Source organism: Chaetura pelagica, unplaced genomic scaffold (genome assembly GCF_000747805.2).
Source record: "Chaetura pelagica isolate M959 unplaced genomic scaffold, ChaPel_1.0 scaffold10, whole genome shotgun sequence".
Classification (NCBI taxonomy): Eukaryota; Metazoa; Chordata; class Aves; order Apodiformes; family Apodidae; genus Chaetura; species Chaetura pelagica.
The window spans coordinates 3,797,817-3,863,832 of NW_009952263.1; the positions used below are offsets into that span (position 1 = coordinate 3,797,817).

Sequence of the window (66,016 nt, forward strand, 5' to 3'; positions counted from 1 at the left end):
CAAAATGAAAGCAATTTGGAGGTCTGATTTAGCTGATGTGTTTGGGAAGAACACCAAGTCAGCTGAGGCCATGGGGCCGTACCCTTGTACACATGAACTCTTAGGGAGTGCTTTGGGGCTGTGGACTTTGTGCATATATAAGGATAAGCAGTGGCCAAAGCTAGCAGCTCTTGAGATGCATATACACAGATACTTTTTTTTTTTTTTCTCTAGAAATGGAGCAAGTATCTGTAAAAAGTGACATCTTTCTCTGTAGAACAAACTGTTCATGACTGGAATTAAAGAGAACCTAAGATCTCTGAGGGAGAGATGCAATATGATAGATGCTAAAGAGACTGAAAGTCTTGCTTGTTTTAGCATCATGTGTCATATAGTCCATATATTGTGTGGGGCTTTTGCTGACTGCAGGAATTCCATATTTTTTGTTGCTGTGCTGGAGTGTCTTTTAAAAAAGAAAAAAAGCAGTACAACTTTTCTGAAATTTAGGTGAGTGCTGCAACATGCTCATTCAGCATTCCTGTGGATCAAAGGTGTTTCTTGAATTTCATGTTTTATTTTTATGTCTACATACATATTCATACACCCTTCTATGCAGGGCAAGGTAAACCAGTGCAAAAATTATGCAGCTGGAGACTGCTCATACTACCTTTAGCAAATCAAACAAAGTAAAATGTCTCAGACTCTTAGTAGCTTTGGAAAAAAAAAAACAAACAAAAAAAAAACAACCAGTAAAATATCTTGAAACTATCTGCATTTGAAATTTGGAAATACTTCAGAAACCGTTCTGTTCTCTTTCAAATCTCAAGATAGGGCAAAATGAGAGTCTTCTCAATATGGGGAAAAAAATAATGCAATCCTGCTTCTACTGTCCTTCATCCTGATCCAAGAAGATTAGCATTTCAAACTACAGAAATCTGTGTGTGCAGTGGTCTGTTTGCTATTAGAGCTTCAGCATCCTCTGTTCTTCATATGTAAAATGTTTCCTATTTAACTACCTCCCATGGTGTTAATGACTAATATTTATAAAGCTCTATGAATAGAAAAGCTGTACTCCTGCCAAGTGTCAGTATGAACTGGGAAAATGTTCTTACTCTCAAGATATTTACCATATTAAAGCTGTTCTCTAAACTACATTGTGTCAATGAACAACAGAAATTGTTTCCAGAAACCATTTTTTTCTACAATAAGTGAAAGAAAACCTACATAGTGCCATCTCTTCAAACTTGTATGCTTATAAACAGTAGACATAATTACTCCTGCTAGAAATTAATACTATGTCCTGTTAACAGTGCATTCAGATTCTTTGGGGTTTTTTTAGAACATTATTAAATACAAACACTAGTACTATTAATTTTACGTGTGTATTATTGGATGTAAAGACTGAAGTACTTTAAAACAGCCTGCTTCACATGCAGATAATTCTAAAATATTTTTAAATGTAACGTAAGCAAAAGTATTAGGGAGACCTTTCTTGGGATGGGATGTGTGGTAAGTGGGGTTGTAAAGTTTGCTTAAAGCAGGTTGACATGGACAGTGGTTGTGTTCATAGACATTAACTTGTCTATCTATTCAAATATTCTAGTGGAGAGTCTTTCACTTTAAGTGGCTACTCTAGTACAGTTTATTTTACAAATTGCAACTCCAGAGAGATCAACATTCACTCAGATGTTTCAGAGTGACAGTTCTGGGGCATTTGCAGTAACACGTACAAGTGTAGCTTTGAATTAGAGAAGCCCAACAGACTAAAACACTTGCAGAGGTGTGTGATTGGACCTGGTTAACCAACCTGCAAGGCCTTCTGGGACTGCCACATTTGAGGAGTCATAACTTGTGAAATAATCTAATATATGTATTGTGTCAAAGCACATCTTCGATTGTTGCTTACAGTTAATATTTTTTGAAACTATGAAATACTGGAGAAAATTTTTATTCCTGTCCTTAAAGAGAAAAATAAAAGGCTGCAGCTGTAGCCATGGATTTCTTACAAATATATCCCCATTTTGTAAAGTTTTGTCCCATAATGTTTTCTATCTGTCACTTTAATATCATGAGAGAGCTTCTTACAGAGAGAAAGCTATTTGTGGGCATGCATACTCCTCTCCCCCACCTTTTTCCTGACAGCAGAGCAAAGAGGTGGGTGGCCTGTGTATTTCACCATGACCTTTATAGGACTGCTGATCTTACACTGTTTAATGGCCGGGTTTTGTTCTTGTATGAGCTTATATCTTTTATTGGCCTTTTAATACAGGCTTAGCAGGTGCTTGGAGAAGTAACTTTGCATTTGGTTGCTTTTTCCTTAAAAATATTTAAGAAAGCTTTTTGCAGTATAGAGAATTTTTTTGTGCCTTCTGTTTTCTTTTTAAGGTTGTGTTAATGTATTTAGCAATTCTGTTCAAATTTTTCTAATGCAACTTTTTCCTTATGCCCACTAATGTATACTGCAGTTAGTGGTGCATATATTATAACTTAAATTTGTGTCATCAGGCACCTAATACAGAGGGCATGTTTCTTAGGAAACATCTATCATATAGTTCTGCAGACTGAAGGATGTGAAACTTCCTGAAATACGCAGTAAAAGGAATACTTAGCAAGCACAGGCAACAGGCTCATGCTCACTAACAGAGTTAACTGTTAAAATTATTTTGTATCAACTCATACCTAAGATTCGATAAATGCCTTTTTTCTAATTTTTTTTTTCTATTTTAGTGTGTAGCTGAATTTATAAAATAGTATTTGTGTGTTCTAAGTCTTACTTGGAAGCTCATAAAGGCAGCAAGTTTTAGTTAGCAAAATACAGAAAAAATCTGGTTTTATATTCTGAGGTCTCCTGTTTTCCCATATTGCCATCTCCTGGTGGGAGTGATGTACACAAGAAGTAGGGAATGGAAGTTGCTCAAGTTTAGGAGCTATTGGAATGTGTGGAAATAAAGATACATTTTATGAACAAGGTCACAGAATTTGCTGCTTTCTTCAAGTAGTAAGGATAAGCTTTGAGTCTAGTGTTCAGAGAAAAGGAGATGTGATGTGTTGCCTTGAGAAGGCAAACTCTTGGAACTTGATGAGGCAGACTTGCAGGGCCCTTGGTAAAATGGGCAAGGAAAAGCTACTATGTTATGCTCTTAGGCAAAACAAGTTAATTCCTTCGATCAGTTAATGCAGTTGAATGATGTAGTGCTTTTGGTCAGGGTCACTTTGTGCATTAAGTGATACCATTCTTGCAATGAAAGGCAGCAAACCTTTTTTTGCAAGGCTCTTTCTGCTTAAGCATGATGCAGAGCAACAGGCAAAGGAAGTTTAGGCTGTTTTGTTGGAATACATCAAACAGTATGCAAGGCATCAGTTCGCCTCCTGATAACCATTAAAGGGACTTCAGTTTTGGTCTGTAGTTTTGTCTCTTTTTTTGCTATTGCAACTCCTTTGCTGTCTATTTAGTATAAATGAGCTGTCACCGTTTTTTATCATGTTTTCTAAATGGCTTGGAGCAAACTGAGACAAATGTGATACAACACTGTTGTTCTACTGTAGCTGTACTACAGCTCTTCGTAATGCTGCAATCCATGTAGCTTTTCCACTGCTAGCACGGTGAAAGACATTTGACTACATAGATGAGCTCCAGGGAAGTTGATCCCTTTACCTCTTGGTATCATTAAACAAATGAAAGTCTAGCTTGATTTTTAAATAGCAGATATTAAGTAGTAGAGGCAGTGGTTGTGGCTTTTTTCCCTTGCTGATGCTTGCCTTTCCTGCAAAGTGTTGCTGAGCACATCAGTTGAAACAGATTTTTCATACAATTGAAACTGTCTTCATTCTGCTCATTTCTTTCGTTCCATCATTTCTGTTGGTTCATTAGATAATCATCAGGAAAATAAGGATTTATTCCAGGGGAGAGGCAGAACCTACTTTTTGTAGAAGTAGTATCAGTAGTTTGTGTGGGGCATGAGGGAGGAAAATATTATCAGGTACTTCACTTTATAACATTTTTTAGCATTGCATATGAATGCAAGGAATCTTGTTCTGCATAACTGAATGGGAATGATCCAAACTTGTTCCATATAAATGGTAACATTAAAGAAAATGCTGTTGGGGCTATTCCCTTAAGGCCTGAAGTTCAAAAAAGTATCTGAAGTTTTTTATGTGTGCTATTTTCATATAGAAAGTTTTGCTGTGCCTAAATAACATGTAAGAAAAAAAACCCTAATTATTTGCATTTGTCATTTAGATGGATTTGCCTAGTATTTTAGAGTGATACATTTCTTATGGTTCGATTATTGACAGTTTTCTCCCTGCATGTTGAGACAGATCATGTCACTGAGTGTGTTTTCATTCTCATAATATTTGCAGGCAAGAATTACTGTAATTGTTCCTCAGCAGGTTGTTTCCTATTGTGACCAAGTAAAGAATAGCTGTTACTCATGCAGCCTCTTTAAGGACCAATGTGGGTGTGTACCTTAAAGAGACCATTCTAAAATTTGGGAAAATTTGTTTTCAAAAATTAATGAAATTAAATACCTTCGTTTTGGCACCTGTGCTCAGAAGCCACGGTAGTCAATTTCTTGTAGCTCTAATACCTTTTACTATTCAGTGCTGACTTGCAAAGCCTTTAATACAATATTCCTTTGGAGTTAAAATATTAGGTACCAGCCAAATTCTAGGATACTGTTACACCTTAATAAAAATTAATTTTGGGCTCTTAAATCTGATATGTACTAAAAATATTTTTATCAAGTAACAGTGATATATGCTTATTTTCTAACAAGTCTATTTTCAGTGTAAAATGGGTTTGAAGAGTTTTCTGTTCTCAGTCTTGTCATTCTTTCACAGAACTACCCTGCAGTATTATTTTGGAAGGTTTTCAGGCTTGAGACTCTTGATGAATTTGTGAATTTTTTTCACTCGTGTCTTTTTAACAGTTGTCATGGAGGAGTTGGTAGAGGATGACATCTGTATTTTGAACCATGAAAAAGCAGACGGTGCTCATAAGAGAGATGGGGAGATTCCTGTTCCCTCTTACAGTGGAGATGAGTCTGTGGCCTCGCATTTTGCACTTGTGACTGCATATGAAGATATCAAGAAACGGCTAAAGGAGACAGAGAAGGAGAACTCCTTCCTAAAGAAAAGGGTGAGAATTCTAGAAGAAAAGGTAAGAAAAGAGTCAGTTTGCCATCTTCTAGTAGCAGCTACTGTTTGGATGGCAGAGCAGATGGTTAGGTTTTTAAAATATGTGCATAAAAAAATTTCCCAGTTAAAAGGTTTTGGTTTTATTTGTTTACGGGAAACACAGTTCGTTCCTCTGGTAGTCTGGTTGTGTCATACTGGGATTTTTTTATTCTGACTGGGCATGTATGTGGTGCAATGCAGCAGTGCAAAGATACTGGCTTTGATTCAGAAAGTGGTATTGGATCATTACTGTTTTTAATCTGCTCCTTTATGGTGTGTATTAACTTGGGCACATGTGATTTAATATTGTTGAAATGTTAGGTACCAAGTCTATAAACTATCCGAATCTGGTGATTGTCTATCTAAAGAATCTCTTGGGTTCAGCACATCGACATGATAAGGAAGAATGGTTGTTAAGAATATCTGGATATGTGTAGGTAATACCAGTCTCAACAAGAATTACAAAGGTGTAGTGCTTCACATTGAGGTGTTGCCTGGATGTTTTTTGGTACAGTAATTCTGTAATGGAAAGGAATATAAGAATTTGGTTTATATGCAGTTTCTCATTGCCTTAGTCTAGTGAAGTTAATTAGAGCTAAAAATCAACTATGACACAGGCTTTTCTATCCCATTAAGGAATACTATTGTTAAAAGTATATCTGTCATTCAATAGTGACTGACTTCGTACTGCAGAAGGTCTTGACTTTGATAGATTGCTTTCTTATTAATGCAAAATGGAAAGCTAGATCCTAGAGTTAGACCTGAAAAAGTTATTAGAACTTTTTCCTGAGTATGTGCTAGTGATTCTTTTACAAAGAGCTTTACTTACAAAGTTCAGGAAGTATGTTATTTTGTAGTGTTGCAATGAAGAGCTTGAGTCACACTGGGTATGATTTTGAAACACTTCAGGAATTCTTGGTGACTAGTTTAACAGGATTTGCTTTCTGTCAAAAGGTGAAATGTTCGTAGCACTTTCTTTATATAAGGTCCAGTGGAGGTGAGGGGGATAGGAGTAGAGCTCTAGACTGAATGTTCTCTGAACCATGCTGAGTGTAACATCTTTTACTTGGTTATTTGAAAATACAGTAAACAGGACTTGACATTGACAATCCCTTTTAGTCTTTTGGTTTGGCCTGGTTCAGCTTAATTGTCTTGAACATGACACTTTATTTTCCATAGAGAAAACTTTTGTTTTAGAATGTTAATACTGTGAAAATGTTTCTGTGAGAGAGGGGCATTGAGAAGGCCTCGAGTGTTAAAGTAATAGAACTGACTTTCAGTCTTTGTTAATGGCTAGTATACCTGCATGGCAAAAAAATACATGTGGAGTTACCCCTTTTGAGTTTTAAATTCTGAAGTGTATGGAAACTTCCAGGAAGTATAGTAAGGCTTATGTTCTGTCTGAATGGCTTTGTTTGGGAGATGAAAATGTAAAGGACGAGGCTTAAAATGAGTAGTATGTTAACTTAGAGGGTCCATACAGAAAGCAAAGGGCAGAAACTTCCATTTTATGGCTTGCTTTCCCAGACTTTCTCTTCAGCAAACACCTAAAAGTGGAGATATTTAATATAAATACATTATATTTTATTTTTGTTTTGTTTATTGTGTGGCTCTTGATTTTTACTAAAATACATAAATCTGTCACAAATACCTGTTAGGTACACTGCATGTATTTAAATGCCCTAGTATTATAAAGTGTGCAGGATAAGCAGAATGAAAAGGATAATGCAATACTTAGTCAAAACAAGAACTTTCTATATGAACAGCTGTAATTTTATGTAAGGCTTCTCTTCTTGCTGTCTTAATAAAAATACTGAACATATTTTAACTCTACCCCTTTCCTTCTGGCAATCTACTTGGCAGTTCTTATTCCCCCTTGCCTGTCTTTTGCCTTAGCAGGCTGTGAGGTCGTGGTGACCTGGAAATTAAGTTACATGTAAAGTAATTCTGCTTTGGCTTTTCTCACATAAGTACATACACACAAAAAATAATTTTGTTTAAATTATGTGTCATTTAAAAAGTATGTTCATTTTCCTCTGAATTTTCTGCGTTTCATCTTTATATGCTTAAAATCTGTTTCCAAAAAGCAGTTTTTACATCTTTAGAGACTGAAAAAAATATGATTAAGGGATTGTCAGTGCGAGTAATCGTGATGTGTGGATGGTTTTTAAATACTCATAGCAGTAAGCTGGCAGCATTAAGTATGGCTGAAGTCTGCAGAATTCATAGACTGCTTTAGTTGCACTTCTGTTAGAAAGCTTTGGTCTGTATCAATGTATTTAATTAATGTAATTTTTTAATTTAACATTGCAGGCTGTACTGTTGGGACTTTTTTCATTTTGCAGTTTTCAACATAACATACAAATCTTCTTATTTCTTATGTCTGTTCAACTTTTAGCTGCTTGGCTCCCGACTGGAAGAGGAATGCAGCTCAGTTGGACGCGAACAAGTAAATAAGGCGTACCAAGCCTATCGAGAGGCCTGCATTGACCGAGATAGTCTGAAAAGCAAACTGGATAAAATAGTATGCCTTTTTAATTAATAACTTAAATGCATGTTAGATAACTGTCTAGTTAGTAAATGTTTACTGGATAATGAATTTTATTCACTGACGATCTGTGGTGTTTGTTTTATCACTCCTTTAGGGTTCTAAAGTACATGATGATACTTCATGTAGGAATAGCAACTTTAAAAATCTCACTTTTATTACTGTGCTAGGCCAATGCTAAAAAAAATCAAATCCTGTTATTAAAAAAAAGTTGAGTTGTCAGACATAATAGAAAAAAGCTTCACAAATGGTGGTTTGTTTATTTTTTTCACCTTGAAAATAGATGAAAGAAAATGCAGAGTCCATTAAGAACTTGAATGAACAGTTGCAGTCTAAAGAAGTAGAGCTGTTACAACTAAGAACTGAAGTGGAAACTCAACAAGGTATGCATTTGGTTACTTCATCAAAATCTGTGCTGACTAGTCCTAGTGGTTATATTATGATTTCAGGGAATGAAGAGGTTTAACCCTATATAGTGGCTAGGTAAGAGAGGAGTATACTGCAGTGAGTTTGGGTATGTGTTAATTCTTTTAAATGGAGGCATGCATGTTAGATTATCACAGGCAAAGAGCTCCATGGTAAATATCTGAATGTCTTGTGTTCTTCCACTGTAGATTATTTAATCATTTGAGAAATGTGCACAACCTGACAGTTGAATAGGCTGGTGGTTGTAGCTCTGGACTCCACCACTTTTTCCTCACATTAGGGTGGGGGCATGTATGTTCAAGTATCAATCACTATCCAGTCCATACCATTTCCTCTGATACCTAGAGATGATGAAGTGCAGTGCTTTGTCTCACTGTTGGGATAGGACAGGTACATGAGGATGTACAGTAGTTGGAGTCAACAATATTTACTTGAAGGAGCTGGGAGATGAGGAAAGGTAGAAAGATATTCGTTGTAGAGTGCACGCTGGAAGGTGGAAGAAAAAACAGTGTACCCGGGCAATTCCAAAAGCCCACATTCAGCTTCTGTTAACTACTGTTGTAAAGAGTGCCGTAGAGATGATAAATATGTAAAATAAAACACAACAGAAGAAAAAATATCTTTAGTACTATTATAAGAAAAGATAGCAAGATAATAGCATCTATATAAAGTTAGAGACATGGACTGGACTTCCTGTTCTGAACAAGCACAGTCATTTGAAGATTGTTTGTTAAGTACTGATGTGCTTGAATAGAATTACTTTCCAAGAGGACCTCAGGCATGTAATACACTACTTCAGTCACACAGGTTTTTAAGCCTAGATGAACAAACCACATGTACTAGTAGTATCGTTGAGGACATCATGGTTCAAGGAGGTAAGAAATGCAGAGTTTATAAAGAGAGCTCTGAAGATGTGATTTCAAGCCTTATTTATTAATCAATTTTACCCATAAGCAAGCTCTGAATACCTTGTTTAGGAAAAATCAGTGTAGCTTAAGCTTGTTTAAATGGTTAAGTCTAGAAGTGAGTGTACAATGCAGTTGAAGACTCAGGGGTTTTCTTCCTGCCATGTTCTCTCTTTTCTTGCTGTCTAACTAGTGTCCTACTACTGATTGGATACTAGGTTCATCATAGGTTGGTTCTTACTAGAGACTATCAATTTGTTCTGTCTAATAAGAGGATTTATATAACTTCTAGACTTTACCCTTTTGTTTTGATTGTATCTTTTGTAGTTCTGTTTGGAACTTCTTAATATTAAACTTGGGAAAAACTTATGGTAAATTATGTAACAATATAAATCTGAGACGGGAAAAAAACAATGCTTTCAAAGCATGTAAAAAATAAAAAAGTATGCAAGTTGGTGTGTATATCATGCATGTTTGCCATTAACAGATTATTGTATTACCAGTGCTGTTACTTCCTTTTTTTTAATGTAAAATCTCTACTGCACTGTTGGAAAACAGGACTCTGTACTTTGAGTTCAGAAAATATACTACTTCTCTGCCAACAGCTTGACCTGTATTAGTATTTCTCTGTTGTCATAGACTGCAGTTTCTTCAGAATGTACAGGGTAGATTTTTGTAGGACATGAGCTGGTTAATGTGCAACCTCACATTTTGAGTTACATTTCTTGAACTGAGACTGAAATCTGATTGTCTTACTTGTCTTCTTATAGTGATGAAAAATATGAATTGTACTCAGTCCAGCTGGGAAATAGAGAAGCTCAACAGTCACCTGAAAGTGCATAGTCTGGAACAGGATATAGAAAGCCTCAAGCAAGAGTGCAACAGTCTCAGAAAGGAGTTGCAAAAAGCCAAGCAGAAGGTATCTTTATTTTTAAGGAAGTTTTGTATTACTAGATTTGACTGGTTTATAGCATTATTTTAAATCCCTTGTTAAAGCAAAATGTAGAGTAAACAAAGAGATATAAAGTATGTAATTGAGTGGAATATTAACATCCCAGTGAAATTAACCTTAAATATTCTCATAGATTAGCTTGTTTCTTGGAAATAATACCCTTACATAGGGAAATTTTCCAGCCATTGCCCCTAAACAGAAAAGAAAGCTTTACATTTTCTTCTTACTAGGTGATCAGATTGTCGTGTTCTATGCAGGTACTTGTCCTGAGCTAGACTTCTTAGAAAGTTTGGGTTGTTGTTTTTTTGGTGGTTTTTTTTTAGTAAACAAAACTTTTGTTGTTTGTTTTTTTTCTTTTAAAACAATATAATGCTTATGTTAAAAGATACCATAAACCATGTTTAAGGATCTCTAGCCCTTTCCTTTAGCGTAGTTTTAGCTTGTCAGGAAGGTGGATTTTTGGTTTATGGAATCTTGCTATACCCCCTTTAATCTGGGGCAAGAGTCTGTTTTGAGGGACTCATGCAATGTAGATGTGGTTAGGATCTCAAAAAGAATATTAAGATAGTCTAACAGTAATAAAATGCATTAAGGTTAAAAATTGTCTAGCTTATGCTTACTGCTTTACAGGATAAAAGGTACAGAGTCTGTAGGACTCTTCAGTAATGTTGAAGTTACACAATAAACTATTTAAATGTAATTATTTTAAGCAGCAGACTAGTGTAGGTTTCTTATGATCATTAATAATTATGACTATGAAATCTTGACTCACATAATATTTGAGTGAGCCAATATTTAGGCTATGTAAGACTTGCAGATAGAATCCTTGCATGGTCATCATCTTGCCTTCATACAAGATTTTATATAATTTGGAAATGTTTCCTTGGCTCTTTTTCTTATGGACATATTTGCATTACTACAGAAATGTGCTTCAAAAGCGCATCTCCTGAATCACCACTGTCTACAGTGCCTTGCATTACAGAGCAGTCAGGAGTATTGGAACTGGATTCCTTCTGGATGAAACTAAGAATATGAAGCCCAACCTCTCCTGGGCCTTTAGGGACCAGACTAGAGCTAGCCTGAAGTTGAGTCCTTCTCCCCTGCTGCCTTCAAAGCATATATAGTTGGGGTGTTGGGTTCTCAGCACCCAATGTGTCTCTACAGATGTGCTGGTGTCATGCCATGCTCCTGGTTTTCAGGGGGACAGGCTGACATTTATCGTTTGTCTTGTGTCAGGTTTAGCCTGTGTTTCCTCCACTAGGTGGGGATGAAGCACATTATCTGGGAGGAGGGTGAGGTGGTTACTTCTCTTACTGTTAGTTGTTTTCACTGGTATCTAGAATTCTTTTAGGTACTTTAATACCTTGTAACTTCTGAAGAATTACTCTAACTGATATGCAATTTAAGTGTCTTCAGGTAGCTCTGTACAATAGAGTAGCAGCTATATATATAATTGAAGGTTGGAGATTGGATTGTGAGAATGAATGTTGCTAGAAAGAACAGAATAAATAGCAGTTATAGAGAATACTAGTCGTAGCACTTTAAATAATGCTTATACCAGCAGATTTTGTTGCAAAAACAAATACAAGGAACAGCTTCTTTATATATATATATATATCTATATCTATCTATATATATATAAAATTTCTTCTTTATTCTGGTTATTGCTTCATAAGGGAAATAAAAAGGTACAAGGTTCCAAACGTGGGGTAGTACAGTGCAAGTGCTTAGGTTTTTTTAACTATGAAATTGAATCTCTGATGTGGTGGGAAAGCCTTCAGGAGGGGGAGAAATTGTCAGGTAGAATACAGGAAAATGTGATCAATGCACAATGACAAGTCAGCATTGTTTCAAACCCAGCTGGTATCTTCATTAATACTGTTTTAAACTATATTAGCTAGAATTTTCAGATGTTCTATGCCTTTGGCAAGTATGCTTTCTAATTTTTTTAATGTTTAGATTTTATTTTTTGAGTTTTCCGTTGTAGTTAATACAGTGCATATATTACATTTCAAGTAACTAGTCAATATGTATGGGCCATCACAAAGCCACAGTAACTGATATTAAATTCATAACAGGTTTGGGTAAAGGAAACACTATTAGGAATGGAACAGAAAGGGAAGAGATATAAATGGGAACTCATCACAGGTGAGGGTCTAGTAGATATATGGCTAAGGAAGTAAGCCCAATGTTTGATTTGATAAACGGTACTGTGAACTTCAGTGCGGCTGCTTGTATTCACAATTTAAAGCAGTCTTGCAGACTCAAGAGTTAAATTATGTTGTATCATAAAAAATAACTTGGAGAAGTAAATATATACTGAAATAGTTTAATTTCAAGTTCTTTATATACTGGGGCAGGGAAAGAACAAGAGAAGGCTCATTACTTTTTTTAATGGAAGTAAAAAGCCTTTCTTGGTGTTTGCTTTAAAAAGAATAATGAATTGTGGTGGTTGAGCAATATTTTCATAAATGTAGGTAATCAAGCATCTTAAAGTGGAAATTCTTAGTAGAAGCCTTAATGTCCATGGTGAAAACCACTGCTGCCAACACAAATGAAGACTACTTTACTTGTGGGTTTTAATATTGGTGAACTTGTAGTTTCGCTGCAGTATTTTCAGATAGAAGATGTGAAATAGTATAATTCCTTCTCTATCTTTTCCTGACTCTGTTATGCAGGACCAGGCTCAAGAAGAAAGTCAATCAAATGGAGAGCACCTTCACAGAAAAGACATCCAGAGGTATGAAAATCTTCCATGGTTTATTTTTAGTTTACTGAGAGAGTTATTTGAACAAGGAAATATTCTTGCAGCCTGTTCAAATCTCTTATTTCAAATTACATTATCTAATTTCAAGTCTAGGTGTACTGATTTAGCAATATCATTTTAGTAGTTCAGGATGATGATGATAATAGGAAAAAACTGTACATCTTTATATTGTACAGAAAATGAAGTTAAATTAACTTGGATTTAAAAATCAGCTTTTTAATAATTATTTGACTTGAGGAGGTGGTAGATAAATTTCCAATTCTTATCCCAGCTATAGAATATTATATATATATTCTGTGTATGAGGATGGTTTTTTGTTTGCATAGGTGATGGCTTTAAATCTCTTGCAGTGTTGAAAGACACATTCTTACTTAGTGCAGTGCAATAATATTTGTACTAGAAGACATTTTATAAGTTTTTTTTAATATTGAGGAGCCATTGTGTGACCTATTCAAAAACAAATACCAGTGATCCAGAAAGCATTTGTTCTCATTTTGCAGCCATTCAAAGTACAGTTGTGCTTACGATAGAAACTCCTGTATTATCCTGTCTTGATCATGTGTGCTGTATTAGAAAGTATATATAGCCTTTAATTCTTTATGCAAAAGAACAATTAATGAATGCATGAAAGTTCCCAAAAGTCTTGCACACATGAAATAACTGCCTCTTACCCAGTTATGCCTCTTTGTGCACTAGCATCATTTTCCACAAGAGGGAAGAGTTGTCCTTCATAATGACAGATTGTTAGCCTCATACCTTGTTGCTTATTTGGCTGTCAAAGAGATTGGAAAGGAAGTCAGTCACTAAAAGAAAAGAGCACAGATATTTCCTTTCACATGTTCTCTGACATAGTGATGATAATATTATACATATACACAAATTACACTTTCTCCTTTCACCTTGACTGGATGGCTAACTCGCTTACACTTTTTCATGTGGTTTCTGCTGGAGCTTCATAGTCAAGTCTTACACGCCTGAAAAAAAGGTGTTATCTCAAGGTAAAGCAGTTATCTCTCTGATCATCTGGAACAGATTTATAACACAAAGCAACCATCTGATTTAGCATATGCACTGACTGCATTATGTTTATTGTAATGTGACATAAATAACAAATATGTAATATGTACTGAATACATAAACCTATCCAAAACTCAGTGGGAAAACACTTGAAAAACCTCCCATATGAAACGTGTTGTAGCAAGCAATCCCACTCTTTATGGGAAATAGAGGCATTTGAGCTAGTTAACTTTTTGGAAAGCAATTATCTGACATTTCTCAGCAGCCTGCAAGTCTGACTTAAACATCTTGGTTTGTGAATCTGCTTTGTCGTAGATGTAGATAGACTCTCATATTCCAGGTTTATATTACATGTTAGAAGGCAGTATAGGCTAGACTTGTGAGCTTGTGGAATTCTTGGTTTTCAGTTGAAAATTTCTTGAAAATTAGGCTTTGCATTGGGATTTTAGGTATCCACAAAAACAATTACAATATATTGTGTGTGATTAAAGTAAAATTCTGGTACCTCTAACCCATTGCAAGATGCTTTCAAAAGTGCCAATTGCACATTACAAAATTTATCTAAGTACTTTCCTTCTAGTTGATTGCAGTCACTGAGCTGTTCTTAGGGTTAGCACTTTGTATATAAACATATTTAAATATTGGACTGTTCTGTTTCAATGTAACTAAAGTTAACAAACCTAATTTTTGAGACCAAAACGCATGAATAAATGAAGAGTCATTCCCATATCAATCTTAAAATTGTCATGTCTTTAAAAGTTCAAAGAGCCAAAAGGAATCTGCAGTAAAAAGGTTTAGCTGAACTTCTTGAAATAACCACTTCTGAAAATTTTAGCTTTCTGTCTATCAGAATTGCTGATACCTAATACCTTACGTATTGAACTCAGCTTCCTCTGGCTTGTAAGAGAGTTTCTGATTCTGAACTTTTGTATTCTGGGGAAATATTTCTGTGCACAGAAGCAAGTTTAATGCCTTTGTTTTAAGGGCACTCTCTTAGAGTTAACTTGCAGAACAGATTAATAGCTGTTTCACAGAATGCTTTTGAACACGTTCATGTCTGATAAATATCATGCAGGAGTGATTCTAAATAGCTGTTCTAGAGGGATGAAAATCTGTATATATACATATTTGAAAATATAGTTGTTTTACAGCTTAGAAGTTCTTAGTCGTCTCTGCAATGGTTTGAGGTGCTGAACTGTTTTCAAATAAGCATCTTTTAGGTGAACATACTGAGAAGAGAGAAATTCTGAGAACTCATCCATGTTATTTTTCCTCAATAAATGTGCTTTAGTAGAATGTTAAGCACTAAAAAACCATAAATTAATTGATTTCATGTTTAAGTTGAAGTAACTGCATCCTTATGTCTTTGAACAGTAATTATTAATCAACATAAATGTGATGTTCAGTGAGCTTTTGCTCAAAATTTTATCAAGAAACATATGGTGATGCTGAATTTTATGGATTTTGGTTCTTGATTTTTCTCACCAGCTATTAACCTGAAATTTCAGTGTTGGAACAGTGCTGCTGTTGCTAAATAAGTTTCTCATATTATGCTGTCTTTTCAGACAATTAATTAGGTTGCTATTTTTTACACTGTCTGTTAAGGCAATGTATTAACATAAATGAGATTACTTGAATGTGAAACAGCATGTTGTATATTTTAGTTTGGTCTGTGTGTGGGTGCTCTGGTATCTAGACTAAATTTTTTGTAGCAGGATTAATCCTGTAAAGATCCAAATACTGATTTTGGTTGAATATTTAAAATTATGATCAATTAACATTACTAGGATCATGCGATGGTGTGTGTGGTCATTTATCAGGAGCCATTCAAAGATAATACTGTACTTGTTTGCAGTCTAGTGTCCATTTAATATATTTTTTTAAAATGTGTTCCTTGGAGATTACTAATTTAATGGTAAGATGGTTAGTTTCAAATAATGAAATTGGAGAATATGCTTCATATTTCTTTCCATTTGGGGAAATTGAATTTATTACTATTGCCTACTATGTTAATATGTAATACAATATATATTGTAATGTGCATTGTAATGTCCATCAGTTTAAGATCATTATCGGGAGCGCTCAATACGTTTTTCATTATGGTTCTCTAGTAAAACTGGCAGTGTATGTGAGGCAAAAATAGTTTTTTAATAGTTAATGCTTGATAAACATGTTAATAGGCACAATGGTGCTTTGGAGGTGGCAATCACTTAACTTTTAATTGTTCTTTGTTTTGAAAGTGTGCAGCAAGCATACTGGGAACTGAAGAGAGAAGCGTCTAATTTGCGCCTAGTGACTGACATACAGGCTGAGGTTCTACGAAAACTGAAAGCAAACCCAACAGTGACCAAGAAAGGCAAGTCAGTGTTTGCAGCAACAGACCTTACAAACACAAACCGTTGATTCAAGCTGTACCATTTTAAAAAGAAACTAGCTATCATATCTTATCAGAATCTCATCAATTGAAGTTGATAAGCTAGGCTATATATTATGGTTCCAGCCTACCCATTTTCTGCTTTTGCTTCTGTCTCATACTGGTCAACTTCACACATAAAGGTGTTGCTGATGTGTTTTTTCTTCAGTACTGTATTCCGTTCCCCTTGTGGCTTTTTTCTCAGTCAAGTGTTGCTTATGTGCACAAGGCTGAGGTGTTAAGTTTACTCGTATTTGACCTTTTACCACAACTACTTCATATTGGGGGGGAAATCTTTTTTGCAAACAGTCTTATTTTCCTGCTATAGAATATATAAAGTATGAATGCGGCAACATTTAAAAATCAGAATTAAATAGACTGGAATTACCTTACAGTTGCATATTTTTTATGCTGGCATTCAGAAAAGTTGTCTTTTCTAGCAAAATGCTCTGCAAGATGACATTTTCTGAATGTCAAATACTGAGGCTGCAAAACTGCCTTATTTCTGCTGCTGCTTTGCAAATAATTAAGGGAAAAACAGTATCCACATAGAATATCTATAATTTCTGTGAGCATTTCATCAGGTGGTTCTTCTGTTTCATACCTATGTTTCTCTCAAACCAAATGCTTTGCAAGTGAGCCTTTGTACTCTGGTGGGGCCTGTCAGTCAGACTGTTTGTCACAGTGTTTATTTCCTTTGTTTTCTGCTCACATCCATTGTGGTATTTGCTATGTTCAGAATACAGAAGATGCAGGTGAAAGACGGTGAACTTGGTTACAATATATTGGTGACACTCTGATGTCCCTATCTAGTACAAAATCAAGACATTTTGTTTCTAAACAGCTTTGATTGGCTTAGTGAGATAATGATAGGAGTCACCTCCAGGTCAATCACTGCCGCTGTCTGTGGCCAGCAGAAATTAATGATCGCTCACTGGTACTTGGCTGATAAACTATCAACACATTTTTGTACACCTGTTTGTACTGTTACCAGGTGAGTCTGCACTCCTATGATATATACTAAGACACATTTATCAAACAACTTCAGCAGAGAAAGTGTAACTGAATGCGTTTTTAGTCCTTAAGTCTGTCAAGGTTTGATGTGATCATGCAGTGTCTTTTTCTCCTTATTTTTAATGTGGACTTGCCTGTTTTGCCACTACACAAGTACTGATTTTTCTCTTCTCCTACCTGTTGGACAGTCTGATTTTTCTGCAGTTTTACATCCGCAGCTATAAAAGTTATAATTACCTATAAATATTACCTATAAAAGGTATTATTATTGGGAATCAATGGATTTCTACCCTTTGCTTTGTAGGCTTTTTACAGTAATTTTTCAGAATATGTAAGAGTGAAAAGGTTTGACAGAAATGAAAAATGTATTTATTAATCACTTTTTTGTTTACCTTGCTTGTCAGGCACACTTATGAATACTTGTATTTATAGAAAAATCATAGATTCTTAGAATGGTTTGCATTGGAAAGGACCTTAAAGCTGCATGTGCAGGAACACCTCGCACTAAGCCAGGTTGCTCAAAGCCTCATCCAACCTGGCTTGATCGCTTCCAGGGAGGAGGCATCCACATCATTCCTGGGCAACGTGTTCCAGTGTCTCACCACTCTCACACTAAAGAATTTCTTCCTAATGTCTAATCTAAATCTACCTTCTTTCAACTTAAAGCCATTACCCCTTTTCCTATTGCTACATGCCCTTGTAAACAGCCAGATTTAATTCTGTAAGGGTGTTAACTTTCCTAACCTGATCCCTGGCTGCTCAGATAATTTTTCTGTGCTGTCTTTGCTTCCACCCTCTGTAGGTTTCTTTTTGTGTTTGTCAGGAGCTCCTTGTTCATACATGCAGGCCTCCTGGTGGTTTTGCCTGACATCCTCTTTGTTGGGATGCATTGCTGCTGAGTTTCAAGTTGGTTTCTTTGATGTTGGGTGTATTCTAGACACTGATTTCAGGATCTCTGGTTCCTCTTGCCAAGTCAGGCTGAGGGGGTTAGTACATTCAGTTCATATGTAGTTACTGAAGTAAAATACAGTCTGAAAAATTGTAGCTTGAAAACACTGGACTTAATGTACCTGCTATATTGTAGTATGTTTGGAGTATATAAATAATGCATTAAGTAATGTAATTTTTAAATCTTTTCTTTTTTCTGCAGCTGCCTCTACTTCACTGGTCCAATGTGTTGACTTGAACATTTCAAAGCCGAATTTGACACCTGGAGTAGTCTACAAAAAACTCTCACAGAATGATCAAGTGTTCTGCAATCCTGTGTCTCCTCCTCTGCCAAGAGATGGAAAAATCCCATCTGAAAGGGTGACTCTACAAGCATGGACAGATGAGAGACACATTCCAGTTGATGGCAGAATGTTTCAGGATCATTCTTTTGGAAGGAGCTCTCTGGAAGATAATTCCTGGGTATTCCCAAGTCCTCCAAAGCCTAATGAGAATGTGTTTTGGGAAATAAAAAGTAAAACAACCTTGTTAAACTGTCCAGCAGATTACCTGGATCAGTGTAATCAAAACTGTCTGCACAAGAGTTAAACAATTTTTAGAATGAACAAAGCGATTTTTTAGAATAATGATTCTGAATAGGCACCTTAACACTTGAACTTCTAAAGAGGGAAAACAAATTGCTTGAAATACCCTTTTCTTCTTTTTTTTATTCTAGCTTTGAAACAGAAAGCTTTGTCTTCCTCTGCTGTAAAACAGGAGCAAGTTCCTTGAAGTTAATGCTGTGCTGGTATAATGTAAATATAAAGAAATCTGGCATGGGGCCTAGGTGGTTGTGTACTGCAAATGGCATATGTTTGCAGAAGATGACACTGAAAAGTGAGTTATTGGAATAAACCAAAATAATCCAGTTCTGTATTTGTTTGCTATTTCTATGTTATCAAGAAAATTCTTAGTATCCTGTGTTAAAACCTGTAACAGTTCTGACCTTATATTTTGACATTTATTTTTTTTCAGAGTAAGACAAAATGAAGATTTGGATTCTCTCTCCCTTCTTGCTTTTAATTAAGTTTGATGCCTCTGATTTAGAAATGCATTTTAATGTCTTTTTTAACCACGAAAGGTGAGATTTCTTTTTTTTTTTTCATGATTTACATTAGATAGTGGCAAGTGAAAAATCAGTCTTTGGCTACCCTGTTTAGATTGCACCATTTTAGGCCTTATTGTGAATTATAAAGGATCCTAAATAATGTTGCAGAACACTGTGAATCCTGGATGTTCAGCTTGTTTCCCTCAGTTTATGCTGTAGGAAACAGGCTTAATTCTGTGCACAGTGGTGCCTGCCACAGAGTCATCCTGCCCACGGTGCAGTTACCTTTATTGTGCCTCCTTTGCACAGCACCAGAACTTTGACTTTGCATGGTGGTGAAGGCTATTAACTTTTATTAAAGAAGCAAAGCCTTAATTTCATCTGACTAAGTGTCGTAGCTTTGTTGACACATGTAAGGTTTTTTTGTGGTTATCTTTAATATGCCACTAAGAACTAAAGTTATTTGAATTGCAACTGCCTGCTTTATGGATTTTGGATGTCTTACTACTATTTGTTTTTTCCTTTGAAGGCAAAAAAAAAAATTTAGACACAGACAATTTAGGCTTTTTTTTTTAACTGTTCTGCTTCATATCTGGCTTAATACGTCAGGGTAAGTGAAATGCCTTGACTGATCCATAGCTTGAAGAAAATGCATTGTACTTTAGATCCATGGTATCTAACTTGTAATGGGTAGGTGAGGTATCCAACTTCATGGGTCCAGATTAAATTAGTATAATAAAAAATAATTTCACAGTTGTTTAGTAACAAATTATCTTAAAATTACTTGCAAATACATGGGGAAGCTGTAACTGTAGTGTAGCCCTAGTAATGATAGGCTGTAGAAATGTTACCAAGGTGGTGCTACATGATCTGTGTGGCTCCAGACACCTTCTTCCCTGCGGAGTAAGTACTTGATATGATGCCCAGCTTCTCCTTTTTCAGTTTGTCTATCAAAGTTGAAAAAATGCTTTCCAGATACCTTCTACTGTATTAGTGAACAGCATACATAAGTAATGTGTGAATATCCCACTCACCAGATAGTTTTTATCTATGATCTTGCTCACGTATACTGGCTTGTCTGTGATTAATGGAAATAGTGTCAGATGCTGAAATTTATTCTGACCAATGAACACAGCTGACTCAGGGGAGTACAATCTCTTGGAAAGTAATAGAACAAAACCCATTATGCATAAAACAAATCCAAGTCACTAGGCTTTAGCTGATAGAACCAACTACCTGTGTAATAACAAAGCAGCAGAGAACATTTCTCATGTGGCTGCATAAGCTAGAGAGTATCTAGTTATAATACAGCTTACTTTTTGGGGTTTCCTACCTCAGCTTTAGAGAGACTTTGGGTTTTTTTTAAGTAATGTATTATCCAGCAGACATCAACATGATTAATACTTTTGTTTGTGCAATGAAGGAATTCTACTGTATAAGTTTTAAAATAAATTTATTTTTGTTTGAAATTGGTTTCACTTCCAAATCTTTTTGGTATTTGGTACCAAATTTTTTACTCTGCCTTAGTTTCTTGATTGTGCATAAAGGTCATTCCAAATAGAAACAATTATGGCTGAGGTTCATTCTCCCTGTTGAGGAAAAAGACCAAACATTCTCTGTAGACTGCTTCAGTGTATTCTGGGAAAAGTATTCTCTTGCCTGTTGAAACCTGAAGGACTTTGTTACCTTAAGCTACATACAGTGTGTTCCTATGGTTTGACTAATTGTGTGAAAAAGTTCCAGGTCACCTGTCCTGGGTGACAGGGAAACTTCACAGTAAGTTTCTGTCTGCAGTGTCGAAGAACTTGCAGGCTTTGCCTTTTGACTCTGGTTTTATTTTCTGTGCTGCTTTCCATGCTGGAGAAGGGGAGCAAGAGGAGGGTAGGACCATGCAGAGTTTGTGTCAGCAGCATCTCCAATTCAATCACTGGTTGCTACGGCCAAGCTGTAACATTTGAAAAGGAAGTCCCCAGATTTCAAGTTATTTGGGAGCTAGCTGGCTGGTGATCACCCTGTTGGTCTGATGCATACATTCACTTAAGATGGAAAAGTCTTTTAAATCCCTGCCCCTAGTGGCTTACAGTGTTCTTTCCATTTTTCAGGAGTGAAAGCTTTTCATCACAGTGACAGCAAATTAAATGCAGAAGTAGCTGTAATAATGAGGTTCTGCTATTTTGTGGGCACACATGCATTTGTTATATAAAATATAACATTGCATAAAGTAAGGACCAAAGCCCTCAAATAAGTATGTTAAATGAGACAAATAACTTGAATGCAAACGTTGAACATTTTTTAAATGTCACCAGATCCATGGATTTGACAATTTTTAATTTAAGAGGGCACCAATTTCATTTAACAGAAATGGCAGACAGCTTCTAGGGCAACAGGAGGTTGCTATTTTGCACATTTAAGTGAGGATATGGTGAGCTGATAAGTATGTATTTGGATGTTTGGAGAACTGGACTTCTACTAACTCACATGTAAATTTGCACTATTTGGTTCATTTTAAATTTTTTAAAAGTCTGATCACTACAAGTCTTCTTGTCAGTTTTGTGGGTTTACAACTGATTAGTTTTCTGTGAACTAGCCATACTGAAGAAAGCAAACTCCCCAGTTGGCAGTGATGCACTGTCAAACTGCTACAGCTGTAAAAAACCCACAGCAGTACTAACCATATGATGCAGTGACAGTAAGACAACATCCATTTCAGGTCCATGTAAGTATAACATGAGCTATACTGGTGATGTAAAGCAGCTTTTATTTCAAAAACTCCTCACAGTAGCCTTTGAGACTGCTACACTCAAGATACCTGTATTTTTAAAGATACTGCATCCTAGTAAAGGAGGACTGAAAAGCACCAGCTCCTGACTGACTCACCTTCAGGGTCTTCTTATCTTCAGACATGCTGTGAAGAACAGTGGCTGCAGAGTGGTGTTTCCCTGCTGCTTTCGGTAGTTTGAATGCAAAAACACATGGGGTTTGGGGGGGGTTTTCTTTATATTGCTCTGTTCTTCTAAAGGTCAAGCTTTTGACCCTTTCTGTAGGAGGAGTGGTGTGCTACTTGCAATTGTGTGACCATAAGACAGTGGCGCTGTTTTGGTAGTTTGAATGCAAAAACACATGGGGTTTGGGGGGGTTTTCTTTATATTGCTCTGTTCTTCTAAAGGTCAAGCTTTTGACCCTTTCTGTAGGAGGAGTGGTGTGCTACTTGCAATTGTGTGACCATAAGACAGTGGCCAAAACTATCTCTTTTTTAATTGTCAGCTTTAAAGGTATATTCTAACTTCAATCAAGTTGCAAGTTCCCAAGATTGACAAGCAGTTGAACCATTAAAAATAATGAATTATTTTCTGTAGTAAATGTGTTGTGAACTGAGATTGGTGACCAGCATAATTTGTTTCATTTTATTTCCAGATGGAAAAGACAGTGTGATTCAAACATCAAGGCAATAGAAAATGCAGTAATTAATGGGAAAGACGAATATCGATGTTTGATGTAGGGGAGAAACCTAAAAGTAACCCAGGTGCTTAATGTTATACTGAGCTGATTTATTTTTTTTAACTACATGGAGCACTTGCATATCTGTATTTGACAATTTTTGGATCAGCAGAGAACAGAGGCTTGCAGAAGTACTTGAGGAGGAGTATGGCTGTACTAAATATGAGGCAGAATGGGTTTCTGGCTTACAGATTCATCACTGAGTGGGGACTTGGAGACTGCACTGGTACGTAGTTCTGCTCCTCTTTGAACACTCTGGGCATTACAAACTGCCACTCATCTTTTCTGAGGTTTCATTTTACTCTAGGAAGGCAAATCTTTTCATATTTGTAGGGGGTTGAGTGTAATCTCAAGTGAAAAGTGTGGGTGTCTTGGGCACTTGCCAAGTTCCCCCAAGTGCTACAAAAAGGCAAAGATGGGCCCCTTTGCTGCAGAAACTGAGAGGTGCCTTGCTGCACTGTGTGAGGGTGCTAGGTGACAAATGAGTCTTCTGCCTTTTAAGATCTTGCTCTGTCAGTGTCAATTGGTAGTGCAACAAACTGGCAGAGCACATGGCTCCCATTACAGGAGGGAAGCATGGGCTACAGGCTGGTTGTACAGCTACAGCAAAAGCAGAGGCAACTTTGTGAAAGGCAGTTGCAACATGGAGAATGGGAAATACAAACACTTGGTAATGTCTCCTTAATTTTTAAGACGGTCATGTGTTGGGAAACAAGCAAATGTTAGTTGTGATGGGCTAGTGGCATTGCCACACTTCAGGCTGTGGCTGATCTATTTGAGTTAATCCCTGCCTCTGCACTTAAATAATCTTTTTATATTAATAGGCTAACTTGAAAACACTGGACACACACCTAGACTGATTTTACCAGTTGTTTACTCCTATGCAGGATAATGTGTAAGAACCCTGCAGAATTAGTTTCAAAATGAAAAAAATATGTAAAGAAACAACTAAAGACTATTAATTAGAGTTGCAGTCCCTGGTTTAGATGGACATGGCTGGGTGAAGGACTGCACATTTGCACCAATGTCATCTCCCTTAATCACCTATAGCTACTCTCAGTAAGTACAGGCAGCCACATGTTATGTTTTGTTAGGTTGGGAGGTGAAGACGCTGAGGGGAAAAGATAGCCAGGCTTCCCAAAGCTACACCCTCTTGTTATTCAAAAGTAACTGACAAAACAGAAATGTTTTTTTACAAATACTCAACATGTAGCTAAAAAGCTTCCAGTTCACTGCTGAAGCCCAAATGAAGGCTTTGTCAGTACTATTGATGTTTTCACACATTGAGTAGAATCTAGGGCTGCTGCCCGTTAACCCAACTTGGAAGATGTTACAGTTGAGACAAAAAAAACCAAAACAATTTACTACTATGAGTTTGTCACTTCAAAGCACTCATTATTTCATTTAAATTTTAAGTAGCAGATGTGAGTGCAACTAAAATACAGGATACAGTGCAGGACATTAAGAAAGTGAAAGGTGTGAAATCAAGATTTCAAAACTAGGAAATGTCACATTAACGCCATGGCTGTATTACAGAGGAAGTGGATGCCAGAGCCAAGGGCAAAGCTCAGCTCCAAGTGCCATGGTAAACAAAGGAGAAGCTGCAATAACCCAGTTCTTCCTGACACAAGCAGTAGTGTCAGTGAAGAGAAATGAATGGTTGACAGCATAAATCTCTACATGCAATTTCAGGCTTGACAGCGGAGCCTGGTGATTGGTGTGGAAGGGAGTTATTAAAGCTCTTCATACACACCATGTATAGAATGGTGGGGGAGCTATACCTGCAAGTTAAACAGTTTTTTCCCCCTCAGCAGTACTGGTCAATGCACTGGGGTTCCCCATCACCTGCTGAAAATATTCTCTGCTAACCCAGCAAAGGAGAAGCCCATTGTTGGTGCTGTTGGCTGTATTCAGCTGTGGTGTGAACCTGAGTAAGACTGAGGTGAGCTCTCACTGCAGGCATGTACCACGGGCAGCACACAGCACTTGTCTCCAAGAGAATGCTCACTCCAGCCCAAATACTCTTTGGAAGTGCTTTACATAACAATTATGAACTCCCTGGTCTGCCTTCCAGAGGCTGAAAATTGAGTACATTTTCATAGTGGGATAAGACAACAGCTGCTGTCCTTAAAATACTTCATCATCTACCTTAAGTTTTCTCTTTTTAAATATGTACAGAGAAAAAACTAATTTTCTACTAACTGATCTGGAGTATTATTTTCCAAATGCTTGAACTGAGGAGCCAAGAGCAAGTAGGAAACTTTTTTCCACAGAAGCAAAGGTGATTTGTTTTAGAGCTGAGTGCCTCTTAAGTTTACCTAACAAAGCAGTGATACCTGTATTTTCAGTTTGTCATTACAAGTGTTCCCTAATCCTCCAGCCAATCTGCTAATAGCAGAAGAAATATTATTATTGATTATTCCAGTAAATGACACAGAAAAAAGGGTAAGGACTAACCTGCAACATTAAGTACTTCACATACATGTCTCAAAGTCTGATTTGAACTTCCTGCTTGAATAGCTTTAGACCAATATTGGTTTTGTAGTGAATGAGTGCTAAAATAAGTCAAACTTTGAATGTTCTGATGGAAAAGTAATAAATCCTACTACTTATGCAGGCAAAAAATTCTTTTTTGTAAAATCGGGTATTACAGTCACCATGTGACTAAGTTTTCTAAGTGCAGCCTTTCCTCAACTGTAAAAAATTTTTTATTTCAAAATGCTTCCAAAAATACCCCAAAACACTAATATAAAGTTTTACTATCTCTAGTGAAGCCATTTATGCGTTTGACATATCTACAATTAAGCAGCTTCAACTATCAGCATGGAAAAAACTCCTTTGTATGCCTCTTTTTAAATAGGGACTTGCTTACACTTAGTTTCTACAAGAACTGACCTGCATCTTACGTACCTAGTTTAGTGGAAGCTTACACAATCCTCTTCATTCTGGAAGTGGAAAGCAGGGGAAGATACTGCTCTGAATGATTCTGCTTTTGGCATGCCTCCTCCCATTCTCAGGGAAGGTCTCAACCAGATGACTTTTCTCCTCTAGAGCTGAAACTGTCAGTCTGGGCCACAGGCAGGCACGGGGCATCCGCCTCTTCTGACAATGTAGACTTATAAGTGAGTCACAGTGTAAGCAAAGGTACTATCAGGCTCTCATATGACTCAACATTTTAATGAAAAGGATAAATTGGTCCAAGAAGCTCTTATCTTTTTGCATTTGCCACCCTTCTCTTCTAGTAAGACCACACAACACAAGCTTTAAATTCCAAAAGGCTATTTGTAAATTGGTAACAAAAAATCTCAAGTCCAGACACAGGAACAGACCTTTTCAATTTGTCTTGCAAATGGTGACAGAATGTTTGTATCTTTAATTACAAAAAATAAATTTTTAAAAATAAAACCTATTAAGTTCAGAGATAATTTTATTCTCCATTAATCTCATTTTGTGTATTTCAGTTAAATTCCACACAGAAGGGGATAGAGCTGATTTAAATCTATTTAAATCAAGTCAAATTAAAGTTGAATATAAAATTTGAAAAGTTAATTTTAAGTTTTAACTAAACATCTGAAGTTAGCTTCTGTCTTTTCTTCTTAATTCCAGTTGCTCTGTAGTCTTCTCTTTGCTTCAAATATTCTGTTTTGCATTCTTCATAGAATAATGGATCAGAATAGCTATAAGACAAATACATAATACCATTTTTCATCTTGGAATATGGAACAGATACTGCATGAATAACACTCAGAACTCTTGTTCCTTTCACATCCGTATAAATTTGCCTGCCTTCAACAAAACCTTTATTATAAAGTGCATAAGTGGTTAAAGTTATATTTGTGAACTGTTAATACTGAGTTGTTCTGCATTCTCTCATGATGCCACTCTCTCTTGAGGCACAGTCTTTTTCAAGACTACATTACAGCCGTGAAGAGGAAAGGCAGAAAAAGGGAAAGATACTGGGAATTTCAGTTCAGCTGAATAATTTGCTGTTATGTACAGTTAGCATGGGAAGCTGCTGGAATGCACTTGTATTTATGTACCCAGACAAAGACTGGGAACATTTTCAACTGTATGTCTTGAACAGTAAAAACATGTAGGTCCTTGATCATTAAATTAAATTAATTTTTCTCTTAATTTTAAGTATAATTATTTAAGCACTAAACTCTTCTTTTTTTCAGTGGTGCATATTTGGTTTGGGTGGGTTTGCTTTTTTGGCTTAAAAAAAAGGCAAATTTCAATACATGGACTTACAGACAAGTAAAACTGAATACCTCCAGCAACTCCTCGTGTTTTTTCATCTGTTCCCAAATACCTCAGATAATTATATTATATATATATATTATATACTATAAAGCTTAATGACATTTAACTTTGCACATTCCACCAAAAAACAAACTCCCCCCAGTGAAACTCAAAAAATCCCCAGCCCTCACACTGGGAAATTCAAGAATCTAACAGTTCAGCCTGATGGCACTGGGGATAAATTAGGACTTCCAAAAGAGACATTTTCATCCACCATGGTATCAAGCTGACCTCTCTAATACCTAACAAATTCCCATTGCTGTTGCTAGTGCTGTTCACAACAGCAGGACACTTTCAGGACAAAGACTAAAACTTAAAAAACAGTTCAAGAAGCAAATTCAAAACAAACTTAGCCTGTCTCATGAACAGGGTATGAAGGTGTTTCTACTGCTCACTCCCATAGGCAATTCAGCTTAGTGACTACAGGACTACATGTCACCTGGACTGAAAATTTAGCTCAGTCACCATTTAAATCAAGAAGAGAACCTTCATAGCCATATGACAGCTTTATTGAGGAAATAAAATCTTGTCAGGTAGGGCCCTGACCAGCATTTTTTTTCTGAAGTGGAGATAAAATTTTCAGAAAATACATCAAAGTCACTAACCTTGCAACACCCTTTTGAGGAGATCTAAGATTTTTACTCACTTCTAGATTAGTATAGGCCATGCAACAGAAAAACAACAACAATTTGCAAGGGACTTACTAGCCAACCAGACAATCTTTCAGTGCTGTGTTCTCTTGCCGACACTTCACCACCATAAGAAAGCCAGTTTCTTGACAGCATTTAGTAAATGCTGGGAAAAAAGAAGATAATACAAAAACACAAAGTTAGAAAAATGACAATTGGTAAAAAAATCCTATGTGAATACTGCTCCCTATGAAAAACACCTCAGAGTAGATCTGATTTATTATTATTAATATAGCCATAGCTGGCCTGGAGTCTTCTATGTTTTGTAAGGTCTTTGTCACTTGTTTATCAACAAGATTTAAATTGGGATTCTCCTCTCATATCATATAACACATTCACACACATACTGTTGGTGCTAATACCAACAAATTCCTGAAGTTATTACTGCAGTAAATCCATGATTCTTGTGCCTGCTTTTCATACCGAATACTCAGGACTATCACAGCAAAATAAAAGGAAGCATGAAAAATTGGGTAAGCTGAGGTTGCTACCGTTGCCTGTGCAATGAAGACTTTAGAAATTACTGAAGCATATCTGTATTTGCAAATTAAGAGGGCAGTAACGTTGACAGCAACTACTGCCTCAAAGAAATGCCACTGGTAGTCACCTCCTATGAAGGTATCCTTGGGACAGGAGAAACTGTGAGGTCATGGTTCTCTCATGGAGTTTCCAAAATACTCTCCTCCAAGGAGTGCAAGGACAAAGCCAGCAGTTTATTAGCTGGGAGTGCCAGGTTGTACTCAGGGCACTACAGTGGTCCAAGGACTGCTACCTTCTCAGCATTGTGTAGTGGTCTGTAGCTGTTCTTCAATATGAAGTTTCTTCGAAGTCCAAATGATTAGCAAAGAGCATTGCCCACAAAAATATTGATGATCATCTAAACTTCTGGAATTATGATCTCTGGCATTTAAAAACAAGGGAATATAAAAGGGAGGAAAGACAACGATCTGTCTCCTCCCAAGAGAAGCAATCTTGCATCCATTTGTTCAAGGAAGTGAAAGCACCTCATCAGTCTTTAATGTCTTTAGAATTAAAAATTATTCAGTAAGATACTGAAACAGAATAGTTTTGGGGTCTGGGAGGGATGCAAAGACATGGTTAAGGGTGTGGGTTTTATCCCGGAGTAACTAAAATTATGTCTCATTGTTACCAGCACCCTGTACAGATATTTCACTAAATAACACAACTAGGTAAGGATTAGGTGTTATTCCTATCAGGAGATTTCAAACTGTTTTGGTATAAGGGATCTGAGTGAGTAATCATCTGTGCTTAACAGGTGGAAAAAGAAAGATATACAGAGAGAAAGCCAATTGTCCAACCTCAACCAGTAGTCAGGTCAAGGACAAAGTCAGATCTACTGTGTACCCTTCCAGAGTTCCATCTATTTCTCTTCTTCTCTTGGCAGTGATTTAATATCCAACAAATTTAGGGCATACAGAAATTGTTATATTCTTGAAAGTCTTTAGAAAAACAGCTAATCCAGTAACACCAAAACTTAGTGATGCTACATCATAGAAAGGGTAAATCCCACTATCTATACTCAATGTATAAGTACATACATTTAGTATACGCACGTTGAATATCATACGCGTATATATATATATATATTTAATGCATTGCTCTTACTCTGTTTTGTCCCAAACCTCATACTTAATGTACTCACACTAGAATCTTCCCCTTTTTGCACGCAGTGAGCAGACATGTAGTATTTATAGAAAAAATATTTTTTGTATCACTTCCATTCTTTCAGTTTACTGTAAGAAGCTGAAGAAGATACGGGCAGGAGTGTTAAACATACCAGCTGCAGCAGTCCTGTACCTGTCTTTGTATCTTTACAAGACATTTAGCTAAAGTTTCAGATTTGCCTACTAAGTAACTGTTGATTCTGTATGATGATGTAACTTCTATTACATCAAAACATAAATCAACAGGAAAACACAGCTTTGTGCCTATAAAAGCAGCAATCCTGTCCTTTGCTCACAGCAGATGGCCATTGAAATGGGCATAAAGCAATCATGGACCTTACTGGAAGAAAATCCACCTTCTATTATCCTGGACACTGCTAACAAAAGATGTAAAGGAGAAAGTGATCCAACAGTTACAAGCAACCCCTAAGTGACATTAATCTGCATGCCCATAACTTTATTAATTATTTTTTTATATAAAATAACTTAGAAAAAAAAAAGTACTATTTGCTGAAAGCAATGATGACAGTCTCAAGTGTCCTTACACTGCCAAACTTATATGTATCTTTGCAAAACTTTGCAAAGAATTGACATAATCTACTTTGAACATATTATTGATAAACACCTAGAACGCCCAAAACAGCACCTAATGTTACACACTAACACCACCACATGACACGTGAAGATATACCAGACAAAAGTATGCAAAAAATAGGCTTAAATTAGCCAGTTAATTACTAGTTGGGAAGAAACTGTAACTTGTGCTCAAAGGTACCTATTTACAATCAGACCCAGTTCCCAGGTTTGTTTCATATGTGCTTTAACTTAAGACCTGAAATCATACAAATGCACAATTTTGAGGCTACTTTGAATAGCTGCAGTTTACAAAGCCATGTAAGCTCACAATATGAGAAGTGTGCTATTACATTATCAAAATGTTTCTTTGTCTTTTAAAGGTGAATCTGACATTTCTCCTTGTTTCCTGGACTGCTTGCATTGAATGTCCCCACATCAGCATCTCAGAAAAATTATACCTATTATCATGTTTCAAAAAATGTCCTTTGTCTTTCTAGGAAAAACATCAGAAGCCTGTGAAACCTCATGGTTTATCTAGTGACCAGTTTAATTTCTGCTCTCTACAGGCACTTCCTTAAGTGCTGTTTTGTTTTGGTTTTTTTTGTTGCAATCATTCCTTCTGGAAGCTGTGAAGTAAAAAACACACTGAAGACAACAGGAGGTCCCTCTCACTTGTTAACTCACCAGTCTTGATTAGCTCAAGGCGTGATATCCCAGTGAACAAAACCTGAACTGCAACTGCAAAGCATTCCCTGACTTCAGAAGGCCCCACTTGCAGTAGGGCACTACTGCCAAGTGATAAAACTGCTTCCAGCTATCTAGCTTGAATGCTGCTGATGCTTAACAACAGAGGGAGAGAAGAGCAGGTTAAAAAATATAAAGCATCCTCATATAAGCACACAAAACTTGATTATCCTTCTCTCCTCTTACTTTCAGCACTTTAAAATCCCTTTCGCAGTCACAAAAGGACTGCAGTGCCAGACATGTTTAGTTATAAATGTTTACCAAAAACCTTACAAGAGTCTGGAGGATATTGTTTTAATTATGATCTGTCTTGCTCACAACTCTTTCATGAAACAAACCATCTCAATGTTGAGTGGCACAAAGAGTGTTACAGAACTACTGGTTTGGAGAATAATCTCACAAATAGCCACAACAGTTCCAGATACAATCTCAAACCAAGAATCAATCTCCATCTTGACAATCACTACTCATTCTTCACTTGAGCAGTATCTGCATTGTAGACCAAAGCTTCAGCTAGCAAGATACCACAAAAGGAGCGGATGCACAGGATCTGATTACAAACCTATTGTAGTTTAACACTTTAGCAGCTATGAGTGGTAATCAGAATGCTAGGGAACCCAGTCTCACACTCAAACAAACCTGCTTCCTGATACTGTATGTGATACGAAGAACAGTTGCTCTTTCAGAGCAGAACTGATCTTCCAGAAACCCTGCACATCGTCTAATCTTTATGACTGCAGCAACTGGCTTTCCATGGCTTTAAAAAGCTCATGGGCTGATATAATGTCTTATTTCTCCTTCCAAGCAGCAAGCTAAAAAAGCAAAACCTCAGGCAGCAGTGAAACTGGATGCAAATTTGGTTGAATCTGCAAATTCAGTGCAGATTACAACAAAACAGAAAGAAACATTTAAAATGAACAGCAAAAGTTATCTCAAATACTTACAAATATGAGCTAAATAAAATGAGGGATGGAGTCCAATGCAAAAGGAGTGAAAATGCCATGTTAGAAAGAGGAAAAATCCTTGCTCTCCACAAAACAAACACTGCTCAGGCTTTGCCAGAACAGCTACATATGTCCATCACTGAATGTTCTATGCAGAGAGAAGAGACAGATCCAGGACTGCGTCAAAGAGCTGCAGGTGTCTACCAGTTACCACGGAAACTGGCTATGGACCCCTCTTTCAGCTGAAGCAGTTATGGTTCATGACATCATATCTGACATAGGTTATCCCCACAGGCTCTTCTGTGCCATAGGCTGTGTCTAAGGGGATGCACACTGAGCAAAGAACTCTTCTTGAGGACACAGCTCAGAAATAGTTCACTGAACAGCTCATCGCTAATTTGAGGCCAGATTTTGCCTTCTTCTCTTTCATGAAGAAAGCTTTGCACTACTGTTGTAAGGCAAATCCAAAATAAGTTCTAGGCACTGAGAATTGTAACTCTAATTAGTTTTTGGCCATGACAGCCCCATAGATTTTAACTGCTAAAGCAAGGTTGCAATTCAGTATCTTCTCCAAATCAGCCAGGTATGTAAGGCCAAACAGAATCTTTGCCAAGATGAAGGTTTGCTTTCAACTGAACATCAGCTGAACAACCATATTTGAATTCAGCGCAGTTCAGTTTTGCCAGTTCTCACCTGCTCACTTCAAAATGCAGAGGTGATCTGCCTGTGATTGGAAGACCACTTAGCTCCTATGATTTTCAGAGATTGACATAAGGGCTTTGTGACTGAGCTCAGTGATGAGCCCTTCCACAGACTGATTGTTCATCTGAGAACATCTCAGGCCCTGAGCCGCTCAGGGAAGCTGATGAGTTTGGTTCCCAGCACCTCCAGATCTCCAACTGCCCAAAATTCAAGAGCAGTATTCAATATCTCACCTACCTCAGAAAGCAGGACATGGAGAACCAGAGGAAAAGAGCTGCTTTTGCAGATCCTGGCAGAAGTAAAGTTGCAGAACAACAGAAGAAAAAGTTTTTTTAAGCCTTCTGAAATTATTTCTAATGCTGTCCGGACATTCATATTTTGATTTTTTATAAAAATCCTATTCCGAGTCTTCGTATAATTCTGTTCAGAGACAGAATTGTACAAATAATGCTGGAGGTATCAAGGATTATTAGTTAGTATAAGAACCGCTTTAAGCTACAGAGCACTCTTACCAAGGGATCTTTATTAGCTAGAAGGCTGACACAGTAAAGAACTTTGTTTACAAAGATCTTTACAGTCCACATAAATCTGTTAAAAAAAAAATCAATATCTAAAAAGTATGTTTTTCTTTAGTATTTTTAAGACCGTTTTTTTCCCCAACTCTGCTTTATAACTTTACTACAAAATAATACGGAAACTGAAGCGAAACTGAGTCCCAGTTCACTTCTCTCAGACTAAAGACTGGACTAATTATTTCCCTGTCTATCCCAGCAGTCAGAGAGGCCTATGCAATAATCAGCATATTGAAGTGCTCATTTTCAAATTTTAGAAGAGCAAATACATCACTAGAAAGCTAGTTAAAACAAAGTTGGTGGGTGTCCTCCAACAGATGTCCTGGTACATATACTTCATAATTTTTTTTAAAAGGAACAAATAGGCTGGGTAGTGCCCATTTTCATCTTAGAGCATATTCACAGGTTCAAGAATTACTTGATCCTATATCATGAAAATAAAAACTTGTAGCATTTAGATTCAAACGGAAAACGCAACATTGGCCAAAATACAGAGCCACAGCTCTGCTGCATAAAGATAATTATTTTCTTCCACACCATTACACCAGATCAGGCTAAATTTAACATTCTTAATCTCAGTGTCTGCAGACCTACAAACAGTGGACAACAAAACCAAAGTTCCGTATTTAAGATGCAATTGTTCTTCATGTAACTGCAACACCCCTCAACCCCCAAGGACAGAGGATAGGCTGGTCTCTTCACTATGCTGCATTTAAAATGAAATGGCAGAATCAATGTGTTGGACTGCAAAAGTTTCAGTTGCAAATATGTAAAGGAAAGACATTATGAAAAAAATCTCTAACACCCTGCCAAAGTGTCAAAAATAAACAGGAAGTTTTTATGTTTTTGTGATTTAACAAAGGGGAACAACTAGCTAGCAGCTTATATTTTTATGGTTTTTGTTTTTTAGGTTTGGGTTGTTGGTTTTTTTACTTCAAATATTTTAAAATATTAGACATTTATTTATTTTGTTCTGAAAACATTAAAGTCTTTCCATGTGCAAAGTAAGAAAGGAACAAAAAGTGCTTGGGACTTATCTCCAGACAACCAGCTGCATGGAATCTGTGTTGATGTAACAATGCCAAGGGATCATCATTGTTATTTTCAGTGTATAAACTGTGCAGCATGCAGGCTATTTCTGAAAGCTCACTTTTTGCAGGTTCAGATTATAACATTACTTGGCACTTTCATATTGACTCAACATTGCAAAGTGTTGTGCAATTCATATCATTATAACTGTGGTTTTATCAAACATAATTATGTATCTATTTTGCAGATGTTCTTGTACACAAAATAAATGAAATTTTCTCTATTATCAAGATAAATTGATCCTCTCAGGTCTGACTATAGTTTATTTAAAGACTTTACAATTTTACTACTTAAGAGAAAGTCCTACAGAGGTGTTATCTCACCATTTATATTTTCTCAACACTTATGATACTGCTATCACACTCTTAAAATAAAAAAAGCTTGTATCATGATCCAAACCAGGCTTATGTTCTATTCCTGTTGTAAGTTTTTTCTTTATACAAAAAAGGAAATGTTTTCTCCAATGTTTGGGTCATTCCTTGAGCTCTACAACTGAGTGAAGAAAAGATGCCCAAGTAACAATGGGGATTTGGGGGGCAATGGTGGAAAGAGGTAACAATTCCCTTTAAAATGTTAACAATGATAAAATTTTTAAATCTGTGTTTGTAAAATGTGTAAAAAAATATTATCAGCAATATTTTATGGTGAAGTTATTATGCTTTTAATTTTGTATTAAACTGTTATTTATTAGCTTGTTACTTTGAAGATTACTCAGTATGCACAGAACAGATTACTGGTGCATTTAATGAGCCAGAGGAAGTAGTAGGATGAACATGAAAAGATTGTTATACATGTAGAGTACGAGCTATTTGATATTTCCAACACAGTACAAAAGAAAGCTTCTCTGTAGATTGATCATGGTTCAGTTAACATCACTGAATATCTAATACCTCCAACTCAATTAATTCTCACCTGATTAAGATCAGTCTGATATTCAAACTAAATCATCTCTCCAGTCAAGTAGAAATCAATATTTCTGATTTTACTTTTAAATTACAGTAACAAATAAAATACATGCATCGTCAGTATGCCAGGAGTAGCTTTCCTATTCTAGTCTACCACAGCATGCATAACACAGCTGATTAAAGAATTATTCTAATTTGAGCAACAATATATATAAAACAGATTGATTTGAATAGAGGGGTATAGCATGAAATAATTAAATGCATCTTATATAGGGCAAAGAGAAAATTGACATAAAATAACCTTTATTCTTTCAAGTGAACCTCTGTTATCAGATCAAATACTTTGTCTCCACAAATATTCATTTGCTGTAAGACAAAAATAATAATGTACTTTCAATTTTCCTGCCCATCATCACTCCCTCAAAAAGCTGCTCCATTTCAGCTTTTGTAGCTCCAACATATTGCTGGGGGCATCTGTCCTAGGGCAGAGGATCAATAGTTTGTAGCACACAACACAGGACTGGGGAGGAGAGAAGATTCCAGGAATTTCAGGGAAGGGATATCCACCATGTTAAAGATCTCTCCTCTTGCCCAGTCTTTTCCAGGGCACTATCAGCATGGAAAAACAGCTTTGTCTTAAAGTATACAATGCAAAGAGAGGATCCTCCAGCAGACTACAGCATCTCTTGCACTCATCACTGGTCTCGAGATCAAGAGGTGAACATCCAGCAGGAAACAATTGTCAGGAAAGCAGTTAGCACAGCCATGATCTACAGAGGAAGAATGTTTCCCAAAACACTAGGAACTGTTTCTCTAACATATTGCCTTGAGGTAAAGAATATGTGTTATCAATATCCTAGAAACAAATCTGAAGACTTTGCTTTAGGGAACATTTATAGTAGAGATGAGAAGATAATATACTGAATCAGACAAAGGGCCCAATCTTTCTCAGAAGCTGGTAATACTTGCTTCAGAGAAAGGTGCCATGAAGCCCACATCATGGAAAAACATTTTCTTCCTAAGTTCCATCAACTGTAAGTTTGGCTTATACCTTGAAGCATAAAGTTCTCACATGCCTTTCAAAACCTTTATGATCACGTGCGTAGTGGGTCTAAACTGACAAGCCTCTGAGACAAGCTGGAAGAAGGAGGAGGAAAAATCACCCTAATACCTAATAGGCACATGCTAGCCTGAATTCTTTCAACATCTATCTGCCCTGGTTTGCCCAAGTCCTGCTGAAGTCCCAGCTATTAAAATTGCGGTTGTTTAATATTATGGATGCGTTTCTCATTAGCAAGTTTTCAAAAAACTGTTGCAAAAGCATCCCTCAGCTGGCTGCAGTCTAAAATTTGCTCCCATTCAGACTGAGAACTGTGTACATTGTCAGAGGTATATGGAGTAACTCCATGCACCAGCAAGGATGTACTTCAGTCTGTCCCAATTAACCCACATTTGTCCAGGACAAATTGTTGGACCTTTTCCTCCTAACTTTATAATGAGCACTAAAAGACAGTGAATGAAACTGAAAAGCAGCAATTTATTAGTAATATTCCTTTAGTTGCTAGAATTTCAACAGCACAGAACAAACACACAAAAATACAGTACATTGACACATTTACCAAGTGACAGCAGCCCAGCTCTTTAAGAGCTAAGAGCCAAGCCCTCCTGCCTCTGACTAAGCAAGACAACCACAGCTCAGCAGTACAAAGAAGAGGGTGATGTCCTCAGAAGACAGGAGAACTAGGAAGTGCACAACTGTTATGTCTAAGGCTTTGTCGTGACTGTACTTTGTCAGGCAAGGCAGATTTAAGTGCTCAAAGATGACAATGTGCTGGGCTTTTTCTTCAGGCAGATTTGTCTAGAAAAGCAGATCTCATTTTCTTCCCATTTAAATCACAATGAAAAAATTCCTTTAAGCAAAGTAAACACCATGCTGTTAAACACTTTTGTTTGGTAAATCATGATTTGTCTACTAAAGATACTTGTTTTAGAAAAGTTCTTGTCAAGTACAAGCACCGTCCTTTATATAAAGTTCTAGGTAAAGCCCACCCAGTGAGTACAGCCACCCAGTTAAATTGCTCTGCTTTTAAACAACTGCTTCCTTTAAGACTGACTTGATCTAATTTTCCTCACACCCCACGGTAAGTGTCCCTGACATCAAGCGTTACCATACCAGGCACTGGAAGAGGCAGAACTGGAACAAATGCAAGTTCCCCCATGGCTACTGTCTGTCACTGTCTCCTTCTATCTGAACAAGTGCATCCAGCTTGAGCTGCACAGAGTGGCCTCACTGCTGCTTATCTTCCCACCTCTTTCAAGAGCTGCTGAGCCACTCAGAACAGCTGAGAAGTTAGCGTAACAGAGAATTAAAAGAAACAACCACCTCCTCCCTCTGTCCCGCCGTGACTGACCCCTTAGCTGAACTTCAAAGTAAAAAAAAAATAAATCTATTTAGAAAAGATTCACTGAGCGGCAGAAATAGCAATAGTGTCGTCCTACCACACGGTGGAGATAGAGCAGGCCGTTTACGTAACTCTTGAGGAAGCAATTACACAGCTACTCCACCATCACACCAGCTCTGATTTACAGCACGTTGCTTCAGCAATATTTCCCCCCCTCTCCGTTCAATTTACTGCATTCCCAAAAGTACGATTTTAACTCAAAGTTACAATAGTGGAGGTTGTTGTTACTATTTCTCCCTCCTGGGAATGAAGCAAAATATACTATAAGCAAAACATATTTCAGGGTTCCAGCTGGAGAGTGGAGGTGGGGTGTACAGAATAGGTATTAAATTTCAGGCCTTCTGAGTACTTCAACAAGGCTCCAATATTAAAGATTAATACACTCTTGCTCCTTTAAAATAGAAAGTGACTATCCCTTACAGGTCACAATTTATCCTATATCCTTCCCCAACCATCATTCCAACAACTCCAAAACAGGTTACCATGTACTTTATCTTAGTTTGCAGTATATTTTCAGTCTCCCTCTTTTTCCAAAAAATTCCTAACCTTCAGCATATGCTGGTGTAAAGGTGTGGGAAGAATTGCTGCTGAATGCGGTACCGTTCAGCATTTGTAAGGATGATGGAACCAGAAGCACAATTTTTCAGAAAAAAACCAACACAAAATTGTGCGGTGCCTGTATTCTGAACTGTACACTGCAGAGCAACTTAACACTTTACAATGGTGGTGATAGTGTGATAAAATATCTACAATCATTTTTTTCAAAATAAAGTGCATCACCAATGAGGTTGGCAGTCAGAATTTCAGACTTCTCAATTCATGTCATGATTTTGAAGAGATGAGTTTTAACGATGTGACAAGAAATCGTACTACCAAAGTATAGCAAGATCTGGAAATTTCATAGTAACTGAACAGCATTTCTATTCCATCTTCTGTAAATGGTTGTAAATAAATGGCTGTGATAACCAAATATCTAAAAAGGATCAAATATTGATCCAGTCCAGTCACCCTATCCTTCCTGTATCTTTGAAACTGTTGACCAAAAACTTTTTCAAGTGACAAGGTACTACAACTCAGTATTTTGGGTCCTAGAGCTGTGAGCACTGCACGCTGCCATGCAGGAACAGTTATTATGAGTCTCCCCCTGATCAGGAACCTCCCCATGCTAGTAATACATGCTTTCTTCAAACCTGACAGAGACACTAAACTGAACACAGATGAGGGCAGTGCTACCCAGAGCAATGCAAGACCTGCAAATTACTACAACTGTACTTATAGAGCAGTTGTGTTCTGGACCAAAAGTTTGCATAAAGATACCAGTGAGCTCAGGTGCTTCTACTCACGGAGGGAAACCCTCGCAGAAGGGTGGAAAAAAAACAACATCTCACCCTCCCATCTAGCTTACCATGTCTTCTGGTCGGATGCAGAGCTTTCAGGAACCATCCACTACCCACGGAGCTGGGGCATGGCCATATAGCTTCAAGAGCAGGTGAAGGCAGAACTGTGACATAGGGCACTGCTGGTAAAGTCACTGGTTTTGACAAGGAAGCACCACGTTGAAGCCATGATGTCATGTCCAATCATACAGCAGATACAACAAAGCTGATGCATCTGTAACACTACTGGCTGTTGGAACCAAACAGTACCAAGCCAAAGCATTATATGTGTATAAGGGGTTGTAATAATACACCTGATTCTACAGAGAAACTGAGATATGAGGCCACTTCTCCATAGCAAAGATTACAATTTTAAAGACAGTAAAATGAAATATGTGTAGACAGAGTACTTACAAGAAAGCTTTTGACAAATCCACAAAGCAAACCAAAATGCACCAGGAACTCTTCTGTCAGCTATGTAAGTCCCTCAAAATAGAGGAACTGTTCTTCAGCATAAAGCTTAACAGGCAAATGGCATAAAACTCTCTATAACACCATAGATTTCTGACACAAATCCAGACTTAGTTTGGTATAATAAGCCTCAAGGACAGTGCTCTAACTTCTGACAGTCAACTATACTGTGCTACTCAAGCTTTACGCACAGATGTACTCAAGTTTGGCAGGAGATGCTTGTTCAGCAGCACCTAGCCTGCCTGCTCCAAGTATCTTGTTTCCGATGCAAGAATATTTTAGAGTAATAGTCTCAACACTGTTATGAAACAAACAGGAGAAATAATCACATAAATGTGTTTTCCATATTTAGAAAAACAACTGCACTTTCAATAATTTATTTAGCAATTCTCCAAACAAATACTAGGAATACATTTGCTACAAAACAATTGGCAAAGGAGACCTTAAAAGTTTACAGGATCCACAAACAGGGCTCAAGCTGCTCTGGGGCAGATGTGACAGAAGACCCCTGTGCATTAGAGCCAGTGGCAGCTGAGGACACTAAAAGTTCAAAATGGCATTCAGTGGCTAGGACACAAGCAGGAACTGAGGTCTTAATGATGGTAATACTGTGGCCTTCTCAGCACCACTATTACATCTCTGGGTAACCTTTTGTCTTTGTTGCCTACTTAGGTCTAAAAGCTCTTTGGGGTGTATCCTGACTTCTTCGCAAGGACCTTGCTGGCTGGGACCGCTCCGTGCCATGACTGAATTACTGTGAGTACCTTCTCCATCAGTACACTGAAATTACAAGATCATAACCTGGCTAAAAATCTTGTCACTATTTTCTGTATTCTGAACTAAATGAGCTTCACTCTCTGAATGCAGATGTACACATGCCTCCACCACTACAGACTTGTCAGTATGTAAGTTTTTCCAAAGACTTCTCTCACCTTTGTTCTGAAAAGAAAAAAACCACAACACCCAAAAGCTAGCATATGCTGTATTAATGTAAAACCCCTAGAGGGCAACTAAGCTTCAATTTCAACCTGCATAAATATTCAGCTCCTTAACTAGTTTACAGATTATGTAAACTATTTCCTTCAACCTTGGGTTTTTTCCCCTCATTTAAAAGAAATGAATCCTATTCATTCTCAAATCACATTACTGCTGCCTATTTAGTGTAAGTTAATCACCACTGCCCAAACCAGAGGCTGAGTTCTCAACCCAACAAAGCTCAAATGTGTGTAAAAGAGAACAATACAGAAGACACATGCAATGGTCTCATTTTAACAACGACAGAAAACAAGCATATGAACGTCTGAAATCACTTTATTTGCATTAAAGAGCTTTAACAATACATCTTGTTTATTATTCGGCTTAGTATTGTTATTGCATGGCATCTGTTTTCTTGTACAGCAGGCTGATTGCAAGTCTCAGAATTATGAATTTAAGTTTATACTGTTGGGATTATTTGCCTGTTTTGCCTACATACTTTGATTTTAGCCTTACAGATCAGAAGTATTCAGGGACAAAAATTTAAAAAGGGTAAAACAGGCAGAAAGATATAAAATTACTCTAGTTTTGGCAAGTAGTTCCATTTACTCATCATTCTTCAGAGTCTAGGACTGCTGCTAGTGGTGAAAGGAAAAAAAAAATGCAAGTAACTTGGGCCATAAAAGTCAAAAGCCTTCACTTGATTCCAAGTGTTCAACCCAAATTTTAAAATTCATAACTCCTGTGTCCAGCTGAGCCTTGCTTGTAATGAACTAGTGGACATCAACTGCCTCTCCCCTACTTTCCACCAAATCTTGGTGGGAGCTGACAGGCACTTAATATCCTGCTAGTCCACATCTGCACAGAACCTGCAGACACAATGGTATTTAACATTAGAGGACACATTAACAAATCAATGGGACTCCAAGCAATTTGGAAACAACCTGAGGTAGAGAGTAAAAATCAGCTAAACGGAATCCTTAGCAAATGCTCACAAAGCTGAGGGTTTCTGCAGTTAGGTCCCACCTAAGAGATTTAAACAGGATGACGGGTTTAGACTAGACATAACTTTCAGTTTACTAGAACTGGGATGAAATGTCTCCCATTCTACATGACTTAACCAAATATGGTAAAGGGGGAGTTCAAGGAGCTGACACAAATCTCCAAGGCTGGTGCTCCACTCAAAAGGGTCTCCTCTCTTAACACTGCATAACAGTACAAAGTAACTGCTACCCCACAGGAGCTTCGAGACACTGCAGAATGGAGGAGGACTAGACACTGTTTCTTATTCTCATTCAAACCCTCTGATAACCTGAAATATAAAGAGCTTTAAGTGAACATTCTGACTTTTTGCCACAAATTCAGCCAAGGCTTAGAGACTTGAGCACTGAGAACCGTTAGTACAAAACCTGCCCAAGTAAAAAGTTACTGTGCAACCAGTTGGGGTTTGGTCACACAAAAGACTGTTTACTACTGTATCTCTTTATTTGGATGCTCATAGCACATGATAGAACCTAAGCTTCAGTATATCAACCTTGTATTCAAATTTAAGACATTGACTATATTACAGTAGAAACTAGAGAATTCCACCTGCTTCACATTAAAAAATTATAGTCATTTTTATAATTTACCCTTTATGTGAAATGCATCTAGGGAGACCCGAAATACTACTAAATTAGCATTAAATTACCTTTAAGTACTTTTACCACACTTAACGGAGGTGTTTATTTTCTTCTCCTTACTAGAATACCAGATTAACTTTCAGGCAGGTCATGTCACTGCAACTCAAATACTCAGGCAATGAAGATAAGTAACATCAAGTTTGGAACACACAGCACTACACTGACACCACTGCTTATACCCCAAAGCTAAAATACTTCCGTGAACTACAAGCCTTGAGTAAGACCATGAGATCAGAATTAGGTTGCAGTAATAGAACTGCCTATGAACTGTTGCATCAGTTTCCTTAGTGAAACTAGTTATGATTTAGAAGAAAACTTAATTTTATAGTCATGCCAATCCAACAAGTCTTCCACAGAGACAGTAATACATTTTTGCATTTAAAAATCCAACACGGAATCCTTTCATTTACAATAGCAGTAACAAGAAACTAATTATATTCATGTACATAAAATGCATATTATTAATACAGAAGTAGCTATCTAGAAGAGAATGGAACTAGCATATATTTAGATCAGGAAAAAAAATCACATACCATGTTCTCCTGAATTGGTATTTAAATGGCAAGAGCAGAAGAGAAAAAGATGAGACCAGAATTATTAATCTGATTTAATACTCTGTTGGGAGACTGCAGATAAAGCAAAAGTTGCCAACTCTGTAAGTACCTTCCTTCTATTGAAGCACAGAAATTATTTTTTGGGGTCATAATTTATGTAAGTATTCTCTGCCCGACAATAAATCTTTCTCATAAATTTATGCAGTCAGTAACTAGTATGGCAGAGTGAAGAGGACCGGTTCCTCCACAATATTCTGTTTTAAAACTTCTGAAGCTTCATAGTTACTCAAAAGATGAAGAAGATAAAAATTAACTTCAAAATAGCCTTGCTGAAGTAAGAGGATTCTTTTCTATGCCTTTCTCACTCCCCACAATGGACTTAAAACTTTCTCAAGCTATTTGAAATGCATCAAATGAAAATAACATATACATTTATAGCTTTTTATTTTCTGGCTCGTTAAATCAGGAACAATTTTCAAAAGTATAAGATAAGAACACTTCTATTTAAAAATGAAAGCTGAAGAATCATTAATACTATTACTCAACAATTATGAAGCATCTTTATATATAGATAATATATATTAAACATCAGACATTACACAGAAGTAACTGAAGAGACCACAGAAGCTTTGAACTGTTAGTACCCTGTTAAAGATTAATTAGTTAATTAATTACTAATCAAGTAGTAGTTTTAACTATTTCATAAATTAAAAACTAGACCTTTGGTTATATAACCCCAAACAGTATACATTCTGTGATATATCTTCTTTTCCATATGCTATAGAAAGCAATAGTTCTGTTCATTAACTAGATAGGTGCGAAAGCCTACATTAATGTGATAAAGCAGAACAGTGCCTTGAAATAAGAATGTAAATACTATGGCCTGGCAGAATTTTATCCTCCACTTCCCAGCAGAAGAAATACAGCCATGTGAATCCCTAACAGTGTGTTTGCTTGCCCTGCTGTACTGGGTCTCATCAGCATGTCGTATTTCTTGTACCGTGATGACTTCTGTTTTCAAATATCTCCCTCACTGAGGTGCTCTGCAATCTGGAAAGAAACAGCAGGGACATTTCCTGCACATGTAAACTTCATGCAAGCTGTATTGCTGGGGTAGGAAATGGGATGACACACAAGCCAGGCACCATCCTCTCTAGGTTACTATATTCCAGCAATACCCAGGATGGGTATCACTGAAAAATTAATACTAGTGAAAAACCTGTAAGACAGGTTTTCCATATTTAGCAGCTCCATTTCTTCAGCATTGTCTAGAATATACTTCTGTTATGCTCCTTAAACAATGACAAGAAGGCACACTCTATGTTGGAGAGTTTATATACATTAAGAAGGAGCATTAAAAACCAGAAACAGCTCAAAAAACACAAAGCAAAGAAACAAGAGGAGGAAATCAAGACAGAGGAGGAATGACAAAGATTACTTTCACCAGAAAAAAATAAAGAGTACTTTTCATCAATGGTCTTAGGAATTGTTTTGACTGGGCTGTCAGATTCACTGTAGACAATTCTCATCCCAAAGGCAGAAAAAAAAGGGACAACAAAGGATAATATTTGAAGTTGCAGACTTTGGTTATTCTTGTTTACTAGGTATAATTTTCTTCAACCTGGAAGCACTAGTTCTCCCTGTAAATTTAAAAGGGTGGGTGTTTTTGTTTGTTTGTTTTGTGTTGTGTTCGTTTTGTGGGGTTTTTTTACATGACATTAAGGTTTTTGGGGGGTTTTTGTTTTAAATCTGCCATGCTCCTGAAAACAACTCTAGAATCTCAGGGTCCAGTATCTTCCCTTTGAAATCTCAGCGACTCAGCAGCAGAAAGTTTTTCAGGATAGTTATTGAATGAGCCCTTTTTTTTCCCTTCTCACCTTTTTTAAATAAAATTGATTGTCCTGGTTCTTCCACACAGTGCTGCTTTTATTCAGAACACCAGTAAGAATATGCCCAATATATGAGAACATCAATAGCTCGATATACAAGGAAAAGTTAGACATTAATAAAAAACCCAAAACTTAGAAAACCAAACATAATAAATAATTAAGCATTGGAACAGCATGTCTGTAGAAGTTGCAACATTAATCAGATTACAGGACAAACACCAGTATGTTAGATGATGTCCCAAAGTGCCTTCCAAAACCCCCTTCCAGCCCTGCATTCTTCTTACACTGGATAAATGCATCCTCCAATGCAGAGGTAATTTTCTAGAGCACTCAGGTTTGACAATCTCTTTACAGAATTTAGTTTAATGCTATTGAAGCAGTTATACCTATCTGTGCATCAAGAAGTCCTGCTTTCAACTCTCTCCTATGTGCTTCCACATTATATACTTCCTATACATTTCCCACACATTTTGGCCAGCGCAAGTTGTCTCCACAAAATGACTTCTAAAAGGTTAGATTGACAGACTACAGCCATAAGTGAGACTACATCTCAAGCCACACCTTTGCCATGCTTTTTCACATACTTCATGAGCATCCCATTACAGCAAAGTGTATGGGGTATTTCTGTTACCAAGAAAAAAAGCAAGATCCATATCAAGCCTGGTGTGAAAGTGTAATGATGAATTTACATATATAAGCACACTGTATGATTTAATGTTCCATAAAAGTCTATTTCAATATCCTTAAAATATGTTGTTGATCTAGAGGCTTGGAAGGCATATTTAGCTTATATTCAACAGAAGGAAAAACAAGAATGATTAAATACTTCCTTGAGAGATTCTGGATCAGACAGGAAGAAAGAAGGCTATAAAGTGCAAGACACTGTATGTGATAAAACGCATAGAAGGAAATCCTGTTAGAAATGAAAAAGGGCATTTCAGACTTAAAGAAACCTTTCTTTAACCTCACTTTAGGAAAAAGTTAAGAAGGCAGATCCCTTAATACCATAATTAGAGTCCAAAATGGGCTACAACTATTTAAACTCCTTCCCTGTACAGTGGATACCAAGACAAGAATCTGTTCACTCCACCTGAGAAAAATTTTCATGCACTACTCTTCTACCCTATCTTCTTCAAACATCCTCAGGTAAGTTCCCTTCCTATTCACTCTCCCAACAGAATTACCTTTCACCCCTTACATGATTCCTTTCAAATCCTTTACTAGCATCTTTCTCATTCTAAAATAAAGCAGGTAAATTGTTTTTCTTGCTCCCTGATCATAAATGTAAAGCCTCATCCATACCTTCAGTGCTCTGCACAGCTCTAGTATTCCTTGTCTGTCTCCTTTCACATCCTCTGCAGCTCTTGATTCCTCATGCAAAATACTTCTCACCTTCTGTCATATGCTTACATTTCACGTAAATGTATCTTTCCTGATCTTAGGCAACACACATTCTAGTCGCTCTTTTTTGCAAGGTTCCTTTCTTCTTATTTTTGAGGGTGATAAACTGTCAAAAATAAAATTCAGAGAGATGACAATTGAGCACAAATATTTTGTGACCTTTTATTACTGCAGCCTTTACTCCCTTCTCCAGCATCAGACCTCTAAATAGAACACTCTTCAGAGCACAGATCTCCCTACTCTCTTTCTCTTCAGCACCCCAGAGATAACTATTGGAAAACAGTTACAATGGTGAGAGATGTAAATTTGAGGGTTGGAAAGAGGAGAATTTTGCCCTTATTAAAAAGACCTGAACAATAACATACAAGAATATGGTTTTACTCAGGAACAGACAACAATGTTTCTACTTCAAAAGAAAGTTATACTTTGTCAGTGTTGTTAAAAAAAAAGTTATGCTTTGTCAGTGTTGTTACAATAGGATCTATTAACTTCTGTATTAAAGAGTAAGTGCCAGAAAGACAACTCATTCAATTTAAGCTAAGTAATGTTTAGAACTACTGTTCCACACTGAAAAAGAAATGTAAAATGCTTTAATCCCAAAACAGCATGCAAATCTGAGATTTCATTAAACACATCCTGATATTTCCAGGACACCAGAAAGCATGAAGAACACTTAGACCACTGGATCTTGCTGAAAGTGTGTTTGTTTCCCAAACTGCTTTTCAACTTTAACTTCCATTCCTCTATTGCCAGATAAGGCCTGTGATTCCTGCCCTTTTTTTCTACTGGCTCTGCTGACTTGTAGTATTCCCCACAAACATATGTACAACAGGTACAGTGCTCAAGACTGTAAGAGCTCTCCAGTCCCTAGGAAATAATTGAGACCAAAACTACAACTCTCATAAGGCACTGCCTCGTAAAATCAAACCATATTAGATGAACCTGCAACTACTATTGTGACTCCCATTTAGCTCAACTGGAATTAATACTTTATTTCAATTTCTGTGATTTGAACGAGCAATTTTCTTTGGCAAATACACTTGGCAACTTCATGTGTTTTTAAAGAATGGTGGACATAAGTTTTCTCCTATTACCTTACCGTGAATATCTTATGTTCTTTACAAAGTCAATACAGCCCTTGTAGGGCTGAAAAGTGAAAAGTCACTATTTATTGTATTTCTAAGTACACAGTAGCTTCTTTTTGACCAAACTAAGTTCTGTTCTCCACTGCTGAAGCTAATGGTATCTACCCAATGCATTCCAACTTCAGCAGTTGAAAAATAACCTATTTTCTGTGTGAAAGCAACCTCGGGGTAATATTCATAATTCATATACAATATAAATATTTATACACTGCAAAGAGAATATAGCATGACCTCTTAAAAAGTAATAGGTTTATTCACACAAAGTACTAACTGTTACTGTTGAATGTAGTATCTAAGAAGGGTTTATAATCCAAAACTGCAAAGCAACTTCTTAATACATCATTAAGGACACGCAGTTAAAATAACAGTTTCCATAAGTCACATGTACTGCCATTAACAATGTATTGCTATGTGCAACTATGCCACAGCAATACAATACTGTAATAATCTAATACACAAGCTACAGTATCTCCAGGTTATCAGCACCATCAATTAATGGCTACAAAAACTCCTGCAGAAACCTAAGGATGCCCTCAGTTGTTGGCAGTAAGAATTATTGACACAGAAGAATCAAAATGTATCCAAATGTGAAATAAATCTATAAGAATCTGAAAATACTGTGCATAACATCTAGGAAAAGATACAAACCTGGCATTAGTAAGATCCTGCAACAGTAGCCATCCTAGCCTCCCCCTTTTGTTAGGAGAAGTGAAGCATGTCTCCTCTATCCACTGGCTGCCGCCCCATGGACACTCACCGCACAGTTAGCAGAAGTGGTTCTCTAAAGACTGATCTAAGTACCACAAAATAACCCAAGATCAGCAGCTACATGCAAGGCTGTATTTCTGTTTTCACAGCTTGCACCAAAATGACCTCACCAGGACCCTCAAACATGGAACCAGCCATTCAACCTGACAGTATAGAGTTTACCAAATTAAGAGTATATAAAAGGCAATCTTAGCCTCAAAGAGATAAACAATAGATATAACCCAAACAGATTCAATTATTTGAAAGTCACAGGATATACATTAATGCCAGAGTCCTTCCTGAAAGAAACAAGCCTGAAGAAAGGATGTCAAAGAAAATACTTCTACACTTCTCTTATCACTGGGAAACAAATTCACGAGTACTAAAGTCAAATGAAGAGAGAAGCAATGATCCAGAATTCATGAGGAGTTTGTCAGGGAATAGTGATATGACTAAAGGGTAGAAACAACTGATGATTTTGGATCTTAATTTCAAGTCCAACACTTTAAATAATCCAAGAAGTGGTACAAAAGAGTGAAGGCAATTGTTTATCTCCTTTCTTTATATACAAAATGCTTCCATTCTGCAAATGTTAAAACACTATTAATCCACAATCTGAAATAACAGTTTTCCTCCTAAATTTGGATCACCAACTGAACACCAAAACATAATAATTGTATCTCATCATAAAAACTGCAAAAGAAGCAATCCTATTGTTCAACCTTCAGTAGTTAGCTTGGTCAGTGCTCTTGTCATGGATATTACTACCATGTACTACAATAATCTAAAAACATGCATCCATCCTCTATTTAAACCAGCATTTGTTAACATCACATCTATGTTACGTTAATATATTTATGCTGAGAAAAAAAAAATTAAATACGATCTTAACCAGAAACCAATAAAATCTCAAACACAAGAAAACCAAATTGAAACACTGGACAAAACATTGGTAACCCATCAAGGTTGTTACCTATGAGCTCTGAACTACCAATATCACTTCTATATCTATACATAAAAGTCTCCACCAGGTAAGAGAATCAAAACTAAGACAGTGATTGTAGGGTATGGCAACCTGGCTGAAATTGATATTCATTAGAGTACGCTTTGCATGAATAGGAGCATTTGGACTCTGTGGTCTTTATCAGAGCCCCAGCTGGTAATGGTTGAAGGTTAATGCCTTACCCCATTCTGTTCAATTTTCTGTCCTAATTAGTCCTCCAAATCTATAGCTGTGAGCACCAAGTGTCTGTGCTCAAAAGAAACTAATTAATGCTAGCAAATTAGATCAAGTCCAAAGATCCAACAGCCAAACTCTTAAATGCTCCTTGTTAATAGGAAGTGTAGCTGTCAATAACTGCTGTTGGTAGCTATAATGAGGCCTTTTTCTTTCATTGAAAGTGATTTCATTTCTCTTTGTCCCTGTAAAAGCTGTTCCATTCCCTAATAAATAAAAAATAAAAACCCCTATACAACTAAGTTGCAGTGCTAAAGCTAGCAGTCTGACCCAGTTCTTGTCATCAGCTGGGCTAAAATGACATGGAGGGAGGAAGAAAAAAAAAAAATCAAATAGGACAAGTTCCCTCCCCAAACATTTTCTTCAAAGTCCTAACACTAGTTAGAATACTTAAATTTTTATCACCAAGCAACACAATATGCTCCCATATTTCTTTTCTACAAAATCCCCTAAATTAGCTTAGCGTAGTAGTTAATGCTGCAAGTATCATTAAAGAAAAGACCATGAGATCTAGGATCTCATTTCTTCAAATTGTAATTTACATATAGCTGTTCTCTCTTCCCACTTTGTTGGAGAAAAGCTCAATATACCATAATCCCTCTAGAGATGGTATTAATTCACATAGTTAAATGTGATGAGAGTAAATGTTCATTGGAAATATACAGACCTAAATAACTTTTTCAAAATAAAAGCTATTGTGCACTAACATAATATCAAAAAATCAGCATCTTACTCTTGAGAAATGCTGGCAAGGGAAAAACATATCGTAATTTATTCCCAGTACTAAATATAGCTATACACTATCAAAACATCCAAAATAATTTAAATGACAACTGCACAACATGTACAACAATAATCTCAGGAGCTTAATACAGGGTCATGGGGTCACACACAGTATGATTATTATGTAATTCAATATTCAGATAATAAATACAGCAACAGAGAATAACATTTTCCTTCCTTTTTCCACCTGCAGTTCTGTGCTGGACTGAACCTATGGTCTCAAGTTATATTAACCTTCCTTTCACAAAAATGAAGATGCAGGCAATAAGGCAGCATTCTTTTTTCATCCTCACAAGAGAAGGCTATGCCAGTCATATGACCCACGATTCCATGTAACCTCTCAGGCTTTCCATCTAACTCTGAATAGAACGTACACAGGCAGGTGTAAGCAACTTCTAGTCACTGCAGCTTGATTTAAAAAAAAGTTACCAGGAGTTGCCATGTTAACTCATTGATTTTTAAGTTACTTGATCTTTTTGGTCAATTAGCAGATCACTGTGCTCTCAGATACTCCTAAAATACGTGAATTTAAAAACAAAACCTGTAAGAACTACATTTTCACGAGGTAAAGCAAATATTCAGTTATAAATGGCAATTTTAATTTTAATTTGTTGCAAGAAAGCAAGACTCATCAAACTTTTTAAATGTGAGCTGTCATCTAATTTCCCACTGCTTTTGGTCTTAGCACCTTCCAGTGTCAATCTCAAAACCATGACTATAGGAACCAACAGGTTAATCCCCCCCCAACCATTCAGCAAGGGTTTGCATCTATTAACAGAACTTGGCCTACAATACAAAGGAAGGCAGGCAATACCACAGAGTAACAGCAAGCTGAAATTTGCCAACTATTTCACACCTTCCATTATCTGCACTTCTGTTAAGAAAGTATATATAACACGACTTTTTTTTTTTTTTTTTTTTTAAGAAGGAATATCTAAAGGTGTGCCTGGGAATGCAAATGTGCAGCATCATGTGTAGTTCAATCAGAAATTTCTTTGGGTTTATAGGCCTTGATGTGTCAGGTGTAAGGGTCATGGTCTAGAGCAGGTGGCCCCTACGGGGACAGAGATAATGTCATTGACAGGACTGTTGAGTAACTACACATTATCAAAAACTCTGGTTGACACTGGTCATGCTTAACTGTAGAGGAGCCTGCAGTAGTGTTGCATCCCATCATTTTCACTAAGTATCAACCTGAGCCCTGAGGAGGAGAGGGCTATCGGGGAAACTGGAGAATGGGAGGAGGGTGGCTGCTTGGAAATGTCCTTTTCCAGCCACACTTTCCAAACCATTTTTTAAAGCTCTGCCAAGCATCAAGAGTTTTTTCAGCAATGTGAATCCAGCTGCTTTAATTATACAGTTCCAGTGGACAACAGAACCAGGGAAGGTTCTCAGCTCGGCAGAGCTGGAAACATCTCACTTTTGCTTCTCATAAAAAAAAAAAGAAAAAAATAAAAAGAAAAGACAAAACAACTGGTCATCTCAGCTAAATGGGTATCTCACAAAACAAGCTTAAAATAAAAAATGGCCACATTATTACTTGTAGTTTCAGAAGCAGGATCAGGTCTTCAATCCAAATTGTTTCCCTTACTTCACTACATTCCTAAAGGGAGAACCAGGCTGATTTGAACTCTTTGTCCCTGTATTCACCATAAAAAAATCTGTAGGTCACGTTTCCCACATCAACCCAGGAGTCTTATAAATGTGTCACAATTACAGAAGCAAGTCAATCTTGACAAACTTGAAAGCCCCAAGCCCAGACCGCCTATCAGTAGTAGACAACAAAATTTAGAACAAAAAAGTTTAGACCTAAATCTTTTGTCACTGGAGCAAGATTGTTGTTCTCCCAGCAACAAAAGATTGTGAGGTTTCTGGAAGGTGGGCAGAAATGCTTTATAATACAAGAAGTACACAAAACATTTACAACAAATATACAAAATCATGATCACATGACTTACTCAGTGACCCAGTAATCCCTTTTGGGGATGTCAATTTAAGACTAACTTCTTCATACTACAAATCCATAAGCTGTCTATCAACTGTTTCTGGTTTTATTTTTATTTTTATTTTCCAAGCAAAGTAACCCAAAATCAAGCTGAATGGAGTGGCAATGGCAAATAAATGTGCCTTGTAGCTGCTTCAGTTTGAAAGTATATACTTCTATATGTCAAGGACAAATTGATACAGGACTACATGGATTTAATGCTATTTCAGATGTACTTATGCTACAATTCATGCAAATACAGTGAAAAGTTCCTGTATGACAATGCTGTTGGGTTTTTTTGTTTGCTTGTTTTTTGTGACACTTTTGATACTTATAGTAACCCACAACTTCATATACATACAATGCAAGGATATTAACACAACAAAGCTTATTTACATAAAGGTAATAGAAAACTGTCATGTGTTTTCAGAAAGCATGTTTACCCTCCTAACAAAATTACTAATATATCTGTTTTCACTGAAAAAATGCTTGAAAATCTTAAACACAGAGAAATGATTCTGCAACTGAGATGTACTAAATTCTTGAGAAATATGTAGCACACACAAAAACTATATTGGAACAATCTGAAAAAAAGTTCTAAGTTTATTTAAATTAACTAAGTAAATATTACCAGATACAACACTTAATGGTTCTTAAAAAAATATCAGATGGACACATTTTCATGGTTATTTAATCCCTAAGTTACTCTGGTACGTTAACAACCAAGCACAGTAATGGGTCACCCATTTAACTGTGCTAGGGTAGCAGGATCACCTCTTGAGTTAACAAAAGCTTCCTTTTTTATTTACTTTTTTAACCTTTGGGGTTTCTTTTCCCTGGATGGCTCTTGAACACGTGCTGGACAGGCTGTCACTGCTTGCATTATTAGCTCTGATAAGCACACAGCTCTAGGTGGTATAGCTGCAGGCTAAGGTAACGGACTGTATACAGATGGACCCCTGTGCTCATGCAGAGCACTATTGAATGTATAGGGGCTCCCCGTAGGGACACATATGAACCTAGTGTGATCAAGTAAATTGTAAAGGCCCATACTTGTAGAATAGCTTGTTTTCCTATAGTACCAATGCATTTATCACAATTTCCTAAAGACAAAATGAAACAAAGGTGTATTAATAGGCGTTTTCAATCAAAGTTAACATAAAGCAGAAAATCATACACTGAGAGCAAGTTAAATGAGTAGCTACACCACTTAATGGAAATAGCACAATCTCATGTCCGTGTGTGCACTCTGTAGCACACCAAACCTGAATGCAGTAGTTTTGATTACTTAATTACACAGCTTATGTTCATAGCTTATAATTGTTTACAGCATAAAAACCACAGCCTATTTACTCTGATTAACACCTATCCCTGAGTACTAACAAGACAATTTTATTCCAGGAATAATTTCACAATGGACTTAAAAGATGGTAAATTATCCCGTTCAGAAAACTGCTTAAGCTTCATTTCCCATGGTTTGGTCTCTCCCCTCCCCCATTCAGATTAAAAAGTGTACAACAGAATAGCTGAACTTTTTTCTTTTTAAATAGGGTTTTGCTTGTCTATTTGATCATTGAAATTGCATAACAGATTTCCAGTTTCCACCTCTAACTTCCACACAATTTTATCAGCACTAGCTTACAGGTGACAGAGAAATGAAGGGGAGACAGATGCATCCAAAAACCTCAGTTTCCTAAAGATATAACAAAAAATAAATGGAGGTAAAAAAAAGGAGAAATCGCAAAGTAATGGTTCACAAGACACAGATCAAGAATCTCCAATATCGTTTGTTGCCACAGAATACTAATACTCTAAAGCCAAAGTCGACATCTTACAGAGAGAAGTTAAGTGGAGAAGAACAAATACATAAACAAACACCCACTTGGGTCTACCCCAAATAAAATTACACAACTAGCATGCTGTCAAAATATTTTTAACTGACATATTCTTTCAATGACACACATTACTGTAATTGCTTTTCCTCTTCTTGTTTTCCCCAAAAGGTATAAAGTTCAAAGTCAAAACTATCTGACTATCATTCAAATGATGGTGTATTAAGTCCTTCTGGCAGCACTGGAAGTTAGCTGTCATGTGATGCCACTTTCCTGTAGCAGATATTCCCAACTCTTTTCCCACTTACCCATATCAAAATTGTTACAACACTACTCCTTCGTATCTTTTGGGGAAATCCTAAAAGCAGCTGCTTGAAAATTTGCTGGTCCACTTTAACTAAACTTGACTCTAAACATCTTGATAAATGTCTAGAAGACTGCTTTGAACTTTATTAGGTAACAGTGAAAGACAAAAAGCAACACCACTGGGGAAACAACTGTTCTTCCTGCCATGGTGAAAATGGCTGAAATAGTATGTGTGAAACAATATGGCAACAAACTAAAATGCAGTCCTTTGTCAGTGAACACTGTTGGGAGATGCACAGAAGACACTGCTGAAGCCTTGAAGAAACAAGGATTAGAACCAGTTACACAGTGTGGAAGGTTTGCTGTACAGTTGGATGAAAGTACAGGTGTTTCTTAACCTCTCTCAGCTGATGGTATTTGCATTTCAATAATGAAATGCACACAGAAATATTTTTTTTTGTGAGCCACTGAAGGAGAGTTGTACTGGAGAAGATAAAGAAAAATGTTTTATGGAAAATCTGTGAAAGTTTAACCACTGATGTGGTTAAACAGTTTACTGTGACTGGAATAACAAAGGGATTCCCAGTTTAGGTTACAGAGATAGCACCACATGTGAAAATTCCTTTACTGCATCACTTACAGGTAAGCTATTGCAACGAAGTAGTTGGAGCCAGGGATTAACAAAGTGCTATAGGCTGGCATCAATGTGGTGAACTTTATAAAAACAAGCCCTTCAAATAGGAGCACCTTTACCAGACTTTGTAATGAGATACGGAGGGACCATGAACCTCTCTTATACCACACAGAGGTTTGCTGACTGTCTTCTGGCAAAGTGCTTAAGAGAGCTGTCAAACTTTGCACATTTCTCTTTTACAAAGAGCAATACAAATTTTCTGACCTTCTGACCTGATGATGACAGGTGGCCTGAGTAGTTCGCCACTCTGCAGATACTTCCAAAAAATAAATTCACTGAGTGTATCCCTTCACACAAGGTGAAGGTGACACTATAACAATGAGTGAGAAAGTAACTGCTTTTCAAAAGAAACCCTTGAAGAGAGCATTTTGAAAGCAGATGTCTGGATATGTTCTCCTCTTTATATGTTTTTTGGTCTGTTTTTGTTGCTGAACACAATATGTGTGTCACCCACAAAAAACCTCTTATCTCTACACTTCCCAAGGAAACAGAAACAGAATTTTCTAACCTGTTAAAAAATCTTCAAAAATGAGAGTTTGAGCTTGTTTTGAATATTTTTGCTAAAAAAAATATAAATATGCACCACTTTCTGATTAGTTTAGAAGCACAACTGGTTGAATTTGAGGGAATATGGTCATTTACTAACTCAAATTCCAAGTAAAATCTTCACAAAACCCAAGGATGCAAGTGAAAAATGAGTACCATGATTTAGTAAGTGCAGGCAACAATGCGTCCTTCTACTGGGACCTTGTGAGTCCTTGTGAGGTATCTTTTTCAGCTATGACACTCGTTAATACCAAGTATTAAAATTAACTGAACACACAACCAGACATTTCAGTTTCTGTATCACAAATTGTTAAACAAATACTTTAAAAATGACACATATTCAATCATATAGCTCTCAATAAAAAATACTGCTATTAACAGGAATATTTTCAGAGCAAAAAGTTTTTTGCACAACTGATGTTACACTAAAATTATTTTAAATTACTATTTAATATTTACCTCATCCTTTTTAATTTCTATTTTCATGTTTTATAATGTACATAGCATACTAGTACAGTGGTATGTGTCTATAATTTATAAATACACATTTATTGATACTGTGCACTCAGAAGTTTTTTACTGATGGGGTGTGTGATCAAAAAAATTTAGAGAGCACAAACCTAGATGACAAGAGGCAAAGGCCCTCTACTGAAAGCAGGATATTGAATAGAATAACTCTATGGCCTACTTTTTTTTTTTTTTTCCATTTTTACATCCATCTTCCAGCAACAATTCATGGCCAACCTGTGTGTAAATAGCTCTATCTTTCTAGTACTTCAAATAGTTACAGATTTCTTCCAGTAATCTATGAACAGATGAGTGCCAGAAGAAGTGGTGATACCCAGTGTTAAAGAATTATTGTCCCGTATTCTTCAAAAGAAAATGGAAACACGCAAACATCAACCACATGATCCTCTTCCAATGTCTATCTAATAATGTGTGTGGTTTTGTGCACGTATCATTGAAATATCGGGGCAGGGAAAATATTAAGTTAGTTGAGAATATTTAAATAAATTTATAATAATGAGGGAGGGCCTAACTGAAGGTTCACAAGACAATTCCATTTATATAATGTACAGGAATACAGTAACTCTTGGGTTGCTCTGTTATCACATGGTCTAGACTCTCATGTGGAAAGTTGATATTAATAATACTAAATTCCATAGCTCTCAAGAACAAATGATTTTGGAAAACAGTCCACACCACAAAGCAACCCAAGGCCAACACAGCAGATTTATATGTTTTACTACTGGTTTCACAGTGAACACATAAGATGGAAATCATACATACTAATTCTCTGACTACTTCAGTTCAAAGCCTTGGATTATATCTAGGGCACAAAAGTGAATACATCTGGTCTCCCAAGGAATATTTGATTCTTACCTTGCACTTTGTCTGAACACCGCTCCTTGGCTCGATCCCTCATTATTTGTGGAATCAAAACATCTTTTTCTACATGTCTGAGCTTAGAAGCATCTGCAGGAGTGAAAAAAACAAAAAGTATGAAAAAAAAAGTTGTTATTACTCTTATTTCAGGATACTAGTATTTTTCTATGTACATTATCAGTACAAACCAGCTTTTATACTCATTGCCATAAATCTGAGAAATATACCACATATTAGAGTACAACCCAAAATCTGTATTGCTACTTGGAAGACTTCCAGTCTTAGGAAAAAAAAAAAAACAAAAACCAAGCAGCTTCTTCAATAGAGGATCTAGGGGCTTCTTCATTGAGAAATTCAACTTAACAAGAACAAATGCTGCTATCTGAATTCTGTGCTGAAAGTTATAGTTGCAGTCTGTTTTCAGTTGTCTGAAAACAGAATTCAGTACTTCGAATACAGTTAGTGATTCTAAATAACTAAACAACACAGACCATTTAGAAAAAAAATACTGCATATCCAAACCCACTTTCTTCAAAACAAAGGGATGAGAATTTATCAAGTACAGCTTTTTACTTCTTAGCTTCTGAGTTAAAAAAACTTCAAAGGTCATTTTTTAAGAACACTGTATAGTCCAACACAGTTATACCCAACACCTGGTTTTCCTCCTCAAATACATTATTTATTCACCTGGTGACACGGATATTACACTTCAGAATAGTGTGTGACGCTCACATTATGAAAATGCTATTGTCAGATGCACTGCTATTTTGAGTGACAATAATTTCATTTTAAAATGGCTCATAAAAATTATATTACATGAAATTAAGTGTGATGTATTGAAATTAAGAAGCGGAATTTACTGCTTTCAAACACTAGTTTTCAGAGCATCTGCAATTACTTCTAGATCAAAAGGCAACAGAAACTAACATTTATCTAGTAATTTCTAACTCACCACGTTTTAAAGTTTATTAATGCTATGAGGTTACACAGTCTTGCATCTGCGGTATTACAAGAAGAATCAGGTAATAAAACAGAGGACTGCAATGAACAATATACATAGTCTGAACTAAAGACTTGACTTTCTACACAAAAATTTCTTACTTGGAATTTCTACAGCAAAAGAAAACAAAATGTCTTTTGTAAATACAACAGAAATGCTGAACACAAATATCTCAGAACTTAAGATTTGCTTCTATGCTCTGATTTTCACAACTGAGATAAATAATCATAACTAAAGATTCTTCCTTTCCGCTTTCTGCAGAATACCAGCACAATTATTGTGCTGAGAATTTATTTATATTACAGACAACATAAACCTGTCAGAAAACTTTTAAGCATTTTTTTTTAAAAAAAGGACGAATCAGTTCAGCTGAACGACATAGTAGGAAACGGCACCACCAAGTTACGTGCCTCAGTCAAAGCAAGCTGGGACTCCGCCAGTTCCGCCTCTCCCACTCCCTAAGAGGCTCTTTTCCCTCTGCCCACACAGATGTGCTCTGCAGCCCTGTGGCGAACAGAAACGGGAAGTTAATTCTGTAATTAACTGTTCTGTCATTAATTTGTTTACCTTTCTTAAAGGTAAATAAAATTACTCTCAGGTAATTTTTCAGCTAAATTCTCCCATCCAGTTCATTATACAACTGCATGAATGGCTCATGAGAGGGAACTGCACGAGACCAGGACAAGACTGAAGACTAAACTTCCTTGATGAGAATCATTTGCTCAAATTATAGCCTAAGCATCTCCCTCGCCCCTTTTTTTTTTTGTTGTTTTATTTAAATTGGTCATACTGATGCTTAGAGTAGGGAGAAACTAAGCTGATCTATGAATGTGGATACAGATAAGTAAGTGCGTTGCTATCTGCCACCAGAATGGAAGTTTTAATAGTCCTCCATTGCTTTCATCCACTACTACTACAAGAGCACCATTATGCACTTAACCACACAGTAAGCAACTGTTCAAGACAGAAAACTAACTCAAATACAGAAAAAGAGTGCGTCTCAGCTGGTTTACACTTTGGAGTAACTAGACCTATTTATCAGAGCTGTAATAATTACTTCATTTAACTTTTACATCCCCATTTCCACAACAAAGCACAGGGTTCCCACGCAAGGATCAGCCACTCTCTACTGACAGGAGACACAGATAGGAACACTAAAAGGCTAAAAAGGCTAAAAAAATGAACCAGGACAAGATTTTGGCGTTTTATCCACCCAATTTTCTGTTTGATAATTCAGAAGGAAAGGGGAGTAAGACTGAGAGCAAGAAGTAGCTGTACTGGTGCTTACATCAGCTCAACCAGAACCATGACAGAGCTGTGCTCCAGACAAACTCCCTCATTTTAGTCCCATGTTGTCAAACTGCAATGCAGGAAGGAGAAGGCACATCAGGACACAGGGCAGTGTCCAGTAAAGAATCAGAAGAGAGCTACAACAGTAATTCAAGGTAATATTCAATGGAATAAAGCAAACAGAAAAACAGGGATAAACATTCTTCTATGATTCTGAACTATCCATTGCATTACAATTACAATTACTTTCCTTCAAAGACCTTTAAACACTTTACCAAAGTTGGTATCTCTAGCATTTATGCAAAATACTGAAGAAAAATAAGGGACAGATATTAACAACACCAGCTAGATAAACATGTTTATGTGCAGAATAACTGCATTTCTAATACTAATGTATAAGCACTTGCAAAGAGAACATCATCCATCCAACCTAATCAGCTCTACAATAACACACATGGCAAGAACTTTCAAAGAAACAACACCTCAGAAGCAAGACTTCATCAAAAAACATGAGACAGCCATGATGTGAAACCATCAATTCCTTTTGCCTTTTTCCAACTATATTACAATTTCTAGAATAATAAGGGTTTTTTTTCCCCTTTTGTAAGTTCACTATTCTGCAGTAAGAAAAATAATTCTTATTCTAATACCATATTTGCTGCAGACTAGTACCTACAGAAGAATCTGCATTACAACAGGCATACTACTGTTTTATCTTCAAAACATCAATAAAATTATCCCCAGACAAGCAAGAAACACATATTCCTAGTCTGCATTCTGCATTTGAAAGCTGATACCTTTGGTTCCCCTCCAAATCCTCCACACACTGTGCCCAGTGCTCTGGGTAGGCTGTTTTATATAATCACCTCCTTTGCCCACATAGTGAACCAACAAGAATATGTTACCTGTATGCATGGCTCGTTCCGGAGGGCCATACAAATGTTAACAGCACCTTTTCCTTCTCTCCATCAGCCAAAACTTGGACATGTTTGTTACAGCAACTTAATACTCTGAGATTCTACCTCTACCTTAACCTTACATTCTGTTGGAATTTCCTAGTACCATCAAACATTCCAAGGGATAGATGGATGGATGAATGCCAGCTAATCAAGTAAAGGTTACAAGAAGCAGGCCTAGCCTCTGACCACAGGATCCAGAAGGCCTCCAGAAAAGAGGACAGCAGCACAGACCTGTGCTGTGGGCAGCAGACCTTTAAGAGGGCAACAGGAGAATGAAACACAAAGCTGCTTTATAGCTCTAATAACAAACGGGACTGTAGTGGCTTGTCATATAAACGAGCAGACTATTATAAAAAGGTGATACCAAGACAAAAGCTTTCCCAGAAGGTGCCCTGAGGAAAGTTCTACCACACCTCCTCTTCATTTAACACAGTTGGTAACTGACTTACTCACCTGGTAACTGACTTACACAGCTCTGCTTTCATCTCTCTCTTAACATCGATAGCAGGGAAACATATTACTCAGGAAAGCTGAGAAAAATTTGAAAACTTGTCTACCCAGATATTTACAGAAGCCTAATACCTTCTGCATCCAAAAACAAGTGAGTCAAGCAATTCCAGTAACAGTTTTGGAAATATGCATTTCTCATTGTACAACATGTAATGTGGATTTTCTTGGCTCAGTTTATCTATGTGCATTTTTCAAAATAGCTCCACGTAGTACTTTAAATAATACAGCTCTTTCAGTAAGAATCACAGTATATATGAACAGTGGAGAAAGTTTTTAGTATTTCATTAGCAAGTGTCTTATCTCATGTTTTTCTTTAAGTCCCAGATATATCAACACTGAGACATCAGCTCTGTTACTTAGTAGCAAAAATGTTACGGAAAGTTCAGTGAAGCTCCAAGAATCCAAGTTAAAAAATGTAACACTTTTTAAACATTTTAAACAATCACTTTTGTTATTTCGGGAGCCTGGTTCAGAAATGTGGAGCCATATAAGGAACCTCTTTTTTTTTTTAATACACCTTACTATTTTTCTCCTACCAGTGGTCATCAGAGCCAAGCAGTTGTCAGTGGATAGATACCTAAGATGCCTTTCTTTTTGAGCTGAGAAATAGAGCTTTAAAAATTATTAATGAAAACTTCAACAGCTGAAGTAATAAAGTGATTACAACGAAAGGGAAAAAAAAAACAGAACACACATTTAGAATTCCCATTCTTTAACTTACACCACATCTAAAGAAAAACTCCACTCTAAACCAGTGTAACAGTTCTTTTCCAGGAAGGGAAGGTCTTGCCTGCATCTGTGGTGAGCACACAAACCTTCAGTTTACCAGCCATTCTCTCATTTTCTCCACATGCAGATCTATAGTGTAAACATCATTTAAACATTAAGATGGCCTGGAAAATGAATAACAAGTTTATAACTAAGTTATGTAAGTGCAGTAATTTGGAGGATTCAGTTATCTTCATATCAGTTGGGGAAAATTTATTTCTGTGCTAAACTACACTGAAAAAGTTCACTTTTTTTAAATAACAGAAGTAGCAGCACAGTGTTAACCGCATGCTTATTAGCAAACACTCCTTTCATCAATTAGACTATTGGCTCTAGAGGTTACATTATTTTTAAAAAGTTATCAGATTTATTTTAATGTATCATAACAATGTTTTAAATGGGCAAAAATAATTACAGCTTACTACTTTACTACTCCTCCAGGGAAAGCCCTCATTCAACTCAAAATATTAATCTCCTTTATTCTGCCTAGTTCATCCATTTTGTATAAAAGTTACCAATCTTACGTTAACATACGTGCATTTAATTGTGCATATGCATACCACAAAAACAGTTATCAAAACAGTTTGTATAACTGAATGTATTATCAGCTACTAAAAACCTCTAGTCTAAAACACTAAGTCGCACATCAGACAAACTACTTTCGAGACAGATCCACTGAAGTCATGGGTGGAAGAAAAGTTCAAAAAAAAAATTCTAAGTTTTTTTTTCCTATAATTATACATTTCTTACAATTGTGATTTTATGTATCGATGTAATGCTTCAAGTACCCCATCCTATAGCCTGTGAGTGGGCTCCTGTACTCTTACTGCTAAGAGGTTCATGGGATCAAAGTGCCAAACAGATTCAGCATCCTGCTTTGCAATCTCAGTCCCAACAAAACATTCAGGATCCTGTTAAAGGCAGTAGATTTTATCTACCATAAACACCCAGTGTGGACTGACTGATGGACCAGGACCAAAGATCTTCATGCATATGTGAAATACTACTGAGTTTGTAATTTCATTTGCACACAGGTGCTTCCACTTCAACTCAAGTCTTAAGCACTTTGCTCTCTACTAATGTTTTAGAGAACAGAGGGACAACATGAAGCAATAGAAGTGTTATAATCCAAGTGAAATGCTTGTGAAAAACGTGTGTGGTCTGAAACCCTTATTTAAAAGCAAGAGATGCTGATCAGTGCAGCTTCTCTATGCAGCGTTTTTGTTTTCTTTAAATGTATACACATAGATCTATTTGTATTTTAAAAGTTACAGATGTTGAGATCTTTCTATCTAATAGTAACATCATTTTAAATTAAGATGGAGTACAGGGTTGACAACACCAGGGAAAATTTCCAAAGCTTTAACTTCTCACCGTTCTATCATCACCTCAAAGTCAATTTTCACCTTTTTCACTGGCTGAATTTATTATCTTACATTTTGCTTTGGAGCTCATGTTCTTGCAATACAGCAGTACTGGATTATGAGAATACTGACAAGCCTGTTTGCTAAAAATGAGCAAAGGCTATATTACAGCAAGTCTGTAATTTTTAGAAAGAAAAGAAAAACAGATGCAACAAAGCCTACTTACTTGCTAATTACATGCAGCTTGCAAATGCTCATACATGTAGGGAGTAATAAGTAAAGCTAAGTCTGAAGTTGCTTGTGAAGATTTTTAACACAAGGCTATTTTTTCTTTATTACACAGCAAAGCCAGTTACAGGGCCTGAAGGAAGCTCAGTAACACCTAGCCTGACCTACTGTTCAAGTATGAGACACCTGGCAGTTGGGAAAACATAGGGTGAGAGCTACCCATAAGGGGAACACCCCATCTCAAATCCCTTCTGACAACTGTAGGTGAGGATTCCAGCAAAATGCACACAACACAAAGTCAGTAATAACTTGGGCCATGAACTGGCCAAGCACTGAAATAGCACAGCCAGCCTTAATTCTGATATTTGTAAAGTTTCTGAATGCTTCATTTGGTAACTGATGTAAAATCCTCAGCACAACCTTTTTCACATAAACCAAGGCACTATGCCACAGTATTTCAGCAAACAAATACATATTTTGTTGTTGGTTTTCGTTTGTTTGTTTTTCTGGGACAGTAAAAATACAGTAACAGCACATATACTATTGGATTCCTACACACACAGTTTCTCACTTTTTACTGAAGCCAAAACTATTGAGTAACTCTTGTCTGAAACTGGTCCCAAGTGTACAATCTTAATTTCTTCTATGCCCTTTCTAATTAACAATGAATGCTGTCCAAAAATTTACTGCTGGCATAAAAATTACTCCACCTGGATTAAGAAATAGAATCATACAATCATTCTGGTTAGAAAAGACATTAAAGATCACCAAGTCCAACCATTAACCTAACACTGCCAAGTCCACCACTAAACCATGTCCCTAAGCATCATGTCTACATGTCTTGTAATACCTCCAGGGGTGGTCTAGGTAGACAATATTCAGAGCCTATACCTCATCCACTAAGTAGGTCACCTTGTCATAGAAGGAGAAAAGGTCAGTCAAGAAGGATCTGCCTTTCATAAACCCATGCTGATTGTGTCTGCTTGCCTTCTTTTCCTGCCTGTGCCATGCAATGGCACTCAAGTTGATCTGCTCCATAACCTTCCCCACACTGAGTTCAGACTGACAGGCCTGTAGTTCCCTCGATTCTCCTTCTGGTTCTTCTTGTAGATGAGCATCACATTTGCTAGAGAAAGGTCCTGCAAAAATCACAAACTATCTGAAGTATTTAAACCACACAAAAGTATATGAAGTATTTAGACCACACAAAATTGAGCTAAGCAGTGATCTCCAGAACTGTGCAACAATTTGCGTTAGAAATAAGACAGGAGTAACAGGTAAAACCTACATAGAAAGAAGAAAGTACCCAGCAAATCGATGTAGAAGAAATCTAACAACCAGTGAAACCTTCCAATAATTACACGAGGAGATGCTAACCACCCAAGGTTTCCCATCATGCCCAATAACACTAATTGGTGGCTACTGCACTACATACTCCTCTTTACTAATTTTCAGAATTGTGTGATAAGGCATAAAGAAAAACAATGTAAATCACAAATACAAGTTTCATTTAAAAAAAAAAACTACTTGACAGCTTGAATATTTAGCTCTTTAGCCATTCCTCTCCAGATAAAATTTACATCTTTCATTCCAAATAGCAAACACCACAAACAAATAAAGAGCAAGGCTTTTGAGTAACAGGACTGGAATAACTAACTGAAGGCAAGTATTAGAGACAAGAAAAAACAATGCCTAGCTCTGATTCCTGTACCTATGTATTTAATGAACAATCAGTACATACAATACAAATGAATGAAGATCTTAGAAACTAACATGGATATGATTAAAACACACCAGTGTTTTCAAAAGTTGCAGAGCATGAGGTGTTCTGACATGAAGAGAAGGCTGAAAGCCTTTTGTTTACATTAACACATGCACTGCAGATGCTATTCTGGACTTTAAACTCTAAATAATTCTTTCAAATCATTATTTTAAAACTTATTGGCGCATCCCATTAGATCTTTTATACTGAAAACAGCACCTTACAGTTTTGGATATGGTGCATACAGAAATCAACTTCAATGCTGGGCTGCAGCACATTCATTCTGAAGAAAGATAAAATACTGTAACATACTTTGTCATCAGATTCATCTACCAATTTACTTACTGGATGCAATCACCTAATGACATAGCCAAAGTTCTTCCCCAAACTGCAACTATCAAAAAACTTCTCCCATATAAATCATGACATAATTCACAGGTTCTACATTCTAGGCTTCAAAAGTCTCCTTTATATTCACTCCCTACTGCCAGGAAAAGCCCTAAGAACACTGGTGTCTTTTGCGAACATAAAATGAAGCATCAGTCAGGGTAACAATTTACTAAACTGTGATTCTTCTTTTTTCTCCTATGTGAGCCAAGAAGCAGTTAACACCAATGACATTAAGAACTACTACACCGGGGTATCTGAGCTAACAACTTACTGGTATGAACAGGGCAGCTCACACCTCTTGCCGCTATTGTTCCAGTTTCTCTAAAACCTCACTGAGACACCCCCGCTTTTAGTTCAAGTTCTGAGGTTTTCAGCAGAGCCGTAACCGCTACAGACTGGTGATAGGAGGGAGGTAAACAAAACATACTGGATAACAAGGTAGCTGATTTAGAGAGGTGTCAGTAAGCAAAGCAACGGCTCAGATGAATCTCGGTATGTACCCAAAGTACATCCTCAGCAGTCCTACCACAACTAACATATGACTACAACATGGATTATGAGAGACGTATAATGTTATTATCGACATAAACGGGGAAACAAAACACTGATGAACTTCACTTTGGAGGCATCCTTTTTGCTACACACTGAATGTACAGTAGTTCTAAGTAAGGTAGTGTAATAACTAGACTTTGTCCAAAGGACAACTAGGATGTAAAATTATGCTGTAGATGAACAGTCACCACCTAAAATACAGAGGTAAATTTTATATTTTCCTAATTTAATAATATAGAAATATTTAGATGATATAATCAACAAAGTAGAACTTGATGACTTGATAAATGCCTTGTTTGGAGGTCCTGGCTCTCCAAGCCCAGGCCAGGTTTCTATCAGAAATCAAAAGCGTGGCCTTGGCCAGCATCCTGGAGCTCCTGAAACAGGCAGTGACAGGCCACTCAGACCGAGGTGCACGGTCACAACCAGTGCCATCCACCACCAGCTACCGGTGCCCCAACACCCAGCACCAACTGAAGCCACACCGCGGCCTTGCTGGGGTGGTTCTGCCCCGGGATTGGCCTTTTTAACACCAACGTACCCAGCCAAAGGCACCTGACTCAGGAACGGGGCAGGTATTACGTGCGTGCACGGGCACGGCTTCTATCCACTTGCAGGGACAGGTGGGTGTAACTGCTCGAACAAAGTCTTAGCAACACGAAGACGAGGATCACGCCACCTCGGATACTGTGCCCTTGACGCGCGCTACACAGCCCGGGAGGCTCCAGCAGACGGGCCGGCAAGGCCCGGAGGGCACCTCGAGGCCCCGGGACAGCATGTGCC

General features: G+C 36.9%; 2 protein-coding genes across 2 annotated transcripts; one reads left to right on the top strand and one right to left on the bottom strand.

Moving 5' to 3' along the window:
• Nucleotides 1-4,915: 4,915 nt before the first annotated feature.
• AZI2 (5-azacytidine induced 2) lies at nucleotides 4,916-18,735 on the top strand. Its single transcript, XM_010007502.1, has 7 exons — nucleotides 4,916-5,140; nucleotides 7,556-7,681; nucleotides 7,989-8,088; nucleotides 9,807-9,955; nucleotides 12,667-12,728; nucleotides 16,013-16,128; nucleotides 18,350-18,735. The coding sequence occupies exons 1-7, from the start codon at nucleotides 4,916-4,918 to the stop codon at nucleotides 18,733-18,735; spliced, it is 1,164 nt and encodes a 387-aa protein (XP_010005804.1).
• A 7,559-nt stretch (nucleotides 18,736-26,294) lies between these two features.
• On the bottom strand, nucleotides 26,295-59,615 carry CMC1 (C-x(9)-C motif containing 1). The gene is made up of 4 exons (XM_010007621.1): nucleotides 59,606-59,615; nucleotides 56,408-56,500; nucleotides 27,739-27,829; nucleotides 26,295-26,409 (listed from the first exon to the last, which is right to left on the bottom strand). The coding sequence occupies exons 1-4, from the start codon at nucleotides 59,613-59,615 to the stop codon at nucleotides 26,295-26,297; spliced, it is 309 nt and encodes a 102-aa protein (XP_010005923.1).
• Nucleotides 59,616-66,016: the final 6,401 nt, after the last annotated feature.

Coding starts and splice junctions, on each gene's coding strand:
- AZI2 (XM_010007502.1), top strand. CDS start 4,916: ATGGAGGAGTTGGTAGAGGATGACATCTGTATTTTGAACCATGAAAAA. Junction 8,089..9,806: donor TGAAGTGGAAACTCAACAAG/GTATGCATTTGG, acceptor GTCTTCTTATAG/TGATGAAAAATATGAATTGT. Junction 16,129..18,349: donor CCCAACAGTGACCAAGAAAG/GCAAGTCAGTGT, acceptor TTTTTTCTGCAG/CTGCCTCTACTTCACTGGTC.
- CMC1 (XM_010007621.1), bottom strand. Junction 27,830..56,407: donor GTGTTCAGACAAAGTGCAAG/GTAAGAATCAAA, acceptor CTTTTTTCCCAG/CATTTACTAAATGCTGTCAA. Junction 26,410..27,738: donor AAAGATTGTCTGGTTGGCTA/GTAAGTCCCTTG, acceptor TTTGTCTTATAG/CTATTCTGATCCATTATTCT.